Source organism: Telmatherina bonti (genome assembly GCF_933228915.1).
Source record: "Telmatherina bonti genome assembly, chromosome: 21".
Classification (NCBI taxonomy): Eukaryota; Metazoa; Chordata; class Actinopteri; order Atheriniformes; family Telmatherinidae; genus Telmatherina; species Telmatherina bonti.
The window spans coordinates 20,436,297-20,508,385 of record NC_136630.1 but is presented as its reverse complement, the minus strand read 5'-3'; the positions used below and the strand labels follow the sequence as shown (position 1 = coordinate 20,508,385).

The 72,089-nt window shown below is 38.3% G+C and overlaps 4 protein-coding genes across 4 annotated transcripts in view; 2 read left to right on the top strand and 2 right to left on the bottom strand.

Annotated features, from left to right (window-relative positions):
* Nucleotides 1–19,670, bottom strand: part of trrap (transformation/transcription domain-associated protein) — a 76,529-nt gene extending 56,859 nt beyond the window's left edge. The window contains 29 exon segments of the mRNA XM_079260488.1: nucleotides 1,116–1,184; nucleotides 1,505–1,675; nucleotides 3,335–3,456; nucleotides 3,657–3,753; nucleotides 3,944–4,105; nucleotides 4,348–4,608; nucleotides 4,802–4,999; nucleotides 5,132–5,349; nucleotides 6,875–7,074; nucleotides 9,804–9,955; nucleotides 11,033–11,233; nucleotides 11,863–12,119; nucleotides 12,529–12,694; nucleotides 12,813–13,004; nucleotides 13,160–13,354; nucleotides 13,501–13,598; nucleotides 13,799–14,135; nucleotides 14,229–14,463; nucleotides 15,055–15,133; nucleotides 16,162–16,300; nucleotides 16,523–16,619; nucleotides 17,120–17,208; nucleotides 17,463–17,540; nucleotides 17,992–18,117; nucleotides 18,285–18,341; nucleotides 18,507–18,590; nucleotides 18,867–18,971; nucleotides 19,262–19,372; nucleotides 19,629–19,670. Coding sequence (XP_079116614.1) covers nucleotides 1,116–1,184; nucleotides 1,505–1,675; nucleotides 3,335–3,456; nucleotides 3,657–3,753; nucleotides 3,944–4,105; nucleotides 4,348–4,608; nucleotides 4,802–4,999; nucleotides 5,132–5,349; nucleotides 6,875–7,074; nucleotides 9,804–9,955; nucleotides 11,033–11,233; nucleotides 11,863–12,119; nucleotides 12,529–12,694; nucleotides 12,813–13,004; nucleotides 13,160–13,354; nucleotides 13,501–13,598; nucleotides 13,799–14,135; nucleotides 14,229–14,463; nucleotides 15,055–15,133; nucleotides 16,162–16,300; nucleotides 16,523–16,619; nucleotides 17,120–17,208; nucleotides 17,463–17,540; nucleotides 17,992–18,117; nucleotides 18,285–18,341; nucleotides 18,507–18,590; nucleotides 18,867–18,971; nucleotides 19,262–19,372; nucleotides 19,629–19,658 — 4,326 coding nt within the window. The 5' untranslated portion in view covers nucleotides 19,659–19,670.
* A 7,590-nt stretch (nucleotides 19,671–27,260) lies between these two features.
* Nucleotides 27,261–32,516, top strand: nptx2b (neuronal pentraxin IIb; the record flags this gene model as incomplete). Its single annotated transcript, XM_079260349.1, has 5 exons — nucleotides 27,261–27,701; nucleotides 28,244–28,463; nucleotides 28,798–29,042; nucleotides 29,131–29,310; nucleotides 32,286–32,516. The coding sequence occupies 5 exons, from the start codon at nucleotides 27,261–27,263 to the stop codon at nucleotides 32,514–32,516; spliced, it is 1,317 nt and encodes a 438-aa protein (XP_079116475.1).
* A 7,066-nt stretch (nucleotides 32,517–39,582) lies between these two features.
* Nucleotides 39,583–44,031, bottom strand: tmem130 (transmembrane protein 130; the record flags this gene model as incomplete). The annotated part of the gene is made up of 8 exons (XM_079260602.1): nucleotides 39,583–39,723; nucleotides 40,570–40,673; nucleotides 41,209–41,411; nucleotides 41,597–41,681; nucleotides 43,234–43,373; nucleotides 43,474–43,645; nucleotides 43,877–43,960; nucleotides 44,016–44,031. The coding sequence occupies 8 exons, from the start codon at nucleotides 44,029–44,031 to the stop codon at nucleotides 39,583–39,585; spliced, it is 945 nt and encodes a 314-aa protein (XP_079116728.1).
* Nucleotides 44,032–46,700: 2,669 nt separating this feature from the next.
* On the top strand, nucleotides 46,701–71,505 carry baiap2l1a (BAR/IMD domain containing adaptor protein 2 like 1a; the record flags this gene model as incomplete). The annotated part of the gene is made up of 14 exons (XM_079260966.1): nucleotides 46,701–46,751; nucleotides 47,990–48,065; nucleotides 48,254–48,340; nucleotides 56,497–56,558; nucleotides 58,604–58,675; nucleotides 58,797–58,931; nucleotides 62,990–63,142; nucleotides 63,219–63,362; nucleotides 64,088–64,211; nucleotides 64,487–64,700; nucleotides 67,132–67,191; nucleotides 67,268–67,415; nucleotides 71,250–71,290; nucleotides 71,433–71,505. The coding sequence occupies 14 exons, from the start codon at nucleotides 46,701–46,703 to the stop codon at nucleotides 71,503–71,505; spliced, it is 1,440 nt and encodes a 479-aa protein (XP_079117092.1).
* Nucleotides 71,506–72,089: the final 584 nt, after the last annotated feature.

The window sequence follows — 72,089 nt, the reverse complement described above, 5'->3', positions numbered from 1 at the left end:
TCTCACCTCAACACCCTCCAACGCAGGCTGTACCAGAACGGGAGACAATGATCAGAGTCAGCAGTACAGTATGTGTGTGTGTGTGTGTATGAAGTGTGAGCAGATAAGACAGGGTGACCAAAGACAAACAGACAGAAATGACCTCCAAGTGACCATACAGACAACTTTTCTAAGCACTGTGTGAATAAGAAGGCAGAATTCATATTGGAAAGTTAGCAGAACCACTTGTCTGACTGGAGTTAAGACAAGACTACAAAACGTGACTGTGGGTAAACCTTTATGCTCAAATTAAAATAACTTCCTTTTCTTCCAGCCAAAACTCCTTTGTCTTCCTATTGATACCACCCCTCCGTGTTCCTCTCATTATTGTCACAACACCTTGATGTCAACGTACACAATCCTCACCTCCACCCTGCACCAGTCCTTCGTCCCTAGTTTTGTCTTCATCAGGATAAGCTAATTGACTCCCTGACCCTGCCTTTACTGTCACTGCCAGCCTTCCTGTCAACGGGCACAAAGACCACAAATCGAAGGGCAGGAAAGACAAAAGGCCAATTTGCATCTAATTAAACACACAATTTTGAGATGAGTCAGGATGAACCCTCATAAAGAGACAGGAGCAAAGAAATTGCCAATGAGGGAGCGGCAGCTGTATTTTCCTCTCTCTGTCACCTTTTCTTTGCCATTACAAGGTTATCTGTCGGAGAGATAATGAGGAGGCGCAGTGCTGGACCCACCACTGCCTGTCTGGCGCCTAATTAATCATTGATTGAAATATGGGCACTCACAACTCATGTGGGAGGAGGCCACACAAAGAGGGTGTATATATCCAAGTCTAGCTTTCTAAGTATAAGGAGCAGTTTCTCTCATTTTTCATTGAGTCTTATTTGGTTTGGTTATGGCAGATCAGCTGAACAAAAGCTGCATCAGCAGACAGGCTGACTGATGGGTACCAGCTAGCCATGAATGTCTGCGCAATAATGAGAAAACGTAAGACTGAATAAATACAAAACAGAAGACATGGGACACGTTATGTAGATGTGAGTGATAAAACGTTTGAATTTGCATTAAATTAAACCAGTGTTGGGACCAAATGAACAAATGTGTTTACTTACGCTGCCATCACTGCGCTGGCCTCCTTTGTGCGTTATCACAACAACCTCCATCCATTTCCGCAAGTGTTGCTGATGGAAGACAGACAGAAAAGTAACATTGACATTATCTCAATGCGTGTTTTTCGCATGTCTTTTTAGTTCACAAGACAGAGCAGTAAACTGATGGGGAACAATATTTTCCCAAAGACATTCAAGTAATACATTTAAAAAAATTTCACCCTGTGATCCAAAACCTAGTCACAAAACTTTGCTTGATTGGGAATCATTATTAGCATGGGAGGCGCTACCACTAAACAGTCGGTAAATGGCAAGCCATGCTGGTACTGTGATTAATAAGTGCTGTAAAAAAGAAAAAGTTGGTGCAAACAGTAAGTTTGCAAGTTTCTCACCATCATCTGATCACAGAATTTGTCGTTGAAGGAGTTGGGGAAAAGACGCGTGACGGATGTCAGACGGTTCACAACGTTGAGTGTCAGGCTGCGGTAGTCGCCGAGCATCATCAGCAATGGCCGCATGTGAGTGTGGATCTGGTCCACCTCAATAGTAGCTCCCTCTAGGAACTGCAAGAAAGCACATTTATATCACAACGGAGGAAAGCTTATGTAGGCAGATTATAGTTTCCAAAATAAAGACTGTAGAAATAACTAAATTCTTTGTTGATAAAAGTTTAGCTTGTTCTGAGACATCTGAGCTGTAATTATATGCATATTCAAATCAGACATTCAATTTATCTACAGCATGCCAAAATTAAGATCAGTGATCAAAGTTTTTTTTCCCCCAAAATTAGAAGGAAATAAATCTTTTCATTTCTTTCATTTTATTTTCCAACATGCTATCCAGTCAGTGAGCTGCTTATTGCCCTTTGTGTCTTTATTAAAACAACTATGGTCACTCGAATAAGGACACTGAGTGCCGAAACACAGGCCAACCAAACAGTGATGACGCACACCCTCACACAGACAGAGGGGAATGATGCATGGCAGCCACATTCATTTTCCTCTCAGCACTGAGAACAAACACTCCATCCTGTATCGATCTAACCATGGCAACGCTCATTAGTGCTAGCAGGGCAGAGATGAAAGAACGGAGGGAACAAAAAATGGAAAGAAAAATAGAGGAAAAAATATTACAGGATCGTGAAGAGGAGTGACAGTGGTTGGGGGGAAAAAATGGAAAAAAGGACGAAGGTTGGAGTCGATGGATAGGATCTAAGATTATATGGATACTTTGATGAATAGAAGAAGAGTTTGTTTGGGTACAGAGAGATAAAGCTGAGGAAAGTTTGTATGAAGATAAGTGGTACACACATATGGTAAGGGGAGGACTAACATAGATGTTTGTTAATGTTAAATGTTAAAACAACTATAAACAAGATAATGAACTGCACCAGTACCTAGAAAAATTAAAAGGCTGCAAGCCGAAGAGTGAAAAAGTAGATGGATAAGTCACAGGGGAAAAAGGAAAAAGTCATTCTGAAAAAGATTTAAAAGCTTTAACCAGATATTTGTGTACGTTACTAAATAGCTTGATACTACAGACCAATTCATATTTACAACAGTTACTGTTCGATCCAGTGATCTAACAAGGTAATGAGCTTTCTACGAGATGGAAATCAAACTTGAATCAATTCAACTAAATGGAAAAACAAAACAATTGTTAATAAAAAGGAACCATAAAGATTGTGTCATGAAGAAACAAACATGAAAAGCTGGTTAAAAACTGTATTTGTATTAAATACATCTAAATTTCAAAGCACAATCTCTCTTAAGACAAACCCATGGTACCGGTGTGTTGAAATTTAACAAAAATATTGTCTGATAGTCTTTTGTATAGCCCCATTTGACAATCACATTTTAGAAACTCATTCATTTATTATATGAACGGCTTAATCTGATCAAGGGTGGCGGGGAAGCTGGAGACTATCCCAGCAGCCTTTGGGCGAGAGGCAGGGTACACCCTGGACAAGTCGCCAGTCCATCGCAGGGCCAACACAAAGAGACAACTAGTCACGCTCACATTCTCTCCAAGGGACAATTTAGAGTAACTAATTAACCTAACCTTTTAGAAAATCTGTAGCAAAAACAAACCCTTCACATTTCTTCAAACTTACTATTTTAGGGCATTGAAACAAATTTCAAGTGTAAAATGAATTAATTTGCATTATGATTAAATTACTTCAAAAAACAAGACATAAAAAGTATGCAAGGTATCACACTGACCTTTCTCATGCAAGCCTCGCCTGCTTCTTGCAACTCATTGTTGGTGGAGTTGAGTGCTTTGAACAAAGCAGCAATGATCTTCTCCCTGGACTGTGGCAAGTAGTTACAGGCTGCCAGAGCATCTGGTCGGGTAGATGAAAATTAAAATTCAACACTTTTGCTCTGTTCGTGCAAAAGAAATGAAGCTCACAGTCAGAAATAATCTGCAGCGCTTCTTCTAACATGTTAGCTTTCAGTGTTACTAAATAGGTCTAGTAACTGACTCAAAAGAAGAGTAACTTGCATGTTTTAAACTTTTGCAATCAGAACAAAGCCTACTTACTGAGAGCAGCAATCCGCAAGGGAACCAGAGAAGGAAGACTCTTGTAACAGGGGAGCTTCTTCAAAGCAGCATCCTCTGCCTCACACAGATTTAGCAGCTTGACAGGGAGAAAGACAAATGAGCAAGAGGGAATTTAAATAACACAAAAGTCAAATATGAATAAGTCCAAAGTAGATTCTAAGCTTATGCACTATATAACTGTTTAAATGAAACATGATTATCATTTACCGTGTCATTACTCAAGAGAATAAGAATCCATTTAAAGATAATGTCTCTGCATTGCATACCTCTGTGTAGAACACCTTATGCTCCATGACATTGAGGTCCATTGTGAAGAGACGGGGCTGCAGGGTGGTGCAGAAGGTGTTTCCCTCCATTAGGCCGATTTGAGCATTGGCAGGCTGATGACGCAGCAAGTGTTTCTTGGGAGGAACCATATCTTGCAAAACCTAAATAAAGAAAAAAAAAAAAAAGTCATCAACAGGGGGCTTCAGGAAGTGTCATTACATTAAAAAACAACATTGCACTGGTAAAGTGAGCCAGTCTACTAGAAAACATTTATTATTATAATAAATCTTATAATAAATATTATTTCCTAATGCATCCGTCTGGGCCAGGAAATGACTTTCTATTTGAAGTACCTCTGACCAAACTGTATTCAATATTAACTCTAAAAAGTTTTTGGTTTCACCTCTTTATGTGGCTCCATGATGACCGTAACGCTTTTGCCGGTTACTTGGGCAAGCACCTGCAGGGAGTGCATGGCCTGCTTTCTGACAGTGGAGTTCGGGGAGGTGACTTCTCGGACTAAGTCATGGGTGACCATGTGAAAAGATTTGTCCTGGGCAGCCAGCAGCTCTTCAGCCTTTTCTTCATCTTTCAGTGGAGTGGCACAGCGTACCAGCAACTGCTCCAGGGTAGTCTTAGCCATGGCCACAGCCCCATTTGACACCTTTGTGAAAAGTTAATACACTCATAAATACACTGCCTTTACAGCAAGTAGGTACAGTAGGTAAATCCTAATCTGAGAGGTAAAGAAAACCCTAAATTATTACACGACATTTGCTTCAGAGATTGACAAAAGTTGTCTAAAGGAACAAAAATGGGAATGTCTCTGTGAAGCCAGAGCGTCTGCATATTCTCACCTCTCCTGTGAGGTCCATCATGACAAAGAGCAAGGCTTTAAGAAAAGTCAGCTGGTTCTGTAGCACCCAGATCAGAGGCAATCGCTCCATCAGGAATTTAATGGACACCACACCCCCGAGCTTGGCGTACCACGCCTGCTCGTAGCAGCAGGCACACAGACGCTCAACTATGTAGGAGAACAGGGGCAACTGGCAAGCCTGGGGATGCAAAAGCACAGAAGACTGAGTGTTTCCCAGGAGCATACCAAACACATAACAGTAGAGATTAAGAAATATCTTCTTCCCCAATGTAACTAAACAATATTTTCTGCCCTCCTCCATGTGAATTACCCTCTCTTTGGAGCCAAGGATGATGCTGGCCACATCAAAAATGACAGCCAGAGCCACTTCTCCAATCTTACAAAGCTCCTTCTCCTCGTAGGCCATGCAGATAGCTATGGCATCAATGAGGACCAGTGGATCCATGCCCTTAGAGCCATTCTCTTCACTGTGGAACATGGCAGTGCTTGGTTGGCTGCCAAGCTGGTAGCATGGCAGCAGGAAAGGGCCTTAAATAAAATAGGAAGACAAAAAAATATATCAAACCAATTGATTTATTGCCACTTTGATTTCCAGGACAGTCGTTTTGATATTTTCTGTTTATTTAAATTAAATCATTGCACACCAAAAATATGATCACTAACTGATTTCTGGAGTTACGAGATAAATAAAGGCATCACATAAACAGCTAATCTCTTTCAGGTCTCGGATTACGCCGTTATGGGAATTATGAGAAATCAGATTTACACACAAAGATTTCCTGCCTAATACCACAGACTGTATATAAAGAGATGGACGGAGCCTCTGTGACGTCACCCATAGGTTTCTGAAGAGCTGAATTGAAGCTCGGTGGGCGGTTCCTACCGTCGCTATGTTGGTAGCGTCATGCGCATCGTCTCGCCCGGAAAATAAAAATATGAGCAAAGAGGTGGAGCTGAGAGGGGAGCCATGAGCGTCATGGTGGATGATTGACATCGAGCGAACTCTGCGCTTTCTGAAGCTAAAAGCTAACCAAGCTAACCCCGAGATAACGGGAGCTAACCAGCTAACGAAGGTAAGCAGGCTGAAGCTAAGTCACGTTATTAACCGGCTAAAAACCGTGGTTCTTCTACGTTCTTCTTACTTGAAGCCGGAGATCAGTACCTGTCAATCAAGAGGACACGCCCCTAAATATGCCGAAGTCAGAGATTAAATTACTTTTAAACAGGCGAGTTAGAAAGAAATTCACTCCCCCCACAGTTGTCATGAAGGTAAACCTGACCTATTAAACCGAAAATGGATTTTTGAACCAGACTGTAAACATGTTTATTTCTGCTGTGAAGTTGGTCTTTTTAACGTGGGAGTTTATGGGGATTTGCTCTGTTTTGGAGTCAGCCCCTAGTGGATGAAGGGGGAACTGCAGTTTTATGCACTTCCGCATAGGCTTCACTTTTAACCACCGGAGGTTGCCGCTTGCCTAATACACTAAGATCTTTGTGTATGTAAATCTGTACATTTGATTTCTTTTGTGTTGTTACATCTGCACATATGCAAAAGAATCCTTTAACAGAGGTGGAATAAAAGCAAAACAAACAGTGAAAGCAAGCAGCAAAAGGAATCAAATGTAAAAAGGAGGTGACAACTTGCATGCTCAAAGAAATGACAACCAGTCCTTACTTTCAACATAAATCTAGCAAGCACAGTTTTTACAATGAGTTTGTGTAAAAACACTTAATCCAAGACTATAGACGGATGCTTGTTGTAAGCAAAGCATCCATCGTGTCCTCCTCTTGAATTATAAAGTAAAACTTCTGCACGTAGCCTGTTTGGCAGGCTTATTGTTGCAAGTAAATGTACAATTTATACAGATTTTTAAAATATTAATTTAATATTTTTACAACTTTCTGATCCCTTCCAGATATCAGACTTTGATGATATGTTAACAGGCACATTGAGAATTAAAATTTAAAAAGTACCTTGGGACATAAGGAAAAAGAAAGAACTGTAAAAAGGAAGATTAGATACAGAGAGCACAAAGAATATTAATTTTCTCACCACACTGCTGAGCCACAGCGACCATGGTATAGTGGCGAATCAGACTGGCCACGAAGGGCAGCGCACTTGGCCTCAGGTCCTTTATGACTGCAGACATGAACGCCCCAGTCAGGGCCTGTTCAAAGGTTCTGCGGGCAGGTGTGTCTTGTGCTTTGTAGCGATGTGAGATGATGACATTGGGAATCCACTTTTCAGTAAAGCTAAAGAAACCACATAGAACAAGGTAATTACATATTAATAACAACAACATGCAGCAGCAGCCGTCACATTTTCTGGAAGTCTATGTACAATTTCTTGTGCACTCAAAGAATAATTAACAAATAAGAAAAAGGAAAATACACATCTATATTGATGTAGTTTTGTCTTTACATTTTCTGCTTTCCTCATGTTCCCTCTGCATTTTCATTCTCTACCTTCTTTTTTCCCTGTTTTTTTTTTATTTACAGCAGCTGAAGGCAACTGAGCCGTGGTGTGATTGAGCAGCTGTTTTCTCCATGCTTGAGCTTGTGTTTTATAATGCCACACGGCAGGGGCAGACCTGATGGATCGCTTCATTTTATTAGTGTCATTTAAAAAACTGCTCTTTGGAGAAAGAGAGAGAAGAAGTGGTGGCAAAGGGAGGCCTGGGAGGGGGTGTGTTGGGTGGAGAAAGTGAGAGGCGGCATAGTCGACAAACCATCAGATCAACTGCCAACCTCATTCAGGGGCATGTCATTCCAACATTACTCTGTTCAGCCAACTTGGCATTTCATAAAAACAGCTCTATGCATCTTATTTCTTTTTCATATTTTCTGTGTGAAAGAATTTTGAGGCAAAGACAGATGCTTACAAGATGATGTCTGAGAATGTGGCAGCTACACTGCCCCCTTGATCATAACTAACACACCTCAGTATTCCCATGTGCACAAAAATGTATTACTGTGCATGTGCAACACTACATAAAAATACCAGGAGAATGTGAGGGTAGAGTGTCGCATAAACAGACAGAGGAAAGTCAATTAGCCTCTGCCTGGCGATCAATGATGGTAATGTGACAAACCCAACCAACATGGGGGGGTTCCTGTTTGTATGTTCGTGTGTGCATTTGTGCCTTGCAGTGAAGCCTGACAGTGGTTGGGTTGGGGGTTGGGTGGCCTGTGCATAATTAGCAAAGCCTGCTCAAGAGGTAGTTAATAACACACACAAAGCATGGTATAGACATGACATAGGAGAAAGAAAGTAGAGCATGTCTGCAGGTAGCGAGACAGTTGGGGGTAATGGGGATGTATACAGGCATGGCATGACTGGAGATGGCAGACAAAAAAGGTCAGTGGACAAGGACAAATTCCAGTATAAATTGAATATATGAAAGGAAATGCTTTGCTAAAATGCATGTTTCTCTTGGAAAATGTAGAGCACCTTATCAATCAATAATACAGAATAATTGCTGTACTTTATTATTACTGTATGGAACAGGTGGGACTGTTTTTTTTTTTTTAAATACACAACTATTTCTGCCAGTTATTACTGATACTACTTCAATCAATATCCCAACACTGCAAAACTGCTGGATGTGAAGTTGTCGCAATGACAAATCTAAATAAATTAATGCACGAGCAACATTTTATATCCAATATGTGAAAATGGCCTCTACAACCCCTAACATACTATAACATGCATTGTAATATTTATTAAGTCACCCCCAAATCTGAGGCTAACAAACCAGCATACCGTTTAAATGTCAGCACACCCTTTAATGCATTATTTCTGAAAACAATTCTCTCATTAGCTGTGATTAGGAATTCTGGGCTCCAAAACTTTTCTTTTCTAAAAGCAACATTTTGTTCATGTTTTTGACCACATGCTAACAATAGAACATACAGCAGAGCTTTTTGTCTACAGCTCTGATTGTTGTTATTTATGTTCATCAACAAAACGTCAAAAGTTGCAGGTGCTGCATTTGTGGCGGGTCATAAAAACAGCTACATATGTCGGAATTGCACTGGTTGTACTGGAAAACATAATACCTATCTATACACCCTACAAAACCGCCCTCTTCGCAAAACTCCCATCCTGCAAGTGGAAATGTTACAGTGTTTTTCTGGTCTTAATGAAGACTATTGGTTAGTAACATGACAGCATGTATGACAGCATTTACTCTTTGAGCTGTCGCATAAGCCCCTCTCCCATCAGGAAGAGAATCCTAGAAGCTCAGTCCTCACGCAGCATCCAGCAATCACCTCTTCCAAATGACCAGACCGAAGCCACAACATAGTCTGCTTACTGTCAGATATTAATATCTATAAGTGAAAAAGTTAAAAGTACTGTAACTGGAGCTGTTAGTGAAATTACATTTTAATTTTAGGTCTATTCAATTTTGGGCATGATATTTTTTATCTTATTCTAATGTTTTGAAAAGAAATTCATTAAAATTTAGTTTTCAAGACATTAATAAAGCTTGGGTTAACAACAAGATCTTTGTCATTTGATTTAGCCATCTACCAAAATCCATTGAAATTAATATTGAAAACATTGTTACATTTACGCGTTTAAATTGTGATTAACAAAATTAATATTTAAAAAGGCTGTAGGTAATATGTTTAATTCTTTATAATCCAGCCCCATCCTTAATATTTATATATCTTGATCTTACTTATTGTATTGTTATTCTAATATATTCCTGCTATATTAGTGAATGACAAAACAAGAGAATTTCTGTTTTTCCTGTCACTTAAACAAGTACCTGTCTGTGAAGTTCAATGTCTGTTTTGTTATCGAATACCAAATGCTAGTTTTGTTTCTGCAAAACAAATCCACTCATTGATAGTAATAGTCACTTTGAACCTAAAAGACATACCAAATGCTGAAAAATCAATAATAATTAGGTGCCAACAACAACCACAATATAGATCTATATACTACAGTCAAATCAAAACCAGGATGTACTCACTTGGGATGAGACAGAAGCTGGTACAGTGCATGTTTATTGTCATCCAAACTCGTCATTGCAACCAGGAAGCATTTAATGACCTCCCAGGCCTGCCGCCTGTAGTAAGGTTCTGTGTTGGCACTCTTCAGGCAGTCAAGTGCTGTTTCTATTGCCTTGGGAGAAGCAGAGCATGCAGAGTTTACTACATCTATACTATTTCAGTCTGAAAGAGCAAGCATCTATGAGGCAAAATGCCAACATTGCTTAATTATCAATCTGGGAAAGAAACTGTATATTCTCTTTATGTGATTCATTGCAAGGAGGAACTGAGCACCATCTGGCAGAGCAAAGGTCATTATCATCTCTACATTATGGGCTGTCAGGCTACAGCGGCCAGGCACTTAAAAGGGAGAAAATGAACTAATTAATGCCACTCAGAACAGAGAGGAAGGATGAGGAAAAATCCCTAAATTAAGAGGGGATGAGAGGAGATGAGGGCATGGTATAATTGAATTGTAAACTTCTCAGTTAGTCAGGACATTTCTGTCAGGATTTGGAGTCTGGAAAACACCATAATACTAATATTTAAACATTAAGTGTAGCATAAAAATATTTGGAGAGTAGATTCCTTTTGAAATACAGCTCGATCCTTGAGCTTTTGTCCTTTAAGTGTATAAATTATGTCAAAATGCTGATTAAAAATAGAACTTAAAAAGGCAATGTGAAAGGATGAATTTCAAAGGAGTGCAATTTAAACAAGACAAGTGTTTTCCAGACTTTAAGACTCGTGCCTTTTGCCCGTGTAACATGTGAGGGTTTGGATGTATGCTGCTTACGCCCACAATGACGGCAAGCACACAGACTGATAGCCAAGAAGAGGCAGCAGCCATTAGTGAGAGTAAATAATGCCGTCATGGTGGCCCACACTAGATTGATGATTACTGAGTGGGGATGAGGAGGAGAAACAAGAGATGAATTTAATTACCTGGAGGACACACACATCTCTTCACTCACTTTGTCTAATACACACACAAACCTGTGACAAAGACATACTGCTCTCTGTGGAGAACTATAATGAGGAATATCAAGCCCTTTTAGGTTTAATTCTTTCTTTCTCTGGTCCAAATACAACAGCAAAGCAGGGGAAAAGGCCTTCTAGCTAACTTCAGACAGCATTTGAGAAATTGCTGCATAACTTTCCTTTAGCGACCAGCTGGAAAGCAGACGGTGTCATATCTCTGTTATCTCACCTTTTCCATGGGTAGTTGTATGGATGCTTTGCAATCAGTGAATTCAACTTTGATGCTCGGCCCCTGGACCTCAGTCACCACATAATGTAGTCTCTGGGACTCTTTCAGCATCTTTCTGTTGCTGCCTCCAAACTTTCCCAGCACCCGGTAAGCTACATGGGAGATGCTTTCAGCTGGATTACGGAGGGTCCGCCATAAGGCCTGGAACACAGAGTGGAAACAATGTCAACTTGAAGTTATCATGATAGAATCAAATAAAAGCGTAAAAGAAAAACGGCACTAACAACTTACTGTCAAGATTATGAGAGTTAAGATCATTAACTGATGGCTCACAATAAAAACATAAAATAAAATTTAAAAAAAAACGTGATTTGGCTGATAAATCACAAAATATTGACTAAGCTGCAATTATACTGTACAGCAAAGTTAAAAAAAAATTGTTTTGTGAGAAAAGATGGCCCCTTGCAATACAACAGCATTGTGAAAAGGCAGCTAGCCAATTAGCCGAGTTTAGTGAGTAACCAGGTTTACTGCTAGAGGGGTACTGAGTGCATGTTTTCACTGAATCTGTGGGGGGTTTTGTTGTTTCTGTTAAAGCAAAAAGGAAACTTCAGTGACTCTTCTATTAAAATGAGTGTTTCTCAAATCCAGTCCTCAGGCCTCCAGGCCTTGTTTTAAAACTGCCTTATCAAGGTCTTTGCAGCCTGTTAACAAGCCCTTTATTTCATTCAGGTTTGTTAAGGTAAGGTTGCCTATAAAACATGCAGGGCAGGTGGTCCTAAGGACCGGAAGTGAGAAACACTGTATTAAGTGATTAAATGATTTCCCACCTGCATGAGCTCAGCCCTGACAGGCTGGATGTGGTCATACAGGAAGTCTGGTTGTAGGTTGTCCACACACAGCTCCAGAGTTCGAAGGCCCTGGCTGACTAAAGTCTGAGAACCATTGAGCGCAGACACCAGTGGATCCATCAGCATGGGTAAATAAGGCAGCAAGGAGCTCAGACGCACAGGCACCGTCAGACACAACTCAACAAACAGGTCCTTCATGTGTTGCTTGTGAAGACCACTCTGCAACATGTTGAGACCTGATAGAATAATAACAGGGAGACAGTAAGTTTAAAGCAAATTAATAGCCTGGCATAAACCTAACATAAGTAAACATAAACTGTTAAATAAGAGGAATTTTCAACTAAAAAGTTATGGTATGTGAGCAGGGCCGGATTAAAAGTGCACAGGCCCCTGGGCCCAGAGTGTTCCAGGGGCCCCCTTCCCCACCACATTGTGAAAATTGTGAACGATACACTGTGAAACGACATTTCTAACATCTTTCAGCCAATGGTACCAATAGCAATACATTGGACACTGTGGTGTAACTGGTTTTTATATATTTTGTTTTATGTCCAAACTGCTGGTGTTTTCCTGACATGGGAGTGGGCCCCTGGGCCTGTGCCCATAATGCCCATTGGATAATCCGGCCTGTATGTGAGGATTTACCTTGCAGCAGGTTGGGTAGGAGGGGTAGGAACTCTTGGTAAAGAAGATCGTGACTTCCTCCACCAATGGAGCGGAAGAGAGCGCGGAGAAGCAGGAAGTAGTTGTAGGGTTCCTTAGCAGACTGAGCCAGCTCCATAGAGCTGTTCACTATTTTGTGGAGGTGTGGCTGAATAAAGAATGACAGACCTGGTGTCAGACTTAATTTTAAAAAAAACAATTTTTTTACAACTATTTTCAAGAGGATTATTTTCTGTGCCACTGCAAGACAAAGAACACTCCATTACCTTGAGCATCTGCTCATTCTCAGCAGCGAATAATGATACGGAGCCAAAGACAAGTTTGAAGAGCTTGAGATAGAGGTTTGAGAGCTCAACATTAGAGCCCATCTCTGGCAGCCGCTCAAGAAGATATTCGACTAGGATGGTTGCAAAAAGAGCCGACGTTGACAAGTTGGCCAGGAAGGAATTTGCCACAATCTAAAAAGCAATAAAAGAAGAATAAATTAATTAAGTGGATGAACACAGAAAGTCCATCTTAACTGTTCACTATTTATACGGATTGGCCAAGAAAACAATATAATCTCACATGCACAACTGACACATTTCTATTTTATGTACGAGACATCACATACCTGCAGTGCATAGTTCTTGGAAATCCTTTCCACCATGTATGGCACGGTGGTCTGAAAAATCTCTTTGAATGTGAGGGGGTTCATCATGGTAAAGACTCCCGCAAAGTGCTCCAGAACCTCTTTCTCCTCCTTCATGCGAACAGTCTGGCAGTTTGCCACTCTTATGTACGTTTGCTGATTATTGGCAACCTGCACCTGTTCGGTTGAGAGGACAGAAATAGGTTTTATTTCATCTTTAATAAGGAGGCTTGTCAAATCTGCATGAAATATGGTCTAAGTTAAAACACAATATTAAAAAGAGCACAATTTTAAAGCAAAACTATAACCTCGTTGGGTCGTACCTGGTAGATATCCAAGGCTTGCATGGCATACTTGACAAGTTTAATGTAGATTTGGGTCTCCTTTGGCTGGAGCTGCTTGTTAGGAATGAATTGGGCTTCTGCAAAAAAAAACCCAAAAAGACAGAAAATTACACAACGCAGTTTGAGAAATAATCAAAAATATGACACACAAATGTATAAAATAACATTTTACTTGTTATTCTTAAAATGACCTCATAGAAAAGTTTTACATTAGCTGAAAGAATAAATTTCCCCTATGCAACACATGTGGAACAAAAATGCCAGCCCTTTTGTTTACCTCCGGGGGCCTTGCAAGAGGTGATGCCCCAAGTAATCGTCTTTACTCCGCACACCAAGGTCTTGACTAAACTGCGACAGTCTGACACTTGAAATGTCTGTTTGTCTTCTTTCTCTCCTGGCCGGTCAAAAGGGGTTGCTGGTGCTGGAGGTGCAGCAGCAACAGGTGTCGGAGGAGCGGGTGGTGGAATGGCGGGAGTAGTAGAAGGTGTGGGTGTTGCTGGTACCCCAGGTAAAGCCCCTGGATCAACCACACCCAATTCGGACTGAGGCTTGCACTTCTTGAAAATGGAAACAAGCTGGTAGCGTGCAATGGTGTGAAACTTCAGCACAAACACCTGTTTAAAAAAAATAAAAATAAATAAAAAATGAGCATTTCTTCATCTCATATCGGTACAAAACTGAGTCTCATCCCAGATGGTGTCAATTACCTCCAGCATCCTCATCAATATGTCTCGTCCGTTCCCATTCTCCTGCTCCGACTTTGAGCGGATACAGTCCACCAGGTTGAGGAGCAGTTTGCAGGACATGGTCTGGATATTGCTAGGAAGTGACTCATCATCAATGTTCTTTGCAAAGAGCTGCACAGCCAGGGATAAATCAGTCAGAGGCAAGTTCTGTCGAACATGGTGCACCAGGTCTGCTAATGTGCTGTAGGCCAAGGGTCTGAAAAGAAAAGCAGACATGTAATTGGGAAACTTGGAGCAGAATTGTAATTATACATCACTAATAGCAGTGAGAAATGCAATAAACTTCTTTGGAGAACTGACAGTTTTTAAAAGACAGAAAAGGTAGCAATCAAGGAAGCTGACGTTTTAGCTATCAGAAAATCTACGGGATGAGAGAGAAAGGGAGAAGCGAGCTGTACTAATGAGCGCTTCTGATAGTCCTGCCAGATCTCGTCTAAATACCTCATTTCCTGTGTGGTACTAATGTGAAATGACAGCCATTTTGTTGATGAGATGAGTTACTCTGGCAACTGGGAGGGGTCAAAGAAGTTTTGAAAATGAACTACGGGAGGACATGCAGGCAGTCTGCCCTCTGGAGATGCGAGTGTACATGACAACTTGACAGTGTGGTCTGTGCTGCATTGTTGCAGTCAGCCTCCCTGAGAATTTCTACAATACTAAGACATTCCTAATTAATGTGATAGGACACTTAACAATTTTTACACCTGGTTGAGAACTCTGCCATGACAGTGAACCTGTTCCAACACCACAGAGTTGCAATGACTGTGCACAAATACAGAGAACTTACCTAAGAGTCTCCCGAGCAGTATAACCAGAGCCAATCAGGATGGCCTCGTCAAAAAGTTTGTCCATACAAGGGATAAACTCTGAAACACAGCAAAGATTCATGGTGTGACTCCAACATGTTTGGGATGGAAAGAGAGGAGAGGTTGTTGGATGTTGGGAACAATGTAAAGGAAAGGAATTTGATAGTGGTGGACATCATTAGAACTGATCACAATTCAGAGGACTGCAATCACACTGTACAACAATTATCAGTGCATATTGATAAATCATCTCAGGATGGACCTGACAGACAGCTACCAGGTGTTTTCTTTTCTTAACTTTGTAATGTGGTTTCCCCTTGTTTGTTAAAATTCTATGTCAACTTTACACAAGTCAAATTTTTTCAAGAGTGAGTTTTATTAATGTGTTGGTTGGATTTTGTTTGCTTCACCAACTTACTGACCCATCTTGTCCATGCTCTAGACGTTGTCGGTGCTTCTCTACCATTTCTACACAATCCTTCTTTTGCATTTCATCAATATGTTTGAAAAAAAATTTTTTGTTTTTGTTTTTCTTTACTTGATAATCAGTTAAGAATCATCCCTCCTGTTCCACTTTATAAGAAAGTATAAAAGAGTTTAGGATGATTTTGGAATAATTGTTCTTGATTATCTTTGGTTTGACAAGCAAGAGCAAGAGTCAAACGCCTAACTGTGCAGAGCATTATCGGCTCTCTGCAACTGCAAATCCTTTAGCAAAACATAATAATAAAATAATCAGTATCCTTATAAGTGGTTTGAGTCACAGAAGCTGAAATAACTTTATCCATTCGTTTAATCCCACCTCTCAAGTCACCATGTGACGGTAAAGTTACACGGCCACAGTCTGACAGCTAATACAACTTATTTCACAAGTGCAAAATGTGAAATTTCTAGCATGACTCAGCAAGAGTCAGTCTGATAATATTACGACCTATAATAGAACATTAAACGAGTTCCTTCAGGATTTAGTGGTATGAAAGAAAAATGGTCACTTTTCCTGTGAAAAATTTTAAGCAGTATAAAAGAAAACCTAATCAGCCTGTGCCAAATTAGTTTGTACACGCTCATATGTGTGAGTGTATACATACGGCTGCGCAGGTCAGTAGTGAGGATGTGCTTTGCTGCAATGAGCAGCTCCTTGCGGAGGTGAGCCGTCTCGGGGGGGCAGTTGGACAGCAGCTGCAGCATGCCCTTTACCATCTGCTGAGAGTACTTCCCTACCAGATCCTGACAAGGTGAAGAAACTCACAAATTATGATTGGGAATTTCTTTAAATTATTCTTCAGTGAATGTACAAATGATCCTGCCACGTTAGGGAAGTATCTACAGGAAATCTAAAATGTGTTTTGTTTTTTTTTGTTTACTAAAGCACAAAAGAATGTGGAGCAATTTTTCTGCAAATGACATGACTCTTTAAACTCATGCACTGACAGCATCAAACAGAGGTACCTGGTAGATTCGGATGATGTAGGCCAGAAACGATAGTGTCTTAATTTGGGCTGCAATGAAGTCTGCATAGAGCTCCTTGTTATAAAGTTTGTGTTGCCTACAAAGAAAACAATTCAGACATGTAATAAACCTCAGTTCCAAGAAAATGATCAGTGTTGCTTATCATGCTGTATTGTGCATTATTGGAAATTAAAAGAAGTCCCAATAAAGGGTCATTTTACCAGATGACCAGTCCATTTATGTCACAGTTATCACTAAATATAGAAGAATATATATATATATATATATATAGAATTTTAACCTCCTGTTAAAATTCTTGACACAACCCCTTCTTACCATGAGTGATTTCACCTCCTGCTAGGTTAATGCTTAGAATTTTTTGCAATGCAAATGAATTTTCACTTTGGTTTTAGATTAAAAAGGTACCATCACCATCAACAAACTGAGCGCAAAAAAAACAAAACAAAGAAAAACGTGGAGATGGAAAGTCTTTTTTTCCCCAGCAAACTCAGACCCATTTTAAATCTGTGAGGTAAAAAGGATTTTTTTTCTGACATGGTCACACACCTCCTGAACCTGAACAGAGGTTGATTTTACCTAGCCTGAGAAGACACCTGGAGCATGATGGTGTTCATGATGAGGGGTACAAACTCTGACACCACACTGTGAATATTCAACTTGTATAGCTGAAAACAGAGCAAATAAATAAATTTAATTAACCAGAATAATAATTGAAATTTTGTGTTTATCAAAAACCAAGTATATTCTACATCAACTCATTCTTTTAAATTTTCTGTGGAGCAGGTTTGATTGTTTAAAAGCAAAGACAAAAATCCAATTTTTTAAAATAAAAATAATACATTTTATCTACCTCAGTTGAGTTGCATTTACATGCAAAAAGAGGAGTATATTTAGAGAAGTATAAAAGCATTTCACTCACTTGATACATGAGCACCACTATAATGGGCAGCTCAGCCAGCACCTTGAGAGACAACGACCCCCGAGGGATGATGGTGTGCTTTGAGGCAGAAAGAAAAAGGAGAAACCTAATGAGAAGTGGCATGACTACTGAACTTAAAAACTAATTACAGTAAATATAAAAGTACAAAACAAAAATGGCTCAAAAGAGTCATGTTCGCTCTAAGCCCTTGAATAAATTAAATAGCATCTTTTTTCAAACAATTTCCTTCCTGTGAAAATTTTTACTTGATGCAAAACAGATGGTTCTTATCTATTATAATAATTTTCAATACCAGATCTTCCACTGCTCAGTGGTTATTATGACAAAGGACATGGCAAGTTTTCAAGTATTTTTATATCTGAATGCATGTAGATTCATCATCTTTCCAGTTATTCATCAGAAACGATGCACTGCTACCATCCAGTGGAAACATGCAGTACTGTAAGCTGCACTCAGTACAGAAAAAACAACACAGAAGTGACAACTACAGAGCTGATCGGTAGCTTACTGTTCGTGTTTCACTGTCTTCCCTCTCAGGTGCAGTTTTAACCAACACTGAAGTGATCATCCCCACCATGTCAGGAGAGGGCACAGTGTTTTCTGCTATCACTTGTGGATTCTCAAAGTACCTGGCCTGGAGAAAAAGAACATAAATGACACTTTCATTTTCATTTCAGACAGGTAGGAAAAAAGCCAGATAAAACTGTCAACGGGGTTGTGAGGAAAGGATGATGTGGCAAGTTAAAATTAACAACAAATTTTCACTGTGTGAAAAGCCACATGTTCTGGAGCTGTACTCACAACAACTTTAGGAAGATCTTTGTAAATCTGCTTTACAAAATCCAGAAAGTGGTGAATCTGAGGAGCGAAAGTGATGAATAACAATGTTATGAACTGAGTGATTCACCCGCATTCATCAGTACAGGGACAAATTCAGTCAATAAATGAGACTGGAGACACCAATGTCATTACTTTTTAAACTTTTAAAACTCAAAGAAACATCTGGACAAAGGAGATGCTTACCTCTTGAGAGATTGGAGGACGGAACTGCTTGTGCAGTTCAATTATGATGCGTAGACAAATCAACACATTTTCCTCACTTTCGATCTAATAAATTAAATTATGAGAAAACATGATTATGAAGTAAATATTAAATAAATAATGTAGGCAAGAGATCACTTACTGAAGAAGTAATACCACATTCCTTTTAAAATTTTCTGGATATATAGATGGCTGGCTGGAGTTGTAAGTATCTAATGTTGACATTCAATAACATATGTGCATCATATTAATGATGTCTGCCTTTTATTTTTCATAACTGTGCTTCGAGAACAAAGCCAACGGATGTAAAACTTTAAAAAAAAATAAAAAAAAAATCCATACCTCCAGGAAGCGAAACATCACCGATAAGATGTTCTTGGTGTGAGTACGAAGGTGCTCATTTGCTGGGATGCGGTGGATGATTTCCAGCACCAGCTTTCTCAATTGCTGTAAAAACAATATATAATGTAAAAGTGAATGTTCCAGTCTTTTAAGCACTTTTATCATTTAGCATCATTTAACCAGATTCACTCATTTCTGTGTATGTGCATAGAAAACTTTCTGTGACAGTAATGAAACATCCTTATGTAATGAAAGTCTAAAGGCTGCAGTGTGCTGTGGGCAAAAGCGTGCTGTTAACAGAGAGGTTTTTTTAAAATAGTAATCAAACATTGATTACTAAAACAAATCTTGCTCATGGCAAAAAGAAGTTTATGTGCTTTTCTTTAACCACGCACCTGTGTAGGTTTTTCTTGAAGAAACTGCACCTCTCCATCCTGAAGAAACGTGAGGAAGCGAGGGATGATGTGCTCCAAAAATGTAGAGTACTGAGGTGAAGATGTTACATTCTGAAATGCACAAGTTCAAAGTCTGTCATGCTATGAAGAAACTCAGCAGATCCAACAGAAACATGGTCATGTTAAACTATTTAATCAGCATTTTACTTAGCTTCTGCATGCATACATAAAAAAATCCAATTAAAATCCAATTAAAATGCCAAACAAAATTGTTTTAAATTTTAAAAAAAAATCTAATATAACACATATAGAGACAAAAAAAAAGGAATCTACACCATCATCTCCCTAAAACATTCATCAAACTCACCTCAAAGTTCTCGCTGACCTCCTGCATCATCTTCAGCTTAGTTTCATCAGCTGGAAGTTGAAGGACACAGTGGGGCTATTAATCAAATTACTGAAAGGTTTAACCTTTCATGGCCAAAGCCATGTGCTTAGCAGGGGCACTCAGATCTTATCAGTTTTACTTTCAGCGTCCAGTTTAATCAAAAGGTACATGAACAAGCACACCAACACATTCACGCAAACAACCACTCTGTCACACACTCGTACCTTTGACTGGACTAAAGCATATCGCTCTCATCACATTACCCATGCTAAGCACAAGTGTTTCATTTAGTTTATTGCCAGCACGCTGAAAATTTTGACTGCAACAGAACGGAGTGTCTTAAAAACTAAGGATGAAAACTCAAACCCTTTAATGTTTTAAGTTGTTATGAGTTCACATGTTGATGGAGGGGAAAAAACCTGGCTCAACAAAACTGTAGCTGCTTTATTTATAACTCATTATGTTTACATAACAAAAAATATATTCACATTTATCTTCTGAAAAACATTTTGAGATGCAACTCTTAATTAAACAATTACCAGCAAAATGGTTTCCACAAACTAAAAAGTCAACTGGAAGATTACTTGTAAAACAAAAGTGTAAATATCGCCACCCATTATAGAAGTAATTTCAGTCAATATTTTCATTTACCTCAAACTCCGGTACAATAGAGTAATGGTAGTGGCCAAATAAACACCTGACTTAAGCAGCATTTTAACATTTTAAACAGCAACCTCTTTGTAATATTGTTTTATTTTTGTGTGTAGTTAATGATCTACGTTTTGCTTAGCTGTTCTGAATGGAAAAGCAGGATTTTCTTGCTTGAGTTTCAGACATATGACAGTCCCAACATATATGACTTCTGCTAACTTACGTGTGTTAGTATCTGTAAGGGCTGCCACAAACTGCAGATACTTTTTCATGAGTGTGGTCTGGTCGACCACAGTGGGGCTGGGCGCGGGTACAAACGCCATGGTGACAGCAGGGACAGACTGGCCACCAGTCTTTATGTGGATCACTGTAATTTCATGTGCTGTCGAAAGAGATAAGACCATTAGAACATTGATCATTGAAATAATATTGTACTTTAATATTAAATAAAGACATATCTCTACTGTGAAAATCGCAATATACAGATTTGCGGGGAAAAAATGCAATTTTTCAAACAAAATGTAAGGAATTCACGAACATATTAATAATGGGCGCATAGTGATGACATCATTGCAAGCGTAAGCTAGCACAATTTTTGTAGTCTCCGAGAGTATTTAAACATTCAAAACAACATTTTCGGGATAGAAATAAAAACTGTTTCATTGCTGAGAGGACTTATGCGTACATTCATCCATTCAACAGAGCAGCATGAGTTATACGTATTAATTTAGCAGAATATACTTTCAAGGGCTAGCAAATAAGCTAGCTTCCCTGAAGAAAGAAATCGTGCACCCCTCAATGTTTAAATATGTTTAATATGTAAATATACCCTTGCTAAATGGAGAAATTACAGAATGTCTGCAGAGAACATTGTTGAAAACACTAACAAATCTGAATCTGCTGCAAACAGCACATAAATAACCTAAGTTAAAAAGACTAAATGAACCCTGTGTACTTACCAAAGCTGCCGACAGGAAACCCTCAGTCCCCGACCGCCGCGCTCGCGCTGTTGCTTTCGCCCAAGCAATGATGTGGGATATACCTCCGCGTATTCCTGATCATATATAACATAAATAAGTACATATCGAAATGAAAATATGTGTTTGTCATTGCTGGATGCGTGGAAGTGAAATAGTAGACGGTCCAAGATATGAGAAATGTTTTAGTAGGAAAAATGTTTTTATCCTAGTACCAGCGGAAGCACACCAAGTAATATAAGTTGTTCTAAGACCATCGTTTTTGATGGTGTTAGGACTCTTTGGGTAAAGCTCAGTGTTGCCAGGTCTGGTTATTATAAGCTTGATATTTGTAAATTCGCTTGGAATTATCGTGAGTTGCGGGTTTTTTGGGCTTGTTTTCAAAACACTTGTTGCTTATTTGGGCTTAATTTATTCCCAGTATAAACCATTTTTTAATGTTTTTTTTTTTTAAAAGAAAATGTTTTTAATGTATACATACATACACACACACACTCTCTCTCTATGTATTAATTCATTCATTTTCCGAACCGCTTATTCCAATTCAGGGTCGCGGGGAAGCTGGAGCCTATCCCAGCCGGCTTTGGGCGACAGGCAGGGTACACCCTGGACAGCTCGCCAGTCCATCGCAGGGCCACACACAGAGAGACGAACAACCACTCACGCTCACTCCTAGGGGCAATTTAGAGTGACCAGTTAACCTATCATGCATGTCTTTGGATGGTGGGAGGAAGCCGGAGTACCCGGAGAGAACCCACGCATACACAGGGAGAACATGCAAACTCCACACAGAAAGGCCACTGACCAAACCAGCCAAGGATTGAACCAGCGACCTTCTTGCTGTGAGGCCACAGTGCTAAACACTGCGCCACCATGCAGCCTCTCTATATATATGTATATATATATATATATGTATATATATATATATATATATATATATATATATATATATATATATATATATATATATATATATATATATATATATATATATATATATGTATGTATATATATATATATATATATATATATATATATATATATATATATATATATATATATATATATATATATATATATATGTATATATATATATATATATATATATATGTATATGTATATATATATATATGTATGTATATATATATATATATATATATATATATATATATGTATGTATATATATATATATATATATATATATATATATATATATATATATATATATATATATATATATATATATATATATATATATATATATATATATATATATATATATATGACATCAAGCTTAGGATTGGTGTAACAATCTTCTTTTGGTCTTGTTTTCATCCAGCTGGTTGCTTGTTTTTCTCACACAATCTGGCAACACTGGTTGCGCTCTCTAAAAGCGAGGGAAGTCGACATCATGGGTTGGTGTGAATAGTGCCAACTGTTGGGAGGTATATTTAAGTTAAACAGTGGATAAAGTTTTAAGACGGTGAACACAGGCTCCGGGTTTAAGAAAACCTATCAGGTTTTCCACAACAACAGGCAACTTGTTCAACTTTGAGGTATATTTGCAAAATTATATTTGAAAAATGCTCATTTCTAAGGCACCCTCCATCAATAGTTTATAGGTTAAAGATTTAGCTAATATTTCTCTTACTTTAGTTTATTTGTTTATTTTTACACAAAATAAAAAAATCATAAAGGTACGAATTATGCATAATAGCCTATTTCCATTTGCAATGCAGCATAGTGATAATTCTGGGAAAGTGTATATGATCATTTAGTAAATATCACATCAAAGTTGCAATGTCATCAAACGTCTTTTTATTTGATGGTCTGTTATCTGTTATCTGTGGACTGTTAAACCACTAGATGGCAGAGCTTTATGCAGTCCAGTTCTCAGTCAGGAACAAACTGCCTGTTGTCTCATTTGCTGTGTAATGTTAGGGAAAATCACAAAATATGCTTATAGTTTGCTTAATGTGCTTAAAATACAGAGATGGAGCAGTAGCCATCATATAGCTGAGTGGCTTGTATGTTATATACATATATATATTTATATGTATTTTTAAGACTGTATATTTATATACAGTCCATGGTTGTGAGCTTACATGTAACTGTTAAGTTTGTTTTGCTTGGAGAAAATACCAGAAAAAAGTAAATCCAAACTCCAGATAATTATCTGTATTTTTTATATCATCTCTCATATGTGGTTCTTCCTATTGCACAGAGCAGCGTCTAATTTTGACTTATGGGCTTTCATGTTGGACGCAGATCTTTAGATGATATTATCAGCTGTAGATTGTAGGGTCTTCAGAGTTTTTGCAGTTTTACACTGAGGAAAATTTTATAAAACTTTCATTAGATGCTGTTTGCTGCAGATTGATGAACCCCTACCCATCTTTACATCTGAGAGAATAATTTATTCTGTATTGCTTCTTTTATATCCAGTCATGTTACTGACCTGTTGTCAAATAACCTAGTTGTGAAATGGATGGACTTCCGGTTGTTTATTGATTTGTGCAAATTAATTCTCTGTTGTAGATGTTAGATGAGTTGCTGCCATCAAATTCAAAACTAGCTTGAATTCACAAGAGATGCTAAAATATCTTTCTCAACATATAATATGCTGCTTATGTTCTATTGGGAATAAAATGTGGGTTTGTGACATTAGCAAACAATTGTAATCTGTTTTATTTTACGTTTTACATCCACCCGACCCCACCAACCTGCCCACCAGATTTTTGGAATTAGGATTGCAAAACTAGTGTTGGTTTTTTATTTCTTCTTTTGCTTTTGCCTGTAAAATATTATTTATTTATCTATTTATTTATTTGTTTGTTGTTTGTTTAAATAATGGGAAACTGTCCATGAAAAAATAAACAGTTGTGGGATTTTTCATTGCTTTTGTGAATTTTAACATTTACTTTTTGACATTGTTTTATGAAATTGTTGTGTATTTTTTATTTAGTTCTCTCTGTTATGTTTGATAAACTACAATATTAATAAAGTTATGCATCAGAAAATATTACAATAAGTAATAGGTACACCTTTCTCTCTCTAATACACAATTCTGTTTTTATTCATTTAGTATTTTTGTTTTTATTCATCTTTTAAAATGTATATAAGAAGAAAGTTGTGGTGATGGATATGTTATTGATTTTGCTGTTTGTGATTAATATTGTTCACAGTGTTTTTGTTTCTTTCCATCATGTTAGTCAGTCCTGTGAGTCCAACAGACGAGAGCAAAACCTTTCACAACTCGTCTCTCAGGTTTCATTGTGATCATATTCAGCTGCTTTCATAAACGTCTGTCATTTACAAATGAAACTACATATAGCAACAGAAGTTGGGTTTTTTTTTTTTTGTTTTTTTTAATAGTTTTGCAAATAATAAAGCTGGGTTGAAAGATTTACTTTTTTTTGTACCTAATCAAAAAAAGCTCATCTCCTACCCACATGCTCTGCTAATGGGTTTTCATTCACAATTCATCCCCTCACAGCCTTCCGTAGAGCAAGCCCACTGGCAATAAATGACTGCAAAATGAGATTTTCCTTTCACTTAATGTCACATATAATGCAAAGGAAAATTTCACATATGATGTGACTTTCCTATTCCATTTTCCACCTCTGCTCCATGAGTAATAATGATCTGCTAAGAGCTGTTTGTCTCTGGCTTATTGCACTGTTGTCTTTGTTTCATTAGGTATCTTTTTTTTTTTTTTTTATCCTGAGAGGACAAGGTGGATGACACACTGGTTCTGTAGATTTCCAAAACCACTCATCTGTCCATTAGACTTGCATTTTCTCAGCGCACTGCAGCACCTGCTGATGCCCCTGTGACAAAGCTGTATCACCCCTGAGTTATATCTTCCACAGAAAGAGCTGCACTTCACTCAAGACCGAGTCTGAATCATCAACAATACCGTGTAATCTATTAATGCACCTAGGGCCCCATCCACATTCACAGTTTTGTTTTGTTTTTTTTACTCCTATTCACTACAGAAGTCTTCAGAAGAAGAGTGGGCTCTGTTGCTCTGTGTTTCAGGTAAACATTTACAGAAAAGATTCAGACCACACATGCCTCCATTTTAGTGAAATGTCTGATAATCACAAACTATTATTTTCTGATGGCAGAGTTGTCCCTCACCTAATCAGTGTGGAATTTTTCCATTTCCTCCTGCAGTTGCCAACATGCAGCTTTGGTCTGTGTCCTGCAGTGACTAGAAAATAGGTGTGATGTCATGCTATAATATTCTGTATTAAATCAAAGGAGGAAGGCTGTCAAGCTCCCAAATTCTGTAAAGTCAACTGAAGGCATTGGTGATCAATCTCTTCGGCCTCCTTCCATTTGATATTTTTATTTATTATTATCATCTAAGTTTAAATTTGATGGCAGGAATACATCTAAAAACAATTTGCAACCAGAGAAAACATACAGAATAAGCTGGCACAAATGAAAAACAACTGGAGGAGGATTTGACAGTTTAATTATTAACATCTCAGTAAGATGACAAGGTGTAAAAGCAACATTTCAAACAAGCAGTACCTTAGATATATACTGATGTACAGGGTTTTCACCAATCTGCTACAAACTGTAAAACATGTAAAAAAAAAAAAAAAAAAAAAGTCTTCAGAAAAATTATCCACTATGTATAAATATTGTAACATAAAACTGCGAAGACAAATATGATCCCACCATCTTCTGTTTTTATTTAGTATTATTTTGCACAGCATCCAAACCATTTTGGAGTTGGAGTTTGTAAATTATTTGGAATTATTCTCTATTTTAATAATGTGAGAACCCCAGAGTGGTGAACCTTTGACTTGAGTTCGAAACAGATAAGCCAAACAAATATTTCTCCTTCTTCCTTTGCTTAAATCGACACCAACCCCACATTTAAATGTCTTTTATGTCGAGATTTATGGTTTATTCTGTAGAAAAGCTTGAGAACAATCATTAAACTTCTAAAGAAAGGCTTTCCAAATGACCTGATCGCGATTTATTGAAAACATTTTCCATTCTACAAAGTGTCACAACAATGTCTGAGACATGCATTGACAACAATAAAACTGTAATTACGATTTTAAAAGTAGACTTTTGAATATATTGGAGGATTTTTATTGCTGCATTACAATGAGGACACATCCCTGACCGACATATTTCTGATTTAGTCCATGACACTCCATGCGCAAAGCACAGTGGTGCGTCCTCTAGGCTGCACACCAGGTTTTATTGACCTTTACAGCGAGGCAGGCAACTGTTGCTAATTGTTTACCACCACATCCTGTTACCTCATTGCTTGCTTTAATGAAGAGGATTGCCTACATTTGAAAACCGTCATGTTTCACACGGTTCAGGCCTTGAATTGCTTTATTATCTGGGTTCACATTTTGTAAATGTTTCAGAGCGCACAGCAATTACACTTACTTGCTCTTGGTAAATAAATCCTGCGCCGCTGGACTTATAAATGTTGTGTTACTGATTTAGCTCATACACTTTAACATAAGGACAAGATTCACCTGCATTCCACATGGATACGTGCTGAAACCAGATGGGAGTGATCAGTTGTGAGAATAGCTAAAAATATTGAGTTTGTGTTGCTTCATTAGATGATTACAAGTAATCAAACCCGCGGCTGTGACGTCAGCCAGCTTTAACCAATCAATGCGCTTTCACAGACACCTTTTTTGGTAATCCGCTTTCGTGCAAGGAGCTGTCCGTTCAGCACCACACCGTGCGCGCACTCTGCGCCAGAAATAGTCCTGTTAGCACAAGCAGCATTAACGGGCTTAAGGTGACAGACTCACACTTGATTGGATTGTCTTGATTATGATGCTTGGTCATGGCGCCACTTTGGAGAAATAATTAGGTCTGCGTCTTTTTGGTGCGCTTTTTACGCGCAACACTGGAGAGTTTAAACGGAGAGGATTGCAAGCTTAAAGTTCAGTTTTCTGTTCATTTTCCGTCACAATAAAAATCAAACAGGATGTTGTCGTTTTTGCGCGGCGTGTTGTGCGTTTTCGCCCTGGGTTGTGGCCACATAACCAGCGCTCAGGTGGACGATGGGAAGCGCTACATCTGCCGGGCAATACCCATCAGCGGAGATGCCAGTTGCCCCGTAACGTTGTTACCAGAGCTTTCCGTCGGGGATCAAGAAGAGGAACTCAGAAACACAGTCATGCAGCTGCGGGAGACGATTTTACAACAGAAAGAAACTATTTCCAAGCAGCTGGGCACCATCAACGAGTTAACCACAAAGCTGTCCCTGTGCGCCTCAGCCACTGCCGATAGGAAGTACGGCAAAGGAGGTTCATGGGGGAAAGACAAGCAGAATACAATGGGCGATGTTCCCAGAGATCCAAACGACTCTATTGATAATCTTGGGAAAACCATGCAGGGTCTCAAGGATCGACTGGAGAACCTGGAGGTAAGGTGACATTGGCTGCGCAAAGGAGAACCAGCGTGCAACACCTTGAAAGCACAGCTTGAGAAGGGATTTATATAGAAGCAACTGGTAGAGTTGCCTTTCAGGTCTTTCTAGAATCATTACAGAATTTGCCAGTGAGAGCCGAAGGAAGTATCAGTGCACAGATTAAGTGTGTCCAGCATGTGTCTGTCTTAAAATGGAGCCCTAACTGGGTGATTTTATTTTGCTTTTGCCTTCAAAAGATGAAATAGTATCCTCCTTACTGCTTGAAAAACTGCTTTAATAATGTAAATAATGCGACAATAATTTGTTTCCAGCTCAAGTTTAATATGGTTTAATCATCCAAACTGCTAAAACTATAACAAAGATGTTCCAGTTTTTATTTATAACGTGTTTAAAATTGCATTGATAGCTGTCTTGGGATACTGTACAAAAGGATCAAAGCTTGTTTCATAGTGATGTAAGGAATCACTTGCATGCTGAGTTCTCCTGATTACCTCGGTGCACTTCCTCCTCATGATCTCTCACTCATCCATTCGTAGCAACAGCAAATGAGGGCCAACATATCTGGCGCCTCATTTCCCAGTGAGCTTCGCGACCTGCTGCAGCGTAGGCTGGGAGAACTGGAGAAACAGCTCCTGAAAAAAGTCAGCAACTTGGAGGAGGAAAAGAGCTTGCTCTCCAATGCCACAGCTGCCTACAGATTGAAAACAGAGAGCACTCTGAATGCTCTGGTGGAGCGGATCACTGAACTGGAGAAAGGTACTTTAAAACACTGCTTGTTCCCTTTATCCAGCAGATGTTCATTAATAGCTATGCAAATAAAGTCAAGATAAGGCTTTTTTTTCATATTAAGATAGGTGTGAAATGAAATCAGGAATTCTGCTTGCCTATACAGCACCAATGCAGATGCTAAAATTTTGCACTCAGACACTGACGATTTTAGAATTCATTCACACCACGCTGTGCTGGACATTACATTAGAAAAGATCTGCAGGTCTTTTTGTGTGCACTGAGCATGAAATGAAATTAACGGATCACCTCTTTCTCCTTGCACTCGCATCCTCTCTGTCTTTTCTACCTTTTCATGCATTAGGAGGGGGAGACTTCAAGTCTCCAGAGCAGTTTAAGCTGTCCCTCCCCCAGCGGACCAACTATCTGTATGGCCGTTTTACTAAGAGCCTGCCAGAAATGTATGCCTTCACACTCTGCATGTGGATCAAGTCTGGTGCCAGCCCTGGTATTGGGACACCTTTCTCGTATGGCGTTCCAGGGCAAGCAAATGAGATTGTGCTGATCGAGTGGGGCAATAACCCAATAGAGCTTCTCATTAATGACAAGGCAAGTCCAGACAGTTGTGGTTGTTTGAGAAGAACGATTTGAGAAGCAAAATATGCAAATCCAAAAATGCAATCTGCTTTTACTGTAGGTTGCCCAGCTGCCTCTAGAGGTACGTGATGGAAAGTGGCACCATATCTGCATCTCCTGGACAACACGGGATGGCCAGTGGGAGGCTTACCAAGATGGGGAGAAGCTGGGAACTGGTGAGAATCTCGCTGCCTGGCATCCCATCAAACCAGGAGGAGTCATTATCCTGGGGCAGGAGCAGGTAAGAACATGCAATAGAACACTTGGTGTTATTGGGTTCCTATTATGCGTCATTATTCTTCCTCTTTTGTCATGATCAAATGAGGCAGCCACTTGAAAGGAAATCACACTCCCAGTGACTTGTGGGTCTTACAAATTAACAAAGTCAAATCAACTGTTTGAAGTAACTTGTTAATGTTATGTAAAGGAAAAGTCTTAAGGGTGTGATGTCAAATTGTTTTACTAATAAGCAATCCTGCATAAGAGGAGCTTCTGCAAACTGTAGGTGGAAATGAGAAAATCAGCCCTAGGGAAAGCAGCAGAAATGAGGCAGAGGCTTACTGCTGTGGCAAAATAGCAAAAAATAAAAAACATCTGCTGATGTTGCTACAGGAAATGAGTGTGTTTAGCTGAAAAAAGGAAACATTTCTGATCAGATATTTGGAAAAAGGCAGTGCAAATGCAGCACAAAGCTCATTTATATGAAAAATAAGCATTTTGATTGATAAGCACAGTATGGCATAGTGGTTGGTTCAGACTGAAATGTCTCTCCAGCCATCAGTTGGATTGCAGTGATTTTTGACACAAGCAGTTATGGTCCCACCAGAATAAACACGTTGATCTAACAAAAGTTTGACATGCGAAAACAAACAAATAAATAAATGTCTACTAATGTCTTTCCTATCCTGTTACACTGTAAGTTAGAAATGTTAGCATGTGAACTGGCTCAACTAATCCATGACAAGCGAGGCCAACATCAGCCTTGTAAGCATGCCTGCAGATTAATGATAGCATTTAGCTCCCAGAACCACTGACTCAAGCTGAAGCCACAACAATAGCAACCAGAGCTACCGCGTTATCCTAAAAGGCTGTTTGTGTTGGAAATGAGCAAACTTTCAAGTTTTGGAAGTCCAGATGTCCAGCTACAGTAGAATGGTCGCCTGCATCCATGTGTATTAATTATGAACCCATTAATTCATCAAGACGTACAAAAGTCATTAATAATGGATTGCAAAATGCCAGCAGTGTTAAAAATGTCATAAACCTTAGAATTTTTTTTTTTAAAACAAGAAGAATTTCTATGTTTGCAAAATTTTTACAGCTTCTGGATCAGATTAAAACATGATAAACAAAGCAAGCAAGATTTTAAACTCAAGTTTTATTGTAAATTGTTGATGTTTTCCTCATGTCTTGCAAACAATGGCATAATATCATGTTAGGTCAGGCTTGAAAGGAAGGAGAGGGCAAACGTGCTGGTCTGCAGGGGATGCACATGCATGTGCTGTGTACATCTTAGTGGGTTAAATGTGGCCACAGGTCAAGTGTGACACAATCTCTTCAGGTTTCTTTTAAAGGCCTAGTGATGGAAAAACATCTGCTTTAATTAGGTTACTTCCGTCTGTTGCTTTTCATTTCTAGATCCAAATAGGCAACAGGCCTACTTTTCTTCCATTTTTCAAATTTAGCCAACAAGCGTTTGTGTCTTAGTGGTCAATTGAATTTTTAATCCCACTCCATACTGGGAAGATAGGCTACTAGGGTTTACATGAAACAACTGATGACAAACTATAAGATGGATCTGCTAAGATCCCAATTTGCGTGTAAAATCTCAAATTTTTGCTAAGTTATTGTTAGATCGTGGCAGGAGCAAACTGGTTGCAGACACCGTATTAAAACTGCGTTTCATGGTTAGTAGCATGGCGAGTTTAGAGATAAAACGGCAACAAAAACTTAAATAACCTTTAGCAGCAAAGAAAAAAGACGGTGTCAAAAAAGAAAAAGAAAAATGTGCACATAATAAATGTCTGAAAATTTTTTAAAAACATGTGAGGGTATGAATAGAAAAATTATACACATGAGGGTGAAAATGGGTTCTGTGTGTCCCTTTGCTTGGTTTGTCTCTTTGTGACAGTCACATGCACGCAATTACGCACACAGTTTGTAGGTCCGTTTAAAATGTGTTAAAGACAGGCGCAGTTTTTATGAGCAGAATTGCTCTCAGGTTCAAAAAATTACTTTGCTGGTGCTAAATTATTTTTCTTTATATTTTCTTCTCCCATCACAAGCAAACTTGCCTCGATTTAGCAATTCATGCAGACATACTAAGTGATGCATGAATAACCCTGCGCACTGTTAGCAAATCAGTTTTGTTTGCTTTTTTGTTTGTTTGTTTTGGTATTTTTTTCTTTTTTTGTGTGTGCAGTGGCTTCGTATATGTTTTTGTTAACGTAAAACTCCCTTCCATGTCTCTTAAAATCTAAATACTCACAGAACAAAAAGTAATACACAGTGATTCTTTAAATCTATAGTCTCATTGTATATCATGAAATACTAATGAAATAAAAAAAAAAAAGTCTTTTTTGCACAGAAGTACAGAGAATCGCACTATTACTTTCAAAGTAATTCAGTACACTGTTTCTCTATAGGCCTACCATATGTGTGTGTTTTGTAAGAGAAGGTGGGAATTGTAACCTGGTACATGCAAATACTGACCATACAGTTAACATTGTGAAAAGGTCTCTTCCATGAAGTTTTAAAGGCCTAATCCTAAACAGACAAAAAGCAAAAGTGGAAATAATAAGAGAGAAAACAAAAATTAAGAATAATAAGACAGCAAACATAGACTTTCAGCCGCTAAACTGGGTCAACTTTCCCAATGTGACCGTTACATACAATACTTGAACATGTATTAAAACTATTTATTTAGTTAGATATTATATGTGCACACATAAACACACACACACACAGAGGCACAAAAGAAAAAGTAATATTTCAGGACACTAGTCAATGTGTGACTGCTTCACACCTGCCATGATGCTGTGTTGGATGATGATCAAACAGCTGAGACCAGAAAAAGGTCATAACACATCAGAAGAAAGTTGAAGTTTAATTCCCTTTTTCCCAGTGACCGCCTCCTCTGCTTTGGAAAGATGATTACCTCTGATAATGTTGTTGATGCTGTGTGAATGCACCTCTGACGGTTTACTGCCCTCACAGGATGTGGTAGGTGGGCGCTTTGATGCTGGACAGGCCTTCGTGGGCGAGATGAGTCAGGTGAACATCTGGGACCGTATTCTAAAGCCAGTTGAGATCCAGTCGATGGCAAACTGCAGTTCTTACATCCCTGGGAATGTGATCTCCTGGCTAGCAAGCAACGTTGAAGTTTTTGGAAGGGGAGCATCCAAGCGGCCCTTGGAGATGTGTCTGGAGCGACTGCCCAACGCTTAAAACCTAAAGACATATGTGTAACATTCCAGCGAGCATATTATCATTCCATCTTTTTGAAATGTTTTCTGCAAAGGTTACTGCAAGGCCTTTAACATCTTCAGCTTATGAAGAGATGTGTGACAAAGCTTTTATTCTCTGTTGTTTGTTAACCAGGTGGAATCTGTAGCACCAAATATTGAAACAAACCTGATTTCATGACATCACCTGAAATTGCCACATGGTGCACAAGGCACAATCAAAAGTTAAACGAAACTACAATTTTCCTACCGAGATCCCTGCACAGACACAGCTGAAAGAGGCTCTATTATGCTATTTCTTTTTCTGAGCTTTCTACAGTGTTATATTGTTGAATACTCATCAGACATGTGGGCGAAACTTCGAAACTTTAGTGACGTCTCGAGGGTGGGACTCTGTGATTGGTCATCTTCTCTAAGTTGTGCACATTCACGATTAGAAAGCCACACCCACCTTCACTGCTCAGTATAACTTCCTTTAGAAAACTCAGAGAAAAACCTGAAATACCTTGAGAAACATAGGTGCAGTTTGATAAATAGTTTGCCTCAATTGACCAATCAGATGCAGTCCGCAGGCAGGAAATAGGGTGGAACTTTCTCTGTTCGCTTGTTTCTGGCAGAGGCTGATCTGGGAGGATCAAAACAAAACAAATGAAGGGGTTTGTGAAAAATGCTTGATTATTTCTTGCACTTCTGGATTTGAATAGTAAAATAAATTGGACTGAAATGTTCATAATAGAGCCACTTTCATTTTCCATTTGTCAACACACCACAGTTCTACATCAGCACAAATGTTCCTACATCACTACTTTCCATTGGGTTGTGTAAACTTTGCAACTTTTCTCCTTTGCTTCTGATTCCTTGCTTTTCTCTCAGCCACTAATGGTTTGGGTTTGCTATCAAAAAGTGCATGATGAGGAGTAGTATGAATGGTTAAGTCGATATGTTACAAATCACATGCATGAAAAGCTTAATGGTAATGGCTGACACATTTTGGTACTCATATATCCCAATTTCTGTCATGTCACATGACCTAGAGACATTAGAGCAGAGGCAAAGGCAGGAAGTCCGGTCCTGGAGATCTACTATTCTGTAACTTTTAGATGCAACCCTTCTCCATCACACCTGAATCCAACAGCTGAATTTCCTCTTCTGTATACCATTCAGCTCTGCAGATGCCTGGTAATGAGACATTCATTTGATTATTTTTGTTGGGCAGAGGATGCATTTGCAGGATGTTACATGCTGAGGAACAAACATGGGCACCCCTGGTCTAGACATATCCTATGACTTGGAATCATGGATGTAAGAGAGAAAATGGACATTTTGTATGTTTTTTGTTATTTTGTTTTTCGTGAAGCTGGGCTGGTTGTAACACACCAAAGTGCAAATTGCTGAAGTGGGAGTATAACTTCATTAGACCAGTCATGGTGTCTCTGCAGGGATTAGCTGTAAGACAAACCCCCTTCTCCATGATTCGCCTTTTCACACTCTGATGTAGTGACCTGGTCTTGCACAAACGTACACAAATTACCTTTCACTGTTCAAATGCATTAGGCTTTTTCATGAGAATTTGTTCTATCCTTTATAAATGTATCATTCTAGGGGGATTATAATAGCAAATAAAATATTTGGTATTGCAGCGGTGGATCACTGTGGGCCCATCACAGTGTTTTCTACCTGGCTGATTGAATTAAAAACTGTTTAGATAATGAATCATGTTGAAAATATATTCATAGCTACAGTGTTGTGAAATATTTTTATTCGTGGTTTGTGATATTGCTGCTGTGCAAAGTCTCATCAAGTAAATAGACAACAGAACAAAGCAGTCCCATAAGATCCATCAAATGTGTATTTTGAATTACTTGTATGTTTTTCTTTGTTTTTTGTTACTCACTGTGCATGTCCAGCGGAATTTGACATATGGTTACTGTGTTTTTAAATGTAACATGTTTTTAAGCTCGCGTGTGATTCATAGACCTTGTTATGTGGCCTTCTTTCAAGATTCAAGTGCCATTAAAAGCTTTTTTCTAACTGTTGGAAATGATTTGCTTTGCCCATGTATGATAAATAAGAAAATAAAGAAAACATCTGTTGCAAAAATTTGTTGAAGAGTGATTAATCTCCCAGTTAAATTTTCCTGATTGCATGTCTTATCTTAGTCTGTGTTGGGCAATAAGAGTCCTGTTTGGGATCTCAGGGTCACATGGGATCATTAGAGCTAAATCGGGTAGACTTTGTTTAAGGATAAAGCCAGTTTTACACCAGTTTAAAATCACCTTGTTTCTTGTATCTATTAAGCTGGTCAGGCAGTAGTGACATGAGTAGATATTAACACAGGCTGAGCAGGATCTTTACACTCTGTTGACTGAGGTCAACCCACAACATGTGTGGCCTGTGGCATTAACCAGGCTTAGCAGATGAGAGGCCAAAAGGTCAGAGGCAGCGTCACGCTCTCCTTTAAATGCTCTATCCAACCACTGACTGCCTGGAAAAAATGTTAAAAAGGGGCATAAAATTCCATTCTTTTTGGAGTTATTTATTTATTTATTTATGGACTTATTTCTTTTTTTTGATATAATAACGTGGACATTCAGCTCTGTTTCAAACTGCAGAAATAAAACCCTGAAGGCACAAAAAGAACTAGAATATTTTTTGGCTGATGTTTGCCATTGCATTTTTCTCACTGATCTCTTTGGTGAATAGCTGTTTCAAATCACACTTTTTTAAAGAGAAAATGTATCCCATTTATACTTTGATGCTTTTCCATACAGGTACGCGTTTTCCCCTCTTTTTCAAAACATGTCATTTCCTGTCATGTTTGCCCCTCCTCTGATTCGCTCAGCCTCACCTGCCTACTGATCACTGGCCAAGACTACATTTCCCAGGATTCTCCTGCCCCTCCCATTATGGAGATCACCTGTGTTCCCCTCATTATCCTCATGTGTTGCACCTGTGTTTCTTTGTATTTAATCCCTAGTGTTTGGGAAGCTTTCCTGTGTAGTCTTGTCTTTCCTGTACCAGACTTTTACCCTGATTCTCCTTATGTAGTGTTCCTTGCTACCTGTCTGAGATTAACTACAAACATATATACATTGATCCTGCATTTGTGTCTATCAAACTCAGGCTGACATTTTCTGCAAATGTCAGACTTTAATCGGATCTATTTAGAGCCAGTATCTGAAAATTAAATTAAGAAAGCCAGTCTGTCGTCATTTCTTATTGCCATTAAGCTGAATATGTGAGTCACAAAGATGCACATTTGGGGAAGAAAAAAATGGCACATTGCTGTGCTTTAAAAAAAAAAAAGGTATATCTGCATATGCTTGATGTTTATGCAATCGTTTAATATTTTAACAACATGAGGTAAATGCAGAGAGAAAAAAAACGAAAAACTCATAGAGCTTTAGTGAATGTGACCTAAATCAATTGAGGCTGTACGTAACTGTGAAAAACTGCGCTCTGGAAGTCTTTGCTCAAGGTTCACTCTCTGATAGGAGTGGTGTCAGCTGTTAGCATCTGCAGCTCCCCACAGCTTCTTTGACACCTAAGATTCATCAGGAAGCTCACAATTAACAATTCTGTGACATCTCTAGCAGAAGACAAAAGATCATCAAGCACAACCCAAGCTGCCAAATCGCTATTAATACATGAACTGATCACATTCTGTCAGGAAAGTTTAAGAAATTTAGTTTGGTTGAGGCACTTGTTTCCAGTTTTCAGCATCTTTTATTTATTTTTAAATGTGTTATTTCTAAATATTCATCTCAGTCTTTTGTTCGTCTGACCTTTGACTACACATTCTGCTAGAATGGCTTGAATCCATCAATTTATGTCAATTTTGTAATTGTACTTACATCAAAATGATCAGAATTCTTATAAATTTGCCATGGTATAGATTTCCAATATAAAATGCCCTGTTGAATCATGGATCCATGGATCATAATTTACAACAAGAGTGTTATGATCAATGAAGTGGTGACACCTCTAGTGCCCCAACTTTAAAGTGCATTTCAAAGCAGTTTTTAGATTGATTGCTTGGTGAGATTTTTACAATTTAGTTATTCATTGGATAAGAACAAATAAAAGTATGCCAATTTGGCTGAATATGTACATGTCTTGGGATGGACTGGCAACCTGTCGAGGGTGTACTGTGCCTCTCACCCAATAATTGTTGGGATAGCCTCCAGCTTCCCGCGACCCTTAACTGGACTAAGTGGTTCAGAAAATGAATGAATGAATGAATGAAAATGTACACAAGTTTTTGTTGAAAATGTTAGCATGCTAAAATGCTAACATGCTAGTAACAGTGCTTTGGATAGATTAGAATCTAATAAATAATGTTTACAGCATAATTAGTTATTCAAAGATAGTTTGAATATACATCCTTATGCCAATGTTAACCCGACTTCAATCTACAGACAAAATTCTGTTGAAAACAAACTTTTGTACAAAAGTTAAGTCACGTGTTATGTAGACTTGCTTGCTTGTGTCAGCACATGTTGAACCGTAAGCATAAGGAGTCTCTGTTTGAAAAATGGCCCCTCAAAATATCCAGCCTGGAAACCTTTTGAGCCCAACATCTGTTTAAGTCTTCTGTTTTTTCCATCCCAGAAATAGCATCAATGACATACACTAATTGTGTGGGTGTGTTGCAAAGCAGCTTGTGGAGGAAGCAGTGCAGGTAGGCAGGCTAAACAAGTTTAAATAGAGCATCCTGTACAACAATTAAGATTAGCTGATGATTGCATTGCCTGTCTGAAATGTCTCTCATCAAACAAAGTCGAGAACTGGGAAAACCAAAAATGGCAAAAAAGACATGATTGCAATTTTCTAACTAATTAGAAAGCAAGTTTTCATTTATCCATGTAAGGTTTCCTTTTTCAGGTTTATATATATAACAAGGCAGGGGATAGTTTGTTATATCTTATATATCTTTCTTCCCTGATAGAGCTCATTTTGAATGATTGTAGTGAATCAGTTCAGATGGTTACTACACAAATGTGATGATGTGCAGGTATTTACATTTAAAATAATTTATAGATCTTGACAAGTGTCTCTAATAATATATGAAATGCTGTCATTTAGACTCCAGATCCCTGTGATTTTTTGGGATTTCGTTGATCCATTGTGATCTGGAAGTTGTAATGTTAGTGTAAATCATGAACTGAGGCAAAATATTTATCAAACTGCATTTATTTTTATCAAGAAATTTCAGGTTTTTCCTGAGTTTTCTAAAGGACATGTCATTAAATACAAACATCTTGATAAGGTAATGCTCTAAGGTAAACATTTGTTGCTTTTATTATCTATTCTATTCTATTCTATTCTATTCTGGATCATCTGCAGAGGTTTAATAGAGCATGCAGGCAGACCTGCCAGGAGGGAATTGCAGTAATCGATGCATGAGATGACCAGAGCCTGAACCAAAAGCTGAGTCGTGTGTTCTGTCAGGTACGGTCTGATTCTCTTGATGTTGTAGAGAGCATATCGGCAAGTACGGGCAACATGGGTCTTAAAGATCTATAGTTTTTTGTGTTATTTCATTTGTCAAGTCAACTTAAGATCAGATTTTAAGTTTGGCACCAAAAGGTTTTTAGCTTAGAAAAAGAAAAGATAACTAAATAAAAAGAACTTGGCAAAGAGACATAAGATGAGTCTGGTTTAGCAATCAGTGGAACATATAATCAGGAATGCAACAGAACAGAGTGTTGATAGGAAGGAGGTGGCAGCCTGACACCTCTGCACCTCATCCAGCACTTTTTGTTACGCACAAGAGAAATAAAGGTTAAGAGCAGCACATATACAACCTGCTGATATACAGTAGTTTGGTCATGACCACTGTTATCCATTGTTCAGGCATCCTACATCAAGACATGTGGAAAGTTAGGGGAATCTCACCAACCATCACCTCACATTTCAACATAACTGTTCATGGATAAACCGTGGAGACAGTTGGAGTGACTGATACAGAAGAAAGGAAATCTAATCTTCTGACTCTGTCCCCAGTTTATCAATGATCCAGAATCTCTTCTTTTCTTACAGTAAACACTCTTCTTTGGTCCAACAGCCTAAAAATCAGCCTCACTTCTTTGTATCAATCATTCCAAAAAACCTCCTTCAACAACTCTACAGAAGATTTAATGTTGGCGTTACTCCTTTGTTATCTAAATGATCCTTCTTAAATTTCTGCTTCAGACTTAAACTTTTCTGCAAATAGTTGTTTTCATAATAAATCATGGCTTGTTCCCTCCACCATCACATTTTCCTACTTGTAAGCCTTTACATCCGAATGAAAGGCTCCAAATGTGACAAACACCACCTGGAACATGGATGTGATGACATTCACACATTAGTTTCACTACAATTCTCTGTGTCGTGTCACTCCTGCTGCTCGTCTCACTACTAGATGTCATGGAGTGTGACATATTGAGATGATGAATACTGAAAGAGGGACACGCTGTAAAAACAGTGTACGATAAACATAGTCATTGTAGAACTATTGAATATTTATTGAAGACACATAATGTTTTCATCAACCTCTGAGATCAGGTTGGTTAATCTTTCCAGGAATGGCAAAGAGCAAAGCAAACCTCAAATCTCCTGCATTTATCTAAAAAAAAAAAAGGCATATATAGATGAGATGTGAGATTCATAGCATAAATAAATCAATGCTCATTGTTGAAACATGACCTTCACTTCACCTATTAATTTATTATGAGTCCATTTGAATGTCAGCCTCAGCTCTGCAACCCATTAATGGATCAATATCATCATTATTAAGGATTAAATACAATGTGTCATCTTTTAGCTCAACATTGGTACAAAGACAAGACACACAGAGGCACTGATGTTGCGTTGTTTATGTAAATGACTTAACAAGTTATACACAAGCACAGATTAGCTACAAGCAATGTCTAAAGTAAGATAAGAGATACATGCTATTAAAACATTATTATTACTTGTACATTTCCCTCTGCCAAATACACACCCATACATTTATTCCCAGTTTGGCACAAAGAGAGAGAAGATACAGAGGTGCAGTGTGAGGGTTAGGAACTGTACTGCGTCTCGTGCTGCATGATGAGAGGCTCCAGTTCTCCACTCTCCCCACTGGAGAACTTAAAAAGGATTTTGCTTTGACCCCCTGACTCCTGGTCCTTCAGAAATATGGCGTTACTGGACATTGCAATCTGTAATTTGACATGTACCAGACAAATATCAGTAAGTTCCACTTTTTCATGTTTCACATACACTTGTGAAAAAAACGCTGCTTTACTAACAAAAATGAGTCTGTTATCTAGGAAACACTCAGATTGTGGGAATGTCTGCACCACTGAAGTTGTTTCATCAGGTATTGATTTATTAATTACCACAGATAGCCTTCTGTGGACTGACATAATTCCCAGTCAGTGAGTTACTGAAAACAAATAAAGAATCCTAATGAGTAGACCTTATCAGTAGGACATAGCTTGTGGTGATTATATACTGTTACTATCACCTGTCTCCTGTCAATGCAGCTTTTCACTAATACTAAAATACAGAAAAAATATATTTTACCATCCTAAACTATAGTGTATGTTTTTCATCAAGTCTCTTTATTTCTTTATTGTTTATACCCATATTTTAAGTGAAACAAATGCAATTGTTAAACTTCAGTCTGATTTGAATTCACTTTTTCTTCAGTCTTATTTAACTGCTTTGCTAACTTCCATATTTGTATAAAAAAAAAATGTTATCCTCAAAAATAAGTTTTATAACCTAATCATCTGCAAATTCTATCCAATTCCAGAATTGTTGCTTTGATACTCCTTAGCCTTGTTTATGTTAGTCAGTTGGATTTGTATTCAGTTTTGTATGAAATGTGCTATACATATAAAATCTGTTGGATTGATAGGTATATTCATGCCTCTTTGTTTTTACATCCAAGTTACATGAAAAAATCATTTGGCAGAATAAAAAGAATATTTCACATTCATAACGTTACACCTGATTCATTAGAAGCTTTACCAAAATGCTCAGCTCTTTATATACATTACCTGTGACCTGCTGTGACGAGGACGGCACGCGATGACTATGATAAAGGAGAAAGTGGCTACAAGAACTGCAGCACATGACAGGATGAAGAACAGATGGATATTATCTGCAGATGACACACACAAAACATGCCACAGAGTGAGTGTAACCTGAGATTAGTGTTGTATAGACAACAATGTGAGCCATTTAGTATCTGGGTGACATGATGAAAGAAACAATGTGATTCACACAGATCAGGATCTTGGGAACAAAGCGGAAACTCCTCAGCCACAGTATATTTCTCAGGAAGAAAGATTAAAAGAAATTTTAAAAAAAGGTTGTTTACTTTCAGTGTCAGTTGCATCAAAACTTCAAATGAATCACAGCAAAAGCAAATCAATTGAGCATGGTAGACATGTGAGGATCAGTCTGATCGGCGTCCTCTGATTTGCTTGGGTTCCTTGGTTTTCCATGTTCCCTCTGTCTCTGTGGAACTAATGCAGCTAGATGGCACATGGTATGTTTTATGTGGAAAACCGCATGACACAGCACAACATATCTTGGTTCAAACAAAAAATTTTTTGATTGGTGAAAATCAACAAAAGCTGAGTGTGTACTTGGCCTCATTTTAGATACTTCTTGGTTTCAATGCATTTACTCACAGCTTCTCCTGACATAGAGGCTGAAAGAGGTCTGTAGCTTGCTGATGTCATTGCGAACACTGATATCCAGGCAGTGGACGCCAGCGGAGGTGAAGGTGTGGTTCAGCCGAAGTGTGTTTTCATACAACATGGTCAGCGTGCATCCGCCCATCATGTCAGGCACACAGTTTGTGAGGAAACGCCAGCACACCCACATGGGAGGACTGAAGACAACGTCACAGAAAAAACATTGATTTCAGATCTTATTTTTCTTTGCTGAGCTGGTCAGTTACGAACAAGATATTAAAAGTGTTTTTTGCGTACTTATTTGTCATACTGCTTTTATCAAGTAAATACAATTGTACTTTGTAAATTTTTCTCTTCTTTGGTCATTTTATATTAACCTTACCTTCCATCAACATGAAAAGCCAAACTGGTGTCCTGAGACACTTCGTAGTCTGCTGGCCCCTTTAGTTCGATATTTTTTATGGCATCTGCAAATTAAATCTCATTATTGGTGAATTCATCCTTTACCAACAACAAGCACAACATCTACCACATGTGCTTATACTCATATCCGAAGATTAGGCTAAAACAAATTAAACAAAGAAACCAAATAAACTTTTTTTTATTGAGAAAAACTGAATATTATTCACTACCAGTCAAAAGTCTGGACTCACCTTTCCATCAAATCCAAAGGGAAAGTGTACCCAAACTTTTGACTGGTAGTGCATGTCTGTGATTGGTATGGTACTGATCTACACAAATGTTTTTAAAATGCAAAGATGTCTGGGAACATTAAAGCTGTTAAGGCTCACCAGACTGGGAAAAAAAACCCTGTCTCCACACTTTGGACTGTACAGATCCAGAGTTAAGACAGATTGTGTTCAAAATGGATGACCAACAAAGATTACTCCGAGAGAAAAACCTGCAATACTCTGTCACCTATAACTGACTAAAGACCTGTCTTGCAGTGGAAAATGTTAGGATATGACAATACCATCATGGTAATAACAACAACTATGTGCACTGCAGGAATGCAAGAGGAAAGCCATTGCTCTCCAGAAAGGTCACCCAGGCCCATCTAGCCATCTTCTCTTCCCTTACACCAGAGCTGTACAACAGAGTCCCATGAGGCCTGCAGCTCTACAGGTTTTCAATGTATTCCTGCTTCAGCAACAGACCCAAATTATATAGATTTAACAGCCAGTGAAAGTCCTCACGATGACTTATTAATTTGAGTCAACTGTGTGTTGTTGCAGGGTGTGTTGAAACCTGCAGGGCTCTCATGGGACCGAGCTGAATAGCCTCACGTTTCACAGATGGAACAATGAATTATCAGTCAATCCCGAAAGTTTTTGAGGGAAATAACAGATCATCTGTGATCTCAACAACAAAGAGAAAGTAGATCATGTGGCCAGACAACAACTCTGAGCACAGAACTTATTCTGAGGAAATTTTCAGTTCAAATAAAATGAAAAAAGTTTTGAAACTCCTAGGTCGAAATCCTGATCTTAATCTAAACGTGGTGAGAGGACTTGAGTGAGAAGTTTTTATAAAAAAATTCCATCAGTTTAAGAGTTAAAGCTTTGGGAAGCCAACCAGGCAAACATTATTCACATTTTCACACTTTTGCCACTCAAACATAAATGCTTAATTTCCAACAATGCATAAATAACTAAGTGTGAGATACACTTTTAACTTTCGGTTGTTATGAGATAATCTGGTGATGTTTTAAGCCACATTTATGCAGAAATATAGACAACTGTTGGATTCAAAACTATAAAATGGGGCTCAACTTTAACATTTCACATCAAGTGCCTCAGAAAATGACTTTATATCATTGAGCACAAAGACTAACATTTACCGTAGACTTTCTTAGATTATTTTCTAATATCAAATAAATTCAAGCAGGGAAGACTAGCAGCAACTGTATTTGAAACAAGTGTCATTCCTGAAAATTGTATGTGATAAATTGTATGTTAGCAAAATAAATTACACATTTAGCTGCCACAAGTTGCGGCTGTATATGCTGAAACTACAAACCAAGCACTTGAACTTCTGTAGCGTAGACCCCGGTGATTGGAGGTGCAGATTTGGCCACATTGACTTTCAACTTCAGAGTGTAGTTTCCTGACTCTGAGTAATGATATCGAACAACTGGTTCAGTCCCTTGGATCACTTCTCTGTATCGAAGAAAAAATTAGAATAAAAAAGCCATAAAAGAAAGAGACATAAAACCTTCAAAGCCTCCCTGAATACTTAAAACATGATAAATCCTCCTACCCATTCCCTAGATCCCAGGTATACGTAAACTTGGCTGTGCTGAAATTCTTTTGCGGATCGAAGAGTTCAAACATTGTCTCCGTGGGAACATCTGATGCCAACTCTCCCATATCTCTCACATAGGTGGCATTTCCCTCCATTTGATAGAAAACAAGCTTCCCAGCAATATTTTCTAGTGAAAAGATGAAACCAAAAATAAATGTCTTGTAATAAAGCCAAGATGACCATTAAGAAGCATGATGGACGACATACCCAACTCTGTCAAAGGACCTGCAGTCTCAACCACGGCCGAGAAAAGAGGGAGGAGATGGATCAATATCCAGACTGGATGTTTTCTGTAAACACACATTCATATATTTAAAAAATGGATTGCTAAATGTCAGATGTTTGAGAAATGTCACACTTGCCTTTCCATATCTGCTGGACCTCTCCTTCTGAAGTTGCTCTGAAGTTCGAGTGGATAAAGTGGATGGAGGATCTTTCTGGCCTGGGAGATTCAGAGCATGCAAAAATGTGAACTGTAAAGAGTGTGAAATTGTCACCATTCGTTTCAGTCATGTGATTTAGGAAAAACAGTCAGCTTCTAAGTTTTCTGTCCGTGGTGTGAGATGACCCCTCAGATATGGAGGCATTTACAGTATCTAAATTTGTCTCAAATCAGACTTAAATGCTAATATAATGCGGTGAGGTGGAATGAATTAATAAAGCTAACAACCTGGAAAATGACTCATAATTATGGAGTCTAATAAATTTTTTTCTAGTTTTCATTCATTTATTCATTCATTTTCTGAAACTGCTTTATCCGAGTAAGGGTTGCGGGGGAGCTGGAGCCTATCCCAGAAGCCTTCGGGTGAGAAGCAGGGTTTTTTTGTAGTTTTATTTTCATATAAATAATATTGATAAGAACTTTGACATGACCTAACAAAATTCAATGAAACACAACTGTTTTTATATATTTCCTGCACAGTACATCTGCTACACATCAGCATCTTACCCACTGATTATGTAAAAAGAACATAATAATGTCATTTCTTTGTCATTTCCTCCAGAATATCTAAAAATATTAGGGATTCATCCTTGTTTTTGGTTTTGTTTTGTTTTTTATGTGAGTATTGTAAATAAGTCGTTAAAAATTTCTATCCATCCCATATGATGATTAAATCAAATGACGACACCAGCAGAGCTGATGTGAAATAGAAAGTAAAAGTTCAGAGTTGTTTGTTTTGGTTCTCCTGCTGCTTCACTGAGTCAAAAAAGACGGAGAATTCCACTAACTTTTCTGCTTTGTTTAAATTTTCTGCCTCATGCCTTGTGACTGTTCTGTGTTCTTGTGGTAGTATCTATACCAGGGGTGTCCAAAGTTGGTCCATGGGGCCGCTGTCCTGCAGGTTTTCCATGTATCCCAGTTCCAACACATTTGATTTACATTAAATGGATCCAACAACCAATGACATTCTGCACAATGTCTCATATATTTCAGTTTGTTGGAGCAGGGATACATGGAAAACCTACCTGACAGTGATTATCAAGGACTGGACCTGGACGCCCCTAAGCTATATGCTCTAAGGCAGCATCTTTCCCTACTAGGATAATTTTGTGGGCGAATTCATACACATACATGCAGTGGAGATGTGGAAAGTACTTGTTTGTGTCAAAATGAAAACTCTCTTTTGGAAAAATGCAGCCATTCCTGCATATATATCTCCACATGGTGCATACAGCACATGAGCTGTTGCTGTCTTGCAAAGTGTACAGCAGGAGCTCAAATTCATTTTAGAAGTTGGATACTGTATTTACCACCTCGTCTCTCTCTCCAATCAACATGAAGCATATAAAAAACATAAAGAATATATTTTTTAAAAAAAACACAAAGAGCACATATGAACAACAGAAGTAAGTTGAGACCGCTCAAGCCAATTGCTGGACTAGATTGCCCCCATTAGGCCATATCATATTACAACCAATACTGAATGACATTGTTAAAATGACCCATCTAAACTGAAAATGTTACAATAAATAAAGCTGGGACATGTCTTTTCAAAAAAGATTCTTAAGCTTTATTTACTTTAGTTACACTGATTCTATAGTACCTGTACACAGGCACAAACAAGATGTGCCATGTATTTTCTCCACTGCAAAGTAGAAGTGATCAAGTTCTCTACAGCAACTAGGGTGCTGTTTCTTTGTGTATTGTCTTTAAGCAAAGCCCAGACACACTGAGGCCTCATTGTAACAAAAGAAAATATTTTTTTACATAAATTGTCCCGACCATCTTACATGAGGCTATCCAATGCTGTACATAATCAAAAGAAACTGACAGGAGAACACAAACAGTTTCCTATGAAACAAATGACGAGAGATACGTCATCATGTCTAGAATTATGTCTTAATGTCTTAATTAACAATTGTTACATCTTTTTAAAACTGAGGCCCAATTTAAACTAATTAAAGTTTGGAACAGAGTTTGGGTTTTCTTGCAATCTGTGCCAGATGTCAGAATAACATACAAATAAATTGTATCAGTAATCTGCAGTGAGTAGATTTATCTTAACTACCTGCAGAGTTTAAATGCAGCTAATCCCTTCATAAAAACTCTTGTAAAGGCTTTACTGCTTTACATCTGGTGTGCATGCAATAATGACTTTTCATTTATAAACGTTGTTTGTTTGTTCGTTTGTTTTTTGTTCAGTGTAATTTCGTTCATTACACAGGCTTCGTAACTGTGGAAATAGTTGTGCTGTACCGCCCCCTCCTGGCAAGTTGGAATATTGCAGAACATTAAAAGCACGTGCGTGAAAATGCGTCATCTCTGGCTTACTATTGATTTGTTTGTTTGTATGTTTGTTGAATTCATTTTTAAGAGTTGAAGTCCTTGAAACTTTTTTTTATATTATTATTATTTCAAAGAAGTGACAGATTGTGTTCTCTGAATCACACCTCTCGTGACGCAGCTGCACCCTCCCACCCTCGCGCGCTCCCGTCGACCCTAAACGCGATGGGGCTTCTGTCGGCGTGTCAGTGAGGGAATCTGCTGCCGCTGCCTGCTGAGCGTCTCTCCGCCCACATGCACGGAGTCAAGGTGCGGACTGGGAGCAGAACCGACTCTGGATTTGTTAGTCGGAGCGAAAACAACACCGGGATTACCTGCAACAGTTTTAACATAAAACACAATATCTAGTCATTTTTTCTTTTTATTTTCTTTTTTTTTTTAAATAAAGCCAGCCATCATGTCTCGGGCTCCTGATGGCGTGAGCAAGCTGACTGAAAGCACATACAAGGTGAGTGAAATATGTGGAAAATAAAAAAAAACAAAAAAAAAAAAAACCAAAAGAAACTTTAAGTTGCTATTTTGATTTTAATTATAGACTCAAGAAGGGACATATTTGTAGCCAAGTCAGCTTAAAATCAACACCACAGAAATTATGCTGTGTAATTTGAATTGTCAGACTTTATTGAAGTGTTATACTCTTTTGTTCAGAGCACTTCAAAATATTAAATATAGAGAGCTTCAACTTACAAGGTAAAAAAAACAAAAACAAAAAAACACCGCATCAAGCCAACACCCTGTTATTATTTGTGTATAAATCATATCTAACCATGTCGCTGCACCTCAGTACATGTGATGAAGTGAAAGACCTACTTTTTTTTATCAGCACATTTAAAGTGATTGAATCAGTACTTTAATCATGACTGCAGCTGTCGCTTAATTACATAAATTTACCTAATAAAGTTTACATTTCAAATGATCACGTATGATAAGCTTCATGCGTGTGGTTGTCATGTCTACTAGAGGACCATAATTTAAAACATTGGTGTAAAATGATAACACAGACTGGGGAGGTTATTTTGTAAATTGGATGATATAATCCAGGTTCAGCTTTCAGTTGAAATATGTCCTCACAGGTGTGGAAATAGAAAGTCAGAGAGAGACAAGTCATACCTGCAATTTACAGCCTGACAGTTTCAGCTGAGAGAAAGAGAAACGGAAATCAAGGAACCTGTTTGCCTCTCCTGAGTTATTTCTTTTTCCCAACCTCCATGTAAAGTCATACCTGCCCCCCCCCCTGCTCATTGTTCTATTGAGGTTGTGCCAGGGGAATAGAAACAAGAGGGGAGTGAGCAGCACTGGATTGTTAAAGACCTTTCAATAAACTGAGAAGGGGGTGGCGGAGGAGCGATGAGGTTCATGCTGCAAATAGCTACCACTTTGTGTGGGACTTCGCTCTTTTCAGGGAGTTGTACAGCATACATGAGAGGTCAAGTTAAAGATTGAACGTTTTTATTGTTCTCACGTGCTGATATTTATAGAGCAACAGCAGAGACCCTTGCTCTTATTTCCACAATTTTCTACTTGCATGGCAGAGAGATTGTGTGTTTGTGACAAGGCATGCTTTTTAGAGACCAATAAAAAGTCATGTTTGTGAGTGAGCTAAAGACAAAACAATTTGGAGATTCATAGGAGGACATGTATTTGTTGCTTCCTTCTTCAACAATGTGTCTCTGCTTTTTATCTCAGAATGTGATGGAACAGTTCAACCCAGGTCTCAGGAACCTGGTCAACCTTGGGAAGAACTACGAGAAATCTGTCACAGGTAAACATAGCTTCATCTCCACCCAACCAATAGAGGGTGCTACCTCAAGTTACCTGTGCACCACTTCACTGCTGAAGTTATTCTTATATGAAGAATGAAAGTACAAGGCTACTTCTTAAAATACTCATACCACCCCAAATGATCCTGGAACTCTTCCTCAGTGATGTTTGTGTCTTTTTGCCACGCAGCGATGACTCTGGCTGGAAAAGTCTACTTTGAGGCAGTGTCAAAGATTGGAGAGAATGCTATCGTGTCTCCAGTTTCCAGAGAGCTTGGTGAGTTTCATGCAAGTCCAGCTTTAGTTTACCTGCTGTGAACTGTGGAGGTTTGCCTGATATCTGTGCCTGAATGTGTCTGCTTTAAGACTGTAGAGGTGCACAGGCCGCAATAACTTCTCATTTCCACTTATATTTATATGTGTAAAAATTAATAATGTGACATAATCTGAAATGTCCCTATTCATTTCCCCTGTGGTCATGTCTCTATACAATGCAAGTGTTGAGCAAGACTCTATATAAGTTTAGCATCCTCTGGGTCTGACAAGCAAAGCTACTATTTAAAGGCCATGTACCTGCATTCCCTTGAATGGCCAGCAGGACGTCAGCCCTGTGGTTGCTTAAAAGAATGATTGGATTGAAGACTAAAAGAAAATTTAGTCTCTGAACACACTCCTAGCACACACCCAACACATTTAGAATGCGCTCCGAGTGTGCACGCCAAAGATGCCCCGATGCACACACCCAGCCAAATCATACCTCCACGCCTGCTGTCCCAAAAATAAATATTCTGTAGTCCTGCGACAGCAATGGCAGGCAGCCAATGATGCAGCATCTGTCTTGCATCTAACCTGTATATGAGCTCGCTCCAGACAGTAAAAGACAGTAATATCTTGTCATCTTCTTTTCCTCTCTTCATCCAGTAATGTCTTCTTGTGTTTCTTTGCTGAATCAACCACAGTGCGCCTTCAGAACAGCCAGTTTGTTGATATTGGTTTGCTAGCAAGTGACACATGCATTAAGAGAAACTCCTGGAAGCAGAAGTTGTGAAGTGCAGTTTCCCAACCTCGACATGGTGCTGGGAAGCGACAGCTCCATAAAGCTGCACACAAAATGTTATCGGGTTATCAAAAGAGTCACAAACACAGAGTTTTAAGAATGTAAAGTTACGTAGAGCAAATTTAAGTTCACTGAGGACGTTATTGTTCTATATAGACTAAGATACCGAAACATCACAGCATCTGGTTTTGAAAGACCAAAGAGCCAAAATACTAAACTTGAGGCTAAAAAAAGTCACTACACCTATCAGTGGATGACCTCAGGCAGACTCTGGTTCTTAACTAACTAACTATTATATCACAGACATTATTAGCAAATCCTACATGGGTATTTTCATATCATCACACCTTTAGAATAGTTATAACTCTAACTTTTGGTCTCTCATGCATGTTGTATGCTTATTTTGCATTTATATATAAAAGTTTTTGACAGTCATTTGCATTCTTCACACTGGCAGCACCTTTGTTTATAGCATTTTACATGAAACATTGGATGTGTTGGCATTACATTTTTGTGCACATTTAGATTAAAAAAAACTGTTTCTCTCTTTCTTTCTTTATATCCTTGACTGATCAAAAAATCAACATGGCTGACTTAAGCTGTCATGCTGGTTTCATAACCACAGCTGGGAAAAGCTGAACTAAAACGTATCTACTCATTACTCCTACAAAGCTAACTAGTCAATTAAATTACATCCCAAAATGTCTAATTGAATCAAATATTTTTTGTGAAATCAAATTAACTTCTACTGAAATCTGCAGCTATGCTTCAGACAAATGTCCTGTGATAATGGAAGCTGGGTACCATTAAAGTGCTGCTTTTATTCAGCCTCGATGCAGTGACGTATTTTCGTTCTAAAAAGCAAATCAATTATGCAGGCATCTGGAAAATACAATAATTAAATGCTCAGGGCACAGCAGCAGTAAAAATTAATCAACATTATGCACTGTCTCCCTCTCTGATTGAAGTGGCTGCCATTGAGTGTGAAAAGATTGTTTTGATCCACCCCGTGAATCAATTTGTCTGTCTGCGCTACATTTCAGATCTGACCTACTGTGTTTAGGGCTTATTAAAACAAACTATCCTAATTCATCCTGCATCTTCTGGATTCTGCTGTGTCACTCCTAACTTGTGGGGTATATGAACTGATCTATCAGGAAGGAAAGCAGATCAGTTCAGTTAAATTGAAAAAGAAAACTCAAAAACTTTTTTTCTCAGCTTTGAAATGACAGACAAAGCTGTCATTGTGTGAAACACATTGGGCATGTCTGTCACGTTTACTGAAAATCCAAACACAGCAGGGACTGAAGAAGTGAAGTACCTGGACAGCATAAATGACCACAGTATTGTCAATGTTGCAAGGTCAAACCTTAAAGATAATGCCGTTCTTATCATAAAAAGCACAGAGCAAAGCATCACAGACCAGGATTGGCATTTTTGATTTGGTGTTAAAAGAGCTCTTCTTGTTCAAAACAATAATGCTCAACAGCAATACAGAAATGGTTCCCATCTAGTTGCAATGTAGTAGCCTACAACAAATACAGATAGAATGCACGTCAACATTGATTTCACTTCTTCCATTTCTCTTGCATCAACTTGTTTTTAATGTGATGAGAAATTTTATGCACTGCGCTGTTACGAAACCTCAATCAAGTGTGTTAAGCCACACCTGACAGCGAACAATAGCAATGTGTCATAACTCATTGAATAATGTCTTTGCAGTATTTTTGAACATGAGGGAAGTCATGGATGTCATTTTTAACCCTGAGCATTCAGTATACATAAAATTTTAGTCTTTAGAAATTGGGTTGAATTCAACTTTTGGCCTTAGCAGAAAAACTACAAAAGTAGCAGAAATTTTATTTTTAAGAAAATGGGGGGGGGGGGGTATGTAAAATCTGTTTGCTTCAGCATCTGGTGTAGGACCAGTCACCATAGCAACTAGAACAGTAGAAAGGTTTGCTGATTAAATGCATGACAAAGTAAGTCATCGTTTCTTGTACATCTTCTGGACCGGTGCAATGCTCGAACCTGCATTATTTGACCCAACTCATAAACACTTGTTACAATGGCAGAAGGTCTTTTGGGTGGCTTCAAATTAAAAGCCATGGGAAGCCTTGAACTCACTGCTGCATAGTTATTCCTCATCTGCCTGGAACAGACCACAAGACAGTGTGAATTCTCTCACCCAGTGCTGCGTGCAAAATAGCAACCCCTCTGAACAAACAGATAGACAGACGAGACTGTCTTCCAACTGAGCCACCCATCCCCTGTTTAGCTGTCAACCCATTTATTCTCGACCAAACCTGAACAACTTTGACTTCACACAGGTTTTGGTACTTTATCATAACCTCAAGTGAACCATCTCCAAAAAAAGATTATTTCATTCAGCCTCACAGATTGCAATAGCTTTATTAAAACACAGCTGTTGAGAATAACAGTCCAAGTACATTTCTTTCTAATTCTCTGCTTCAGACAGCTGTAAAGATTTTTTTTCTCTACGGTGACAGATTGTTTTTCTTTCCCTCTCGTCCATGAATGGAGTGGTGCAAAAAGCACTTGCGTCACAGAGCTTGGCAGGTAGTCTGTTTGCAGAAAGCTACCTGAGGCGTTTACTTGGGCACTGTTCCTTTTTTTCAGATTGTTGCTATGATTGAAGTTACCTTGTATCTGCAATAAAAAAGGACTCTCAGTCAGTCGCCTGAAGGAAAACTAAGTACAGTATGCACAGATGAGCGAATGCAAATAAGGTGTGTCCATCTTCCTCTGCTCTTTAATCCCTTTTATTGTCTTCACTTAAAGCAGCGCTTTTATCCCCCTGGTAATTCAAATTATCAGATGGATTGATGTTGATATTTTATCATTACGACCAGCCTCACAAGTTATATTTACTCCCATGCAGTATTTGTCCCAATTCACCACCCCCACTTGCAATCACTAATATACTTTTTTCCACCGTTAACTGGTTTAAGCATGTATTGAGTTTGCTTGAGAAATTAGAACTGTACTTTTTATTGCTGAAACAAACTCAAAATCAATGTATCAGGTTAGTAATCACAGAGGTTTTGGCTCTGAAGACTTTAAATATTAGCGAAATGTTAGCATGTAACAGCTAGCATATGCTAGCATAAACAAATGTCCCTTATGAGGTTAAATTTCTGGCTTTAATTGGAAGTAGGTCACTGATAAAAAAAAAAAAAAAAAGTATATATATCATTTTTATTTTTGAAAAGGAAAACAGGAATATGTTTCTTGTATATTTAGAGGTTATTTTCTCTGCTGGGAGTTGCTCTTCCACTCTGCAGTGCAGTAAGAATAGGAGGCCTGAAAATGTTCGTGCAGCATGAATAGCACAAGCCGCACCCCTTCCACCTTTTCTCTGCACTTGTTGTTAAGCTTCAGCTTAAATTGTTGCTGGGAAAAGTAGAGCGTCAGCTCTATAAAAATAATAATGTCGGCCAGCTTTTTTCCATTTCTCTGTAAAGAAGAGAGCATGCTGAGTGTTTCCCACTGATAGCTTTCGAAAGTAGTTTTCCTCTCGATAGAAGCATTTTCATTTGAAGACTTTTTGCTGTTGTGATTTATTAGACTTGTTGCAGTGTTTTCAAACATCTGTCTTACAGCTATCTGACAGGACTGGACATAACTTTTTATACACAATATTCTCTTAATTATCAGCACATGAAGGGCTATCAGTCTTTCCTGACAGGCACATAATCAACAAGTATCAGCAAGCCACATTTATCAAAGTCACAGCCCTGTCGCCAAAAAATGAAATCATGTCAGTTTACATTCCTACTAACCATGGTGAATAATCTGAGCCAAAGGAGCCAATTGTCATTCTAGATATGTTTCCTGGTATTTAGTCTGCTTTTGATCATCATTAGTAAAATAAACAGCTGGTCAATATTCAAAGGTGAAATATCTGATTGACAGCAACTGCAGAGTCTGCTCCAGTGAGCTCAAAGCAATACATATTTAATAATATTAACTATTGGATATGTAAGACAGAAAGGTGCAGACTGATAGTTTTTCGTCAACTGGACGCTCCCTGCCTTTTTGAAAAATTCAGAATATTTTGGAAAGGTCAACTTTTAATTTCATGTTTCAGTTCAGGTAAAAGTTGACTGAACAGTTTGTTGTTTATCTAACATGATTTTTATCAACAAGTGCAGTTTGCAAATGTATAATTCTTTTCTGTTTGAGAATAAAGTTAGACATTTTATAAACTGATTATTTTCAAAATGTCTTTCAAAGCAGCAGTCTTGGGAAATCTACCTATTTTTCTGGGCTCCACGTTGTTTGTGGCCAAAATAGAAATATTTGTTTATACTAAAGACAACAGAAAAATTTTTAGGTGTGAGAACAATCAGCAGTGGTATTCAGTGTTTCCGGCCAGGTCTTGGATAGTTCCCTTAAAAGACTGAAGTTCGTCACTTTAGTAGACACGTCCTTCATCCAGTCACTTTCTAAGTAGCATATTTTTCTAAAGTGTCCTGCTGTTCGTTTTTATCTTAATGTATTATAAGGAAGTTAAGTACTAGTCCTTTTTTAGCTAGGTCTGTCATAAGGAAGTCCAAAGAGATTGGCCTCAGTCACTAGCTTATGTTATCATCACTTCATCAACCACAATCACACTGATTAAACTGTGATTAATTGTGATGACACAAAGGGTGTAGTGCATCCATGGCAACTTCCAACAAGTTTTCCAAATTGCAGTTGTGAGTAGACATTTTATTTGATCTTGACTCATATAGGTGGTGACTATATCTTACCTCAGACACTGCATTACTGTGTGGGTGATCAACAACGCATCACAATAAAAAAAAATAAAAAAAAGTAACAAGATGGTCAATAATTAAGGCTAAGTTCAAAGCTGGTCGATAGATTATGTCATTGTGCACCTGGATAAAAGGTTAATGCACACTTTTATTTTCTAACACCCTCTTAAAACCTCGAGGTTTACTACGGTCATTAACAATTCAGTTCAGTTTAGCTGTTTTCAAATCAAATCAAACTTTATTTATACAGCACTTTTCATATAGATGCATTTCACAGTGCTTTATAACATCAAAACAGTTTCACATTTACACACACACACACACACACACACACACGCAACTACACACGCAGTCCAAACACCCAACCCAACCCTTCTCCTGACCCTCTAATACCAAAGTATGATACCAAATGAGAAAAAACTACCATCAGGATTCTATCTCTGTATCTGGCTTGACACGGCTGCGAGGAAAGAATATCTGGGGGGAATCCAGGAATGACCACTGGAGACACAGTCACAGGAAATGGCCAGGCTGGGGCAGGCCAGGGCCTGCATCACAGCCATATGGCCGCAGTGCAGAACCCCTACCAACAACCCTGGCCAGGACCCCCCCCCCCACACACACACACACACACAAACACACACACACACACACACACACACAACAACCCCACCGCTCAAACAGGTGCACCCCTCAACTTGGAGGATCCCTATGAGGTTTAGTATATTTCTGATACACAATAAACAGTCCTCCAAGAGCAAGTATTTGGCGACAGCGGGAAGGAAAATGTACTTTTAACAGAAACAAGTCTCCCACAGAATCAGACTCTGGAAGGACCACCACCTGTTTCAACCTGCTGTTGTAAGGTGGTAGGAAGAGACAATGCAATCGAGTTACAGTTATCTTCCTGTCCACTGATCTCTATGCTTACACAAGTGAGCAAAAGCGCCTAAAGGTCAAAGTTCATTATAAGTAGGACTGGTTTTAGCAGGGTGCAATTTTTTGGTAATGACCAGAACTGGGAAAGGTTTTGGTGAACTGGACAGTGACAAGAGTGTTCATAATACTGATTCATAGTCTCGTTGTGTTAATCATGGATGTTGTAGTTTTCTATAATGATCTTACCTCTGACTTGTATCAGCCTGCTATGAAAAAAAATGTGTTTGGAGCTGTTTATCTGAAACTGCTGAAGGAAGACTAGATTATCTTGGTACTTAAAATCTTCAAAAGGGAACAAATAACCAGCAGCAGGCAGTGATTAGAGATAAGATAAACTGAGAAAAACTCCCGTGGCTCTTAAAGATGCTAAACTTAAACAGCAGTGCAGTGTATTCAGAGGAAAACAGAACAAAAAGAAAAAGATTTCCTTTGAAAAAAGACATAATGAAGTTTTTTTTACTAATTCAGTACACCTCAGCATGGTCACAGAATCATGCATCTTGTGATGGTTTCTGTGGCCTTTTTTCTCCTTTCGTAAGGTTTTCACACCTTGCTCACTCCAAAGGTGAAACCTTCTGCTATACAATGGCCTCTTTGACACCCCTCCCCAGCCTTTCTCAGTCTCCCCCTTCCACCCCACGCAGTCCGTTGTCGAGGCTTGTACAAACAACTCTACGTCCAGTGCCACCCCCATATTCAAACACAAAGGCAGCATTTACCAGTACGTTCTAGTGACCTTCAGAGGGCAATGTTGTTATAGCTGGGTGCTGCCGGCTGCATCACAGAATTACAGCTCTGTATTAGTAGGTCACTCCGTTCATTTGCTCTTGATGAAGGCGTGGATAGAGGAATGTCAGGTGTCGGGTCAACTGTGCATAAATGCTTTGGCGAAGTGTTCTGACATGAACAACAAACCAAACATGACGTGAGACTGACTGACACCTGTGCTCTTAGCCTTCTTTAGGCTTGTAGCAATCATGTGGGTCTGTAACTCTTTTCCTTTTATAAACACTGACAGTCACATGTGCTCATATGATGTACAGTATGTGTGTTTTGAGGTGTCACCAGAAACATTTTGTCCTATAGTAAACCTCTCTAGATTTTGCCCCATTGTGACAGAGATTCAACTATAAACTGCTTAGCTCTGACTGTCCACTTTTTTTTACAGTATTGACTCACTCCCATTGTTTCATGTCATATGCTGCTCTGCCTATGCTGTACTTTGTGAATGGAGACTGTTCTCTATGTGACTGCACAATACCAGAATGTTTCATAGCGATTACTTATTGACAGCTGTTCAAATATTGAAAGGAGATAAGTCATCTGGAAAATATTGCCTGTAAAAAATGTATGCAAGGTTTGATGAAAAGCTGCTTATGCTGGAAATGCCTCTTACACAGAATAAATTGCATTTCTGAATGTTTTTTCTCCTCACCTAATGCTCATAAAGGAACCTTTTGACTAAGCATGCAAAGAGTTAGATAAGAAGACCATTGAGTCACTATGTGATCTCCCTAAAATAAATATAAAGCAAGCAACTTAATAAGGTTTAAAGAGCAGAAAGGCAACAAATATCACCAACATAGGAAGACATTATAAAATGTACAACCTGTAAGCATGTACAAAATACTTAGAGCTGTCCTTACTATCTTGCAGGTGTTGTTTTGATGGAGATTGCAGAAACTCATCGAAAGGTCCAAAATGAACTGGAAGAGAACGTAAGTAGCCTTAGAAGTCTGTCAGTAAAAGTTTGACCCCACTGATCACCTGGCTAAGCATCTCAAATAAACAACAATCTAACTGCGATTTAGTCACCTGATTGTCAGTAAGGTGTGTATTTCATGTGAAGTTGTGGTTGTGCTTGATGCACTGGTTTTTGCATGGGCAAAATGTGAAACTTCAGCCTTGCTTGTGCCATCGTCACCTAGACTTCAGCTGTCATTACTCTACATTGTGTGCCATTACACAGCTGGACTAGCAGGAGGGAAAGAATTGCAAAGAAAGTAAGCAAGGATGCGAGTTACTTCTGAACTTGTTCTCCTTTTCAAAATCTGCAGTAATCTCTATCACTTAATCCTAATTCTGATGCATGGATTGACTGTACAAATACCTAATGAAATAGATCTACTTATACTTGTCTGCGTCTAGCTCAGAAGCAAAAACTCTGGATCTCCAAGGGTATTGTCTGGCAGGTTTTAGATTTTTTTTCCCTGCTTTAATCGATTCTCCTTTAGCTCAACCATCTTATAGGTGTGCAAGCAGGTAACTAATACTGGGAAGTTAGTTGTGGGGACATACAGTGACATGTTGTTTTACATGTGCAAAACATTCAGAACATGTACAGGATCTTCAGCTGCTGAAGCAGCCAGGCCAGCTTAGAATCATTCCCTCATTTTTTATGCTGAGTTACCATCACTAAAGTCCTTACCTTATTTTACTCTCAATTTTTGATGGATCTATACATGTCAGATAGTTGGCTTTAAAGAACAATAAAGCAATGTTAAAAACTAAAGATTCTGATAAAATACATTACATATATTTTATATGCCTTTTTTCATTTGAATGCAAATAAATCTGCTGTAGATGACAGATTTAGATCAAGTTGATTTCCTGAAACTTCCATGTTGAGGCAACACACCACTCTCTAACAGGAACTTAATAAAGAGCTGAACATATTCACCACATTCGGTTTTATTGGCTTGTGTTGCTCACATACAAGAGAAGCAGACTTTTGGTCTGAGGGTGCAAGGTTCAATTCTCTGTTTGGGCACACTGAAACTGGCTTAAATGTTTCCTTGTTTCAATGGTTATGGTAACACTTGGATTAGGTGTTGGCCAATCATTTCCTGTTTAGTCAGTATTGCCCCCTGTTGTGTCCACTGGGATGTGAATGTGTATAAAAGCATTTAATATGTGCATTAGAGTGTGTCCGAATGTGACATGTGTGTTAAAGTACCTTAAGGGGTCATAGAAACTAAAATGCACTTTACATTCAGTTCATTTACCTTATTTTTCTTGTGCAATCATGTTTAATTTTAAATGTAGTTAGTTTATAGTTGCCTTATCTTATTTTTGAATAATCTCTTGTAAACTTGAAAAAAATAAAAGTTTGAACAAAGAAATCCTGTATTTTTGACTTATCCAATTCTTATCTGTTATTGTAGATAAATAACTAAAGAGGTATTAGTTTGATAATTAAACTGTGTGTATGGGTATCAAAGTAGTTTAGTTGCCATTTATCAAATGGCAACTAAACTAAATAAATGCTAAATTTATTTTCACAAAACAGATTCTTTGCTACTCTCTCTTTTCAGGACCTTTCAACCCCATTTCTTACTTTTTTAGCCTCATGTCATTGTTCCAAGTGAAAGAAAGTTTAACAAAAGTGCTAAAGTCCTATTATCGTTCCTGGCTCTCCGGCTTGGTGAAATGCTTCAGATACCTGGTGACTAAAGCTAAACTGAATTCAAGTGTCAGTATGTAAAACATGCTGACTGTTCAAACATAACATTTGGTTTTATGTTAGAAAAACTGAATGTTGTCATAATAACAAGAAAGACTAAAACTGATAGCTTGTGTGATTGGGTATTATATGTAAAAGGCAACTTTAACAAGGTGACAGGTCAACCCTGACGGGAAGAATTTCTTCACAACAAACACCTTTTAACATCTTTATATCAGACCGCTCCAATCTTCTGTCTCCTTTTGTGTGAATAAAACAATGTGTCTGAGACTAAAAGTAAAGCAACAACTGTCTCTACAGTTCAAGAGATTCCACAGAGAGGTTATCGTAGAGCTGGAGAAGAAGACAGAAATGGATGTGAAGTACATGAATGTAAGTGAAACCGTATTACAGAAATTTAATCTTCCTTCAGCATTTTTCAGTGACTGATATCCTAAACAGCAAGTTATTCATCATCAGCACTTTTGTCTGGTCTCTTTTCCAATGTGTCCAGGCCACCTTCAAGCGCTATCAGACTGAGCACAAACTAAAGCAGGACTCCTTGGAGCGCTCTCAGACAGACCTGAAGAAGCTGAGAAGGAAAAGTCAGGCAAAGCACTCATCCAAGTATGACATAAAAGAGAATGAGGTGAGACCGAAACCAAACTGATTCCTTCAGCTTTCCTTACCTGCAAAAGTATTTTGGCTGGGTTTCCAACAGCTGAATGTTGCGTTCTGTGTCTGTGAAGAGAAAACGACATGCAGAGTTTGTGTGACAGGCTGAACATGGAACGAGTTTAATGATATTCGTTCATCAGCTCATAGAACATGTAAAAAAATGTGTTTTTGTGAAAATGTCTCATGGGACTCAGATTTCAAGTCCGGCTTCCAGTTGTGTTTCAGTATTATGTAAGGGCAGACATATGTTGACAGACATTTGGAAACCCTTTTCAGTGTAAATGCCCTTTCAGTAAAGAGGACTAAAATCATCAGAGGCTAAGATGTCTAAAGCTGTTTGCAGATAGTCATTTTGCACAAAAAACAGTATGAACATTATACAATGACTCACTTTGTCTAGCTACAGATGGTATGTAACTAAAGGCACACACACCCAGATTTGTTCAAACAAAGGCATGCATGCAAAAACACAGTTTCAGACCCGATGAGATGCAGGTTAGTTTGGCTTTAAAATAAAACAAATTTAAAGCAGTAAAGCTTTCCAATTAAGGAAAAGTGGATTAAGGGAAACGCTTAAGTTTTTATTGATTAATCAGTTTATAAGTGCTGTTGTAATGTACAGAAACATGGCAGGACAGGGCTATTGGCATTTCTGTGGTTTGTCTTGACTTTACAATTATTTTGACTTTAGTTTTGGGTTCATGAGAACAAGACATCTCAAAGTAAAGAGGAACAAACCAAGCAAGTTAAACAAAACCAGACTCTCCACAAAAGCTAAAAACTTTCTGAAGAGGTGTGATGATGACGGTTACGTTTCCTAATTAGCCCAGAATTTCCTCTTCTGGCTTTATGGTTTGATGGAGGAGCCTTTTATGTATCATTTGACTCTTTTTTTTCCCCACAAAGCCACCTAATCCTTCATGCGTAAGAGTAGAAGGTGACAAACTAGATAAGTGTAAAAGAATGATCAAATTATTATGAAAATAAATGACACTTCTGCATTTAAGAGAGAAATGCTGTCAGAAAATGATTAATTTAGCTTATTTTTTAATTAATATATACCTGTTATATATGTTATGGCGTGCACATAAAGTTCATAAACTGTTCCCTACCTAAAATATTTAACTGACTATGACACATAATGAAGTGGAAATTACAATAATCGATAAAAAAATAAAAGGACATTTTAACAGATCAATTATTCTCTGCTCGTATAAACCTAGATTACTTAATTTTCTACTGTCTGACTGATATGTGTGGAGAACCAACTTGTTGGCAAATTGATTGAAAATAAAAAGCATATAGGGTTCATACTGCATCATAAACTACATGCATGGTTTCCGTGGAAACCCAGTGCACTGCAAGGTTTATTCAGTGTTGGCCTCAATAAGTTTGGATATTTAAAGTATTCCTTCATTCCTAATTAGACATGTCTGAAAAATCCGGAAAGGAGATAAAGGAGGCATCCTAATCAGGTGCTCGAACCTCTTCAACTGACTCCTGTTTGATGTGAAGGAGCTGCAGCTCTGCTTCCAGATCCCTCAGATGCCTGCGCTCCTAAGCCTATCCCTAAAGCCGAACCCAGATGCCTTCAGCAGGAAAGTCATTTTACGTGCTTGTATCCTTGATGATAACATACTTTCAGTCACTACCCAGATTTTATGGGGATAGGTGAGGGTGGAACAAAGGCAGACCATCAAATTACAAATCTTTTTCTTTCGGCCTATTCCTTCTTCAGAACAACGGACCAGTGCAACAGTGTCATTATTGCCCATCTGTCTGCCTATGAACATCTGCGGTATCATAATACAACTTGGTTTTTATTAGGATACTGGTTTTGTGAATAAATACAGAGTGACCTTTGTTTTGTTTTTGTACCACATTTAACCCCAGGATACATGGAAAATACTGTGGCACATGATATTCTATGAATTATACCGGGTTTTACAGGATGGAAGTTTAACTACACATTATAGGCCGTTCTTCCTTTGAAAAACAATCAAATAACATGATTCGAGCTGATAAAAGAACACTTCCATGATGCTGTTGTGTGACTTGAATGTTCTTCTCTGTTTCTTTCTGATGATTAGCCACAAAAAAAGGTCAAACTATTTACAAGCAGACGCAAATAAACAGCGATGGGATCTCATAAAACATAATCTCAGAAATCATTTTGCAAACAAAGCCGCATCACTGCCCTAAAAAGAAAAGTACACAAACACAACTTTGAAGTTGTAGATTTGCATGTTGACATTACTGCGCATGAGTAGGTGTGTTGTACGTTGTTCAGAGGCCTCACTGTTTGGGTTAAAGTTCGTTCTTCCAGATGTTTCACATGCATTTGTTGTGTACATCCTGCTGTCCACCGCCAACAGGCAGGCTTAACAGAGATCTTCTTTGTGAATCATGTTGCTGAGATGAAAGATGGACTGTAAGCACTAAGGACTAAGTCCTGTCTTAATTTATTGACTGTTTTCACAGCCTGAATCTGATGATGAATGTTGTGTAAGCCTGCTTTGTTTTCAGAGAATTACACAAATCCTTAGCCTAGCTGTCAGAAAGTGTTTGTGGAGAGGATGTAGGTGTTTAGATTCCTCTCAAAGGATCCTGCCTGTGTTTAAAGAGTCAGGCTTTTCTTTATGCTTGAGTTTAAAATGACACCTTTAAAAAAAAATACACACACACACAGACACAATGAGTCGTCTTATCTGGGTGGAGTTTTATCACCTGATCCTGTTTCTCAAGCTAAGCTGAAACTCGGGGCCCCTCCTCCTGCACACTTGACATTTTCATTATCTGATAGAAATGACACCAGTGGACTACAAGCTACCGTCTTTTCTAATAATCATGTGCGGGGCTTGTGTAAGCTGCCAGTAATGAGCTCAACCCTGTCTGTATCGCTTTCCACCTTTTGGTGAAGAGCCTGGGCGATTGTTTGTGTTGAAAATGGAAATTGAAGAGCCTTGATTCAGCGTCTGAGAAAATGAGACCAGCCTGTTGGAGAGGGTCTTTTACAGAGCCCTTAGAGACAGGCTGCTTTTCCATCTCCATGGCAACCTGGGGAAAATGGGAAAGACAGAGGGGTGAACATAGAATAGAAAAAAAAAAACAGATAGAGGGAAGCTTGAGCAGTGATTTTGAATAGTTTGGTACTCCTTATGCCAGAGTCTCCCATCTGCACCATGCAACGGGCAGAATTCGTCTCAATGTGAAAGGTGTTTCCTTCAGCTCACTGATTTGGTTTCCCACTGAGCTACAATTGATCCGGACCCAACAGGAGGCTGAAACAAACTTGCCACTAAGTGTTAAGACGTTGATTACCAAGCTCATCAGTGCCTTGATATGTGAATTTGCCTTGAGAACATAAACATGTAGTTGTTGCCATTGACTTAGCTTTTCTTAAGGGGGCTCAGTTTTTCTTTTCATGTCTGTCAGGATGTAAGAGCTGTACAATCCTAATAAATAGTGTAGTTTTGCCACAGTACCCAGAGAAATCAGAGTTCATAGTTTTAGTTTAGGGTTTTGTTTTAGATTTGTGTGTTTTGGATTTGTTTGTGTGTGTGTGTGTGTGTGTGTGTGTGTGTGTGTGTGTGTGTGTGTGTGTGTGTGTGTGTGTGTGTGTAATGCTAAGCCAGAGCCCTTCAATGATAATACATAAATGTAACAGTTCATGGACCAGTTAGTGACCATAAGGTGTGTACAATAAGGCTTCTCTTAAAACGTAAAAATAACAATTAAAACTTTAAATATTAAATATTAGTCACATGGGAAAAATAGTAAATTAAATGAAAATTATGAACCGAAAGGTAAACATTGGGTAGAAGTCCACAAACTATATAGAAGGACAATTAAAAAGAAATGAAGTCTGTGTACTGTACCTTTAAAAGAGCCTGATAAATCACAGTGGTCATATGAATGGTTGGCATGAACATGTAAGCTTTAACACGCTAGCAGTCATACAAAAGTCTGCCTTGTTAATGGGATGATATGAATCTCATTTTGTGATATCTTTGTTGTCTCCTGATCCAGTATTTGGAGACCATCTCGTCCCGTCAGATGGACATGCAGAAGTTCATCGCTGATGGCTGCAAGGAGGCTTTACTTGAAGAAAAGAGACGCTTTTGTTTCCTGGCAGACAAACTCTGCATGTTCTCCTACCAATTTAGCAACTTCCATGAGAAAGTAAGCAAGGACATCTCCTACTGTAGATTTTTTTTCTTGTCCTCCAGGTATACAGACATTCTTCTGTGTTTTACAGGCCAGAGAGATTCTGGCTGCAAAGCTCCCTAGCTGGCAGGAAAAATGTAGCGATATCACCAAAGTGCCGGACACGATTGCGACCATGATAGAGGGCCTGTCCACTACTCCAGAACAATCCCCGCTGGTTGAACGCTACAACAGAGTGAGTCTTCTATCATCTGATTTGTATTAACAAAGAGTAAATCTCCCTGGGAAATTCTTCAGGTAAAATTGAGATAAAGCGTATTAACCCTTTATGGGGCAAATGACTATTTTTGATCACTTCATTTTCTTTTGTATTCAGCATGAAACTTCCTTTTTTTTGTTAATGTAACAACAGAATGGAGGTCTTGGTACATAGCAGAAGGACAATTTTAGGTTAAAATGTCTAATTTCAAGGTATTTCATTGAGTGCCCTATAAAGGGTTAAACTGCGATTGACTGGTGACCTCTTAAGGGTGTACTCTGCCTCTCGCCTGTTTAGGCTGCAATAGGCTCCAGCTTCCCCGTGAACCTGAACTGGACTAAGTGGTATAGAAAAAGAATGACTGGAAGTATGTTTAAAAGATATTTGTCTGATTATATCTTGTCCTATTGCCACGTGTACTTTAGCTAAAGTGTTGATATCAGTTGTTTCAGATGTGTCAGTTTATTATCAGCTATGGTAAATCTTGCATGTGCAGGTGTTGTTGTTATCCTGGTTTAAAGTCAACTAGTGCTGTTTAAGAGGAAGCTCCATCTACAGTTATGATGACGGATTCAATATTATTAAACTGATGAGGACTTTGTACTTCAACATGATGATATTAAAACCGAAGTAGTTTATAACTTTCACAGACTAGCTCATGTTGTATGAGTGCATCTGTTTACCCATGCTATCTTCCTCAGAACAATGTGGGGTCTGTAGTCCCTCCTCCAGCACCACCACTCAAGGCTCAGATCAGTCCGCTGGCCAATATGTTTAACCCTGAACCCAGATCTCCGCTGACCTCCTCATCAGACCGCAATTCAGGTACTCCTGGCTGCTTGGGTATACGCAAATAAATTACTGATTACCACAAGCTACTTTGGCTTCACACATCCCTTTCTAATGATTCAGAAAAAGTGAATGAGTAGTACAGGCATCTTTCTGCTGTTTTTGTGATTTATTGTGTTTGCTTTGACAAATAATAAATGAATTATACTTAGATAAGATTTTTTTTTCTTTAACTCTTGCTTTGAATCTTGACTAGTAACAGACTCAATCACACTTCCTGTCTCTGTTTTGTGAACCCCTTCTGCCTCCAGACCAGGGCAGTCTTGGCGAGGGCAGTTTGTCCAGATCCACATCCCAGTCATCTGGTCTCAATGTGGGCCGGAAGTCCAGAGTCGTGACCATCTTTCCCCACACCGCAGGCAACAACGACACACTCCTCAGCTTTGATGATGGTGACATCATTACTTTGCTCATCCAGGAAGAGAGGGATGGTTGGTTGTACGGAGAGTTGGAGAAAACACAACAGTAAGTAATCATTTTTTAGGTAACATAGCTTTTTTTTTTTTTTTTAAAGAGTTTGACTCATAATTAATCCATTTTTACCCATTTTGGTTTTTGTAGTCAGTCATGAAGGATTCATTGTTGTGTCTGTTTTATCTTTAGTTGCATAAATGCACCATTGACTGCTCTGAGCTTTTCATCCGTAACACATAAAATCTGTATCGGGTATTTAATTTTTTAACAATAGCATGTTGAAACATGAAAAATAAGTTAAAGTGGAATTCCTCCACCACATGCCTGAGTCTAGCTAAATACAGCTGCAATAAAACATTGAAGTTATAAGTATTTTGGTCTCCTCTTAAAATCTTCTTTATACTATTATACAAAATATCAGTTTAAGACAAACACAATCAGACTTCAATAATGCTTTATTGTTCTTTCTCATTCATTTGTGGAGTGTGTAATCACTTAGTCAAGGCCTTAAAAAAAATAGAATTCACCTAACATCTGTGTGAAGGGACAAAAGACAGCAACTTTAAAAATGTGTTGTGTGACTTGCGAGGCATGGTAGTGGGAGTGTCTTAGATCATAGTCTGGGACTACTTAGCCACTTCAGATTTTATTGCTCTTCAATCACTGGCAAAGCAATGCCACACACAAATACAAAAAGCAAAAAACAAACAATAAAAAAACCTGAAACTCGGTTTCAGAAAGAAGACAGCAGAATAGTTGAAAAAGGCAAGTTATCATGTTTTAGAATATGCAAGGCTGGACCATAGCCATGCTGGGATGTTGTGACATTACCTGAAGAAATCTGCTCAGAAATAATAAAAACTGGAAGACCTTCATTGGTAACAGGTCTGATTATTATTGTGCAAGTCTGCAGGTAAACAGTTTGCAGTTGAAGGAAGTTTTATGAGTTTCTATTCAAACATGCAGTTTTTTTTTCAGACCTGAACCGTTACTGGTTGACTGAAGAGAAAGTGTTTGTTTGTGTATCATCAGTTCATGGTTGCAACTGATGTTGATCAATACTCACTTTTATTGATAACAAATTCATAGATCCAGTTAATTCCAAACTTTTCACAAGCTTTTTCTTATAGCAGCATAAACATTTGCACATCCACTAGGTGGAAATGTACTTTTCATTCCAAGAGGAATGCAGAATGCACTGAAAGGCCATTTTCATAACTCAGGTGGTATTACTAGTTTCTACTTTTTTTTTCTTTTCAATGTTTCACTGTGCTCCTCCATCGTGCCTAGAAACAGAGTATGCTTGGTATGTTCAATACAACCGTCATAACGCTTTGTGCACATGCAGGTGCACGCACATAAACATCTGGTGCTTTGTTTTTCACTCAATGAGAATCAAATTCTTGATTTCCCCTCTTCCTGAAATCTGATATGGTGTGGTGAAATTTAATATGCATCAATTCAGATTGGTCCCTGCCAAGTATTTAGTATTCGTGCCATCAGTTTTGAAAATGTTTATTGTCTTGTTTAAATAAGAAGCTGTAGCAGCTTTCAGAACGTGCAATTAAAAAACTTCCTTACCAGATCATTTAGGACTCTTAATGCAACATTTTTTATGTTACCACTTGGAAAGAAATGAATATAAGGCCTTATCTGCTCACAGTGGCTGTCATTAAGTATTTCTTTGTACAGCATTGATGTTGATGAAGTCAGTGGAGTGTTTTTACAAAAGAGCACATGTTGGAATAAATCCCTGTACATTTAGTTTCCTAGCAACAAATCCACTGCTCTGGTTCAATAAGCCGTCTTTTTCTCAGTACATGACCTGGAGTCATCTTTCCAGTCTGAGCGGACACAATTTCTCTCTCTGGCATGTGCTTTGTATGTAATGTGTGTGTCATGCATGTGCTTTGTTTGCAAAAAGGGATTTTGTGCCATTATGGCACACAAATGGATATGCTGCTGCTTCAAGTTTGCATGCTAAAGGAAGAATAAAAAGTGGCTTGAATCATGTCAGCCGAATTGTTAAATTATTGGAGGGCAAACAGACTGAAAAACACCTTTGTATTATTTATCTCTTTTGGCATTGGAAATATTTAATTATATGGTTTATTCTGGCCCTGTGGTGGACTGGCAACCTGCCTCTCGCCCAATGGTTGCTGCGATAGGCTCCAGCTTTCCCATAACCCTTAATTGGACTAAGCGGTTAAGACGATGGATGGATGGATGGATGGATGGATGGAATGTTCATTTCTGTGTAGTTTGTATGTTTATTTTGTTATGTTAATGTCATGTTATCTTTGTTTTTGGCATATAATTGACAGTGATTTTGACCTATGAGGTGACCTTAACATGTGGGCTGACTCTGTTTAAGACAGGGCGTAGGAGTAGTTGTTATTACTACAGTAACAATACATTAGTGAACAATCATTTATGGAACCCTCTATGTAAATTGGTTTGTGGTTTGTGTTTCTATGAACAGACGGGGCTGGTTTCCTTCGTCCTACTGCCGGCCTTACATCGAGCCAGCAATATCAAATAGGTAAGAAAACATTACAGCATATCAGGAACTGAATCAGAACAGCTGTTGGCTAGCTGACGTTTTCTGTCATACGCAGCAATCTGAGCACACCAGTGCGACGGCTGAGCGTGGCCAGTCTGCCAGAGCAAGAGGAGGAAGAGCCTGTACTGCTCCCACCACCAGACTACAGTGATGATGTCCCATCTAGCCCAGTGGTCCAGTCAACACCTTCACCACAAAACACGGTCAGCACCGGAGAAGTGGTTTTCTAACTTAATTTGTTTTTCTGCTTTTTAAGAGACTAGTGCTTTGCAATTCCTTCAAATAAACATTCAGGTCATTTGACAATTTTACATCACAGTTTAAGCATTAGGACGGTTCTGTTATCTGAACAGAGCATGTGGTTTTTTTTTTTAGCACTTTAGTTTTGTAGCTTTCTGAAAAAGCTTTGCTTTGATATGAACATGAAGACACCTAAAGTCAAACATGGATGTTGTCTTGTGAGTACTCCTTTTCTGTTTTGTTTTTAAGCACAGTAAAAACTTTACTAATGACATTATATACTTTAAGTGCAGCTTGAAGCAGATTCCTAACCAGGACACATTAAAGGATGATGCAAAAACCAAAGCAAGGAACAGTTTAAAACATAAAACCTATTATGACTCTTGATAAACCAGGTGGATTCAGCAGCTTTGATGGTACAGAAACCAGAAATCATGACATGTAGTCCTCATTAGGTTCTGCTGTTATTCAACACAGTCTCTAATATTAAATGATTCCATCAAGCGCAGCAGCACTTACTTCTTGCATCAAGCTGACTTAATTTAGTCTGTAGTCATGCAATTTAGCTATGCTTTAAAGTAATTTGATCATCACCTACCTAAAAGTACATGCACTGTTTCTCTTATTAGACGCATCCAAGCTAACTGCGACCTCTCATTTCACATATGACCTCCTCTGCTTTACTGTCTTAATGTAAATGTGAATCTATATTTCTGTAAACCCTGCAAGTCCTTGTCTAAATGTTTTAAACCATTGCAAAAGCACTGCCCTAAGTGACTGAATGTCTTTGACATTGGATACGATATGCTCTAGACTAGGAAGGCTTACATGTTTCCCAATAAAATAAGCCTTCAAGCTGATTTGTAACATGCAACACACCCATACTACAAAATGCCATCACAGGTTGAACTTTAAGTCAGAGTAATTACGTCTTATCAACAGCTCAGCGATGCATAGTCACTCTTCCACACCCTGAAAGTACAACAGAGCTAGGAACACTCCTCAGGTCCTTTTCAAGAAAACACTGAACATTTAACTTCTTGTTTATTTGCTTCAGGGAAGTGCAAGCTTCAAATGTTTGTATTTTACAGGAGCCTCCATGCTATCATGACTAATCCAGACACAAATACATTAAACAAGACCAAGTGCAAAATAAAGTTTTGAGTCATACAGAATTTAGAAAAATACTCCTAGTGTTTGTTAAAAATTAAGACTGGAGGATGAATAGAGAGTTACAAAGGAAGACATACAGGACAGGAGGGTACAAACATATTTTCACTTTATGACCATGGACTGTCATCTGATTAATCATCAGTCCAGTCGGTAGACAAACCCACCATCACCCTCCCTGCTACTCTGTCTGTACAGCGCTGTCCTCTCTGTCCTCTGTATCTGCTGCCTCAGGGTTTCTCCATACAGTGAGGGATATACCTCCCCAGTATAGCTTACGCCCTGTAAGAAAGCAGCCCAGCATCAGTGAAACTGTGATAAAGAGGAATCTGAACTCTGACCATTTGTTCAGAGAAAAGGCAGGAGGCTGACTTTGCTGCAGTGGCTGTGAGGTAAAGCTGGATCTTTGTACCACTGCTGCGAGGACTTTAGTTCTGCAAATTTCATCTCCAAGGCAGCATTCAGATTTACTGCCTAACTTTAAATATGCCTTTTATTAATTAACAGAATGAAAAGGACTTTCCGTGCAATATAATGAGCTTTATAACAATATTTTTCTGATAATTTCTTTTTGCATTATTGATTCTTCCAGTCACTTTAATCAGCTAACTGATGTAAGACATTTGACAGGGTCATAGAAAAATACTACATTCCTTCTAGGAGGCTTTGAAATACATTCATTTTTGGGATTTTGATGATTTGGTTTGTCATTTGGTAATAAAGGGTTAAGTTTTTACAGAGGGGATCCTCAATCCTGGTCCTTGACAGCCGGTGTCCTGCAGGCTCTCCAAGTGTGCCCTCTGCAACACATCTGATTCTAATCAAAGTGTATTTAGCAGACATGTGCAGAGGATTAGAGATGGCACCTAAGAGAAGCTACTTAGCTTTTAGCAATGTTGCAATGTGCAGTCAAAGAGAGAACAAAGAACTATTGTCACCATATATTTATTTGCTGATCACAGCCTGACATAAGTTCATGCTTTTGTCTGGTAAATCAAAACCAAACAAGCCTAATGTTTGTCTGTTAAAGTTTAAACTAAATATATGATGTTATTGACTAAGTTTTGACATTTTTTTTATCATGGTGAAGTTACTGCATGTGATTTTTTTTTTTGCCAAAGTTGGTGCCAGATTGCATTAACCAGAGGGATGCTCCACTCAGCTGTGACTGATTGCTTGATTGTCAGGCAGCTAAAAAAAAAACAAAAGACAATACGAAAACATTTCTAACCTTGTGAGCTGGAATTTATGTTCCTGATTTAAGGTTTCAGCTCATCTCCACTAATCTCACTTTAAGATTAAATATTGTCCCAACTCAAACACTCAACCATAACATTTGATTGATTGAATGATATTTCTTTATTTGGAAAAAGATTAATCAACAGTTTAAAGAAAACTTAATATTAAGCATAGAGTCTGTAAAGAAGCAAGATAATGCAAAAAACTATTTATTCCTACATCCCTTATAATCAGAATAAATCATTTATATCCTTTAGTTGTTTTGTTAATCCTTTAATTGTCCAAAGTAGTTTGACAAAAAATTTTAAATAAATATAGACATGTATACATACATACTGATGTACATACCTGAATATATAAGTACACATGTACACACCTATGCATACCCACGTACACTCATAGAGACAAAGAATTATATAAATACCTCTTATGCAGCGTCATAATTGCTTCATAAAACCAACAGCCCTTTAAACTAACAAAACTGTTCAAATAAAAAGCAGAAAATTTTTACTTTTTAAAAAAAAAAAACTGCAGTCAAACTATTTAGATATTCTATTTTTAGATCATTTCTACTATTCTTACTACTCCTTACTAGTAGCTGTTTATACCTTTTGTTGTGATGACACAATCTCACAAACAGCAGACAAAATATTTTTCTAAAAACTGACCAGTGTGTGGCGATACGGGTATTTAAATGTGCACTTAAAACCAGATGATTAGAAGAGTTTCCAATTAATACAACATGAGCTTGGACTGAAATCTACCTTTGCTGAAGCTGTTGAAATATCTAATCACAAACTGGTTGAATGACATTAGGACGGTTGATGGGGGGAGGAACCCACCTGTGGCCTCATGGTTGGCGACGTCTGGATGTTGTCTGCTCTCTAGTGGTGAAACAGGATAAGACTTGTTTAATCTATGCAATAACAACAAATGTTCCTAGAATATTTGTGAAATTGATAAATGAGTGTAAAGAGACACAACTGATAATCTACTGTACTCATCTTTTATCACCTTTTGTCACACGTTATATGGTTATAATAAGATTCTAGGCAAAAAGATGAGACGTTTAGTCAGGGATCCACATTATACCCATGCTCAGTGTTATCAGTGTCTACAGGTGAATGAAAGAGATGAGTGTGTGTCTCTCACCAGATTTACTAGACTGACCAGATTCCAGACTGACGCTCCAACTTTAGCCAAACTACGTGTTGAAGCTCAGCTGTAGTGATCAGCAGGGAAGAGGGGGGGGGTGCAGCAAATGAAGATTAGAAATCTTCTCAAACCAGTTTGGCCACTCTAACTTTATGTGTTGGAAGAAGGTTGATATGTATGAAAGAATCTGTGTTATTTCTGTCTTCACGTGTCATTTTTCATGTCTTCGACAGGTGCCTTTAGTGAATGGGACGGGGCAGGCTCCTTTTCTAGGGTGAGTGTCAAAGCAGGAAGAATTTAGTTTTTTCAGATTTGACTGACTAATTAAATTTTGACAAATATGCCTTTTGATTTATTTGACGGATGACACTTTTTTCCCTTTGCCTTTTTTTTTTCTTTTCAATGAATTCCTACAGAGGAGGGAATCCATTTGCCACAGTCAAGCTGAGGCCAACTGTCACAAATGACCGATCAGCACCAATTATCTAAAACAGAGCAACAGGAGTTTCCACTGCTGTTATGCCTTCAGGGAGATTATACAACAGAGGACCCGTGCAACACTCCAGATATCTCCACAACCTGACATCTCAGCAGCCTGCAAGCTCGTCTCCGTCATCATCGCTCGGCTGTATTAAAGGGATCCAGTTTCTTCTCGTGTGTGGTTCTGCTAGTTTGTGTGTTGCAAAAGGAATAATGCAAAACGTTTTCAAAAGTAGAATTTACTCTAAAATGAAGGTTTGGACTTTGCTTAAACATCATGAAGTGACGTCATCAAGATGACAATATGCTATGAAACAGCATAACACATACACATCATTGAACAGGAAGTTATTCAGCTAAAATCCAAACATTTCCAGTAAAACTGTCTTAAAGTTTAAATTAAAATAAGGAGGAAATATGTTAATGGTGGAGTATGTAAGATTTTCAATATTTCCAAAATAAATTAACTAATAAAATAACTGCAATCATAATTAGAAAGTTTTTTTAACATGTAGGTTCCAGTCTGTTCAAATTTGATGCGTTATTAAGTTACAAGTTAAATTAATGACAAATGACAAAAAGCACATTTTTTT